The 62,187-nt window shown below is 40.0% G+C and overlaps 1 protein-coding gene across 1 annotated transcript; it reads left to right on the plus strand.

Moving 5' to 3' along the window:
- Positions 1–17,732: 17,732 nt before the first annotated feature.
- eif2b3 (eukaryotic translation initiation factor 2B, subunit 3 gamma) lies at positions 17,733–53,080 on the plus strand. Its single transcript, XM_040021773.1, has 12 exons — positions 17,733–18,034; positions 20,479–20,641; positions 22,204–22,358; positions 31,958–32,117; positions 32,266–32,377; positions 40,334–40,423; positions 43,463–43,599; positions 44,065–44,255; positions 44,909–44,971; positions 45,155–45,303; positions 48,990–49,093; positions 52,889–53,080. Exons 2-12 carry the CDS (start codon positions 20,494–20,496, stop codon positions 52,939–52,941), a joined length of 1,362 nt encoding a protein of 453 aa, XP_039877707.1. The 5' UTR covers positions 17,733–18,034; positions 20,479–20,493; the 3' UTR covers positions 52,942–53,080.
- Positions 53,081–62,187: the final 9,107 nt, after the last annotated feature.

Genomic DNA, 62,187 nt, shown 5'->3' on the forward strand with positions numbered 1-62,187 from the left:
TCTGTTTTATAATTACAGGTAGATCTAGGCAATGAGCTACCAGAACTTTGTCTGTAATTTTACATTTTAAGCCCAAAATGTCAGTCTAGCAACATTTCTTTATCATGTAGAAACACTGAGACATACTGCTGAAATTCTTTTTCTTATGTTAAGATATCTCAGGGATTAAATGCGTACTCCTCCAGCCAACTTAACATCAAAGTAAAATGACTTTGACATCCCCACTCTAGGCTTTTGTATTCTTAGTAAAATTGATGGAAGGATTTCACCTATTTTACTTTACAACATAAAATGTTATTTTGTTTCCTCCATACATGAGAAATAGCTCTTGTATTATTGAATTTTTCTTGTCATGAATTGATATTGTGATATTGTGGCAACAGTAACTATGAGCTGCACAGAGGAAGAGGCATGTCAGTAAGGCATGTGTTGTAACAGTATCAATGCCACTTTCCCCGCCGATGACCCTACGGGGGAAGTTATAGCTCAAGAGATTTATGACACGAGTATTTGAACTATGTGAAATGTTATTAAATGACAGAGCCGTGCCAACAAGCAGCTCTTTGAAACAGGAGGTAAAGTGAGGCACGAAATCATGAATGTTCCACTGTTTAATAATGGGACAGGGTACATTCAGCCTACTACCCTGTAACTACCCGGGGAACTCTGCAAAACCAACTCAGTGTTATATCTTTAAATAACATCTTAAAACGTTCTTTTTAACCGTACAGTGATGATTTGTTTTCTTGCACACCTTACGTTGATACATGAAGTTATTTTACTGAATGAAACTTGAAGGACAGAGGTTTGGGTAGTCTCTGTTATGGAAATTGTGGCTAATGTTTAACTCATCTTTCAAAGCCTTGTTTACCTCCGCTGTGCGTGTTTCACTCCTCATTCCCTGGCAAACATAATGAACCAATGCTAAATATATGTCTGGGTGTGACATGTGAGGATTTTCCTGACAGCTGAGAAACGTCCTGGAGGTCAGATGATGTGATCCCACCAAAGATGTAAACTTCATGGGACCCTGTACAAACGTCACGTAGTGAATTTTTCCATTCATCTTTTGTTACTGAAGATGTATTGACAGCTTTAGTCACCTATAAACCTGAATTACATATAAATATATTTGAACAACGTGTAAAAGAGCTTCACAGATGTGAACTGTTAGGAAATAAGAAGGAAAATGTTTAAAATAATAAGACTCAGACCACTTTGTGTAGGATCTGAAAATTTCTGACTTTGGTGACCCCCACTGATAGAAGGAAAGGACAGTCCAAACATAGTTGAATAAGATATTATGAGGTTTGTATGTTTTTACTGGTCATGAGCAATGAGCAATCATGAGTAATGATGTTTGTTTATGTGTTTGTTTTTGTTTCTTAAGCTTAATAGTGATCGAAGAATAATTCCACCATAAACAGGCACCTGACTCAAGCGATGACCCAATGATGTGTCTACACATGACAGACAACCTAGCAAAGAATCCTTTCTAAATTCTATCTTTAAGCACTTTTTTACTTGTTAAAAAACAACAACAATTTGTTCCCATTTCTTAAACTTAGTCTACAAGAAAGATAATCCAGTTTGACAGGTAAAATACAGGGGGTGCAGAATTATTAGGCAAGTTGTATTTTTGAGGAATAATTTTATTATTGAACAACAACCATGTTCTCAATGAACCCAAAAAAACTCATTAATATCAAAGCTGAATGTTTTTGGAAGTAGTTTTTAGTTTGTTTTTAGTTTTAGCTATTTTAGGGGGATATCTGTGTGTGCAGGTGACTATTACTGTGCATAATTATTAGGCAACTTAACAAAAAACAAATATATACCCATTTCAATTATTTATTTTTACCAGTGGAACCAATATAACATCTCCACATTCACAAATATACATTTCTGACATTCAAAAACAAAACAAAAACAAATCAGCGACCAATATAGCCACCTTTCTTTGCAAGGACACTCAAAAGCCTGCCATCCATGGATTCTGTCGGTGTTTTGATCTGTTCACCATCAACATTGCGTGCAGCAGCAACCACAGCCTCCCAGACACTGTTCAGAGAGGTGTACTGTTTTCCCTCCTTGTAAATCTCACATTTGATGATGGACCACAGGTTCTCAATGGGGTTCAGATCAGGTGAACAAGGTGGCCATGTCATTAGTTTTTCTTCTTTTATACCCTTTCTTGCCAGCCACGCTGTGGAGTACTTGGACGCGTGTGATGGAGCATTGTCCTGCATGAAAATCATGTTTTTCTTGAAGGATGCAGACTTCTTCCTGTACCACTGCTTGAAGAAGGTGTCTTCCAGAAACTGGCAGTAGGACTGGGAGTTGAGCTTGACTCCATCCTCAACCCGAAAAGGCCCCACAAGCTCATCTTTGATGATACCAGCCCAAACCAGTACTCCACCTCCACCTTGCTGGCGTCTGAGTCGGACTGGAGCTCTCTGCCCTTTACCAATCCAGCCACGGGCCCATCCATCTGGCCCATCAAGACTCACTCTCATTTCATCAGTCCATAAAACCTTAGAAAAATCAGTCTCGAGATATTTCTTGGCCCAGTCTTGACGTTTCAGCTTGTGTGTCTTGTTCAGTGGTGGTCGTCTTTCAGCCTTTCTTACCTTGGCCATGTCTCTGAGTATTACACACCTTGTGCTTTTGGGCACTCCAGTGATGTTGCAGCTCTGAAATATGGCCAAACTGGTGGCAAGTGGCATCTTGGCAGCTGCACGCTTGACTTTTCTCAGTTCATGGGCAGTTATTTTGCGCCTTGGTTTTTCCACACGCTTCTTGCGACCCTGTTGACTATTTTGAATGAAACGCTTGATTGTTCGATGATCACGCTTCAGAAGCTTTGCAATTTTGAGACTGCTGCATCCCTCTGCAAGATATCTGACTATTTTTGACTTTTCTGAGCCTGTCAAGTCCTTCTTTTGACCCATTTTGCCAAAGGAAAGGACGTTGCCTAATAATTATGCACACCTGATATAGGGTGTTGATGTCATTAGACCACACCCCTTCTCATTACAGAGATGCACATCACCTAATATGCTTAATTGGTAGTAGGCTTTCGAGCCTATACAGCTTGGAGTAAGACAACAGCACCGCCTGCAACTGCAAAGCTCTCCAGCGAGTAGTGCGGTGCTCTGAACGGATAATTGGAGGTGAGCTTCCCTCCCTCCAAGACATCTACAGGAAGCGCTGCCTGAGGAAAGCGGGGAGGATCATCAAGGACTCCAGTCACCCCAGCCATAAACTGTTCAGACTGCTTCCATCAGGAAGGAGGTTCTGCAGCATCCGGTCCCGTACCAGCAGACTGAGAGACAGCTTTTTCCATCAGGCCATCAGACTGCTGAACACGTCATAGACACCTCAGCTTCACTACTGGAACTTCAACATTATGCACTCCACACTGTATATAAATGCCACTTGTTTTGCACATATTCAACTCTGTATATTTTTATATATTTTATTATTATTATTATTATTATTATTATTATTTTTTTTTTTTTTTACTATTTAATTTGTAAAAATGTGTATACACACACACACACACACACACACACACACACACACACACACACACACACGTAGGAAAATATTTAGTATACACATCCAGAAATGCATACACTATTATATATTGTACATATATTTATTAGTTTCAGGTCGGCCATTCTTGTATTTTGCTCGTTTGTGTTGTTGTGTTTGCACATCTCTGTTGCTTGTGGGGCTCGCACACAAGAATTTCACTCGCATGTGCTGTGCCAGTGTGCCTGTACATGTGATGTGACAATAAAAGTGATTTGATTTGATTTTTGATTTGAAGACAACATGCATGAAGAGGATGAAGTGGACAAAATACTCATTTGCCTAATAATTCTGCACTCCCTGTAGTATTTTTACACCACCAAGGTGATTCCCAAATTAGCTGGAAACATGGCATGTGTTGGCACAGCATGCAATATGAATATATATTCACAGACAGACAGACAGACAGACAGACAGACAGACAAGTTCCCCTCTCGGTACCAGGTGGTAATGCTCCGATTACCACTGGTACCAATGTTACCTTCACCCAGAGTTCTTCTCTGAGCCCTTGGTACCTTTCCAGCTTCCCGTGTTCCTTCTTGATGTTGCAGATTTTTGTGTACACTATGCCGGCCACTGGGTTATGGCGCACCATGTATTGGCCTGCTAGCATCTTGCACTCTGCTGTTATGTGCTTGATTGGCTCAGGGGCATCTTTACACAGCCTGCACCTGGGGTCTTGCCTGGTGTAATAGACCCCAGCCTCTATGGGTCTTGTACTTACAACTTGTTCCTGTCCTGCCATGATTAGTTCCTCTGTGTGCTGTCTTTCAGTCCAGCTTTGTCCAGCCACTGGTATGATTTCTGGATGTCAGTCACTTCCTCTATCTGCTGGTGGTACATACTGTGCAGGGGCCTGTCCTTTCATGATGATTCTTTTCCTTGCACCTCTTCTTTCTTGGGTTTCTGCTGCCTGAGGTATTCACTAAGCGCACAGTTGGTTGTGGCCACCTTCCTGATGTACTCATGGAGTTTGTTGTCTCATCCTGGACTGTGGTATTGACGCTCACTAGTCCCCGGCCTCCTTCCTTTTGCTTAGTGTACAGTCTCAAGGTGCTGGATTTAGGGTGAAACCCATCATGCATGATAGGGAGCTTTCTTGTCTTGATGTCAGTGGCTTCTATCTCCTCCTTTGGCCAGCTTATTATCCCAGCAGGGTACCTGATCATTGGCAGGGCATAGGTGTTGATAGCCCAGATTTTGTTTGCCATTTAGCTGACTCCTTAGGATTTTCCTGATCCTCTGCAGGTACTTGGTGGTTGTGGTTTCGTAGCAGCCTCTTCATGGTTCCCTTGACCTGTGGGATCACCAGGTATTTGTAGCGGCCCTTAATGTATGCAATGTTGCCTTATGGTAGCGTGATCCCCTTAGTTCTGACTACTTTCCCTCTCTTCGTTGCCATCCAACTACACTTCTCCAGTCCGAATGGCATTCCGATGTCATTGCTGTAGATCCTGGTGGTGTGGATCAGTGAATCAATGTCTCGTTCACTCCAGGCATACAGCTTGATGTCATCCATGTAGAGGAGGTGGCTGATGATTGCTTCATTCAGTAGTCAGTATCCATAGCCAGTTTTGTCAATGACCTTACTGAGGGGGTTCGAGCCTGTGCAGAATAGCAGTGGGGACAGAGCATCTCCTCAGTAGATCCCGCACTCAACTGCGACTTGTGCTATCGGCTTGAAGTTGGCCTCTAGTGGTGTTTGCCACATCCCCATTGTGTTTCTGATGAAGGCTATTAGAGTCGTGTTTATCTTGTACAGTTCAAGTCATTCCAGGATCCAGGTGTGGGACATTGTGTCATAGGCCTTCTTGTAGTCAGTCCAGTCTAGGCGGTGCACAGGTTGGTCAGTCTGGTCTTGCAGTCTCAGGCGACTGCTCTGTCTACCAGGAGCTGCTGTTTTGCCCCAAAGACGAGTTTTGAATGTCCTTAAAGAAGCCTGGAGAACGATTCCAAAAGCGTGGTAAAAGAAATAACATGAAAGGTTTCCAAAGAGCGCATTGACTATGCAGAAGAATAAAGGCAGTCACACCAGATACTGATATTCAAGCTCATTACAACTGTACAAACTCTGTTTTACTTTATATATTGCATTTCCACTTGTGTTATCAAGTTCCAATAAATCACTGCATCTATTTCTCATTTTCCTAACAAAATGTAAAGAAATGACGGGTGAACCAGGACCTATACAGTTCTGTATGGGCAACAGTTTCTAAAAGGTAAATGAATGGGATTTATCAAGAAACAAAGACACTGTTTTGTTTCATTCATGTATTTAACAATTTTGTTTTATTTCCCTCTATTCAATTAAAAAAAGAAATCACTATTGTGAAACAAGCTACTACCACACTATTAACAGAATAATTAGAAGCATACCACCACTTATTTGCCCAGAATGAAAATTTAATTTTCTGATGCTTTTACTCTCTCTCTAAAACCCGCCCACACACACACACACACACACACACACACACACACACACACACACACACACACACACACACACACACACACACACACACACACACACAGGCCAATACAATGACCGTTAGGGTCTTTTGCAGCTGAATGCCGTGTCCTTTACAGAACCTAAGTGCTTTACATGCTGCCTCTGAAAGTTTTGTGCTACTAACAAAACCGTTTGCATGGTCTATTCAAACGAGCGCTACCACACATGCATGCACACAACTTCATAAGCAGACACACATGTACACACAAACATACACCTCACTCAAATTGAAAGCTTATGGCTTGTCTTCTTAGAGGGGCAATAAATACTTTGCGCCTGCTCCAACAGACAGCCCCTCTTTCAGAGGAGTCAGCCAGGCTGTGAAGAGACCAGTAAACAATGACTTCAACAAAACAACGATAGAATATCCTGCAGTGCGCAAAGATTGTTTTTAAAGAAACTGATATTTGCAAAAAATGTTGCACAAAGTTGAAGAAAAAAAAGAAAAGAAATATCTAACTTTATTGCACTAAACATTCAAAACCAGATACAGACACACACAGAGCACCACACAAAGAAGGAAGTGAACGCTTGCTGAAAGCTAAATTGAAACATCTTGCAGTCATGATGCCATGACTCGCCATTGTTTCTGGGCCCAAAGAGTTGTAACAGGAGAATAGGAGAAGTGAGGGGAGATGAAGGAACAAGGGGAGAAAGGAGGACCTTTCCACCCATTGGCAAGAGAAAGCGAGAGGAGACTGATATTAGGCGGTCTGTTTTGAAAACTGGTGGACACCCCTTTGCATATACACTCACTGTCTCTCTCTGCCTCATTCTCTCTTACCCACTTGCCCTCCTTCCACCCCCAGCCTCTTTCCCCACTCCTCCTTTCTCCTGCATCCCCCCTCCCTGGGAAAACAGGGACAACAAATTAGCCTTCTTTTCTCGGTTGGGCCCGGGGAGGAGGACACTTGGACAGCCCTCAGAGTGTCCGCCTGGAGTTCCCATGGACCCCTCTTGCCCCTTCCCCTTTCAGTCGGCAAGGAAGCAGTCATTGTGCCAGCACCTGTCTCTGAGGAAATTGGTAAAAGTGATGGCTTTGTTAGCCATCTCCATGGCAACCAGGAGAAAAGAGTGGGGCCTGCTAGCAGGGATTGGGGTAGAGACTGGGGTGGCGAGGAGAAAGAGTGGGAGCAGGAAGGAGGGAGTTAAGGGGTCTGACAATGGAGTAGCAGTTGCATCGCTCTGGCTTTGCCAGGGATCGATGTGAGGATGCTGTGATGTGCTGTGCGTCTTTGTGCGTGCGTGTATGCGCATGTGTTTGTGTGTGTCTATGAGCTCCCTCATCCCTGTGGGTGACACTGTGACATCCACCAGTGAAGCAAGGCATGACTGTGAATAGATTGAAAGCAACAAGGTCAGTCACATCATGTCCAGAGAAAATCCCCCTCAGAGCAGAAAACACACTTGTAATAATCAAACAGGGATTTTCTTTTAAGTACAGCAGATCAATTCAACCTGAGTCTGAATGAAATGCTTTGAGGAAATTTATGATGCAAAATGATTGAAGTCAGTTTTAAACAGAGGAGATTTTAATTTGTTTTATTGACTTATATATTGTAATGCAGCAAAGAAGAAATTATTTGAATTTGTTTTGTTTAGAGTTTAGAGTCAGTTCAGTACATTGATAGCTGTGAATGAACAGGAAACACTGATGCTCTCAGTTCTTGATCTAGAATTAAGCTTTCTTCTTTCTGGTGGAGATGCATCACTGCTTCATCTGAGAAGGTAGCAGCTGTCATGTTTCATTGATCAGATGCTGGTTGAAATGATTGGTTAGAATTAAGATAAAGTTAACTTTATATTGGCCAATGTGATATTATTATAACATTTAATCTTATGTAAATTACAGAAAGTCATAATGTGACAGTTTAAGGCCATCAAGTTGCCCCAGTTTCCTTCATGTCCGGTGCAAACACAGTGACGTTCTTTTTTTAATTTTTATGGCAATACTTGCTCCCGACCAACAGATGGAGGTCATTCCCTGGCTCTAGTGGAAGAAGAAAGCCTGCAGCAGCGTTTTATGTCCACAGTTTTAAGAGAGATCTAAAGACTTAATCATTCCTTATTTAATAGAATCTTCCCTGAAAGCTGTTTATATAAAACACATCCGGTGAGTTCAATGAGAATGATAGAGCAATCAAAAATGTAGCAATTACATGTATTAATTTTTTTTTTTAATTGACAATTTATAAGTTGAGGATCAGTTATGAGCTCTAAATGTAACTGGCTATCTCTGTTAACAGACTGGATCACTTATTGGTAGTTAGTATAGGCCTACGACAACTTATTTAAAACAAACATTTATGAATATATTTGTGTGCTAGCATTTAATCATGTTGTGAACACCATAGTCACATATGTGGATTTGAAATCAATAGATATTTATAAATGAATCTAAATGAATGTAAGGTCCTCTCAGTTTGTGGATTGTGTATTTGTGTGTGAAAGGGTTTGTGTGTGACTAAACATCTGAACCCATGATTGATGAGACCACGGCTGAATATAAAGGCTGCACATCAAGAGTGGAGAGGAAACAACTACATTAGGGGTCAAGATCAGGAAACGGCTGTCATTCACAAAACCACAGTGGTGAGTTTGAATCCCTCCCCACATCAGAGAAGGTCTGAGGCTGCTCAGCTGGTGTCTCATAAACTATTATCCAACAGAGGAAGAAAAATACTGGCTCTTGATGAGTCCCTCGCGATGCTGGACGGTCTGATCCACTTAAGGATGCACAGAAGCGTATCTGTTTCGTTACATCACGTCAGAGTGATAGGAATGTAATTTTGAGTCTATAAATGGCAGTAGAGCCTTTATTTGGTGCAACATTTCCATTTTATACTTTCCCTCACAACTGAAAGTAAAGTTTTACGGGTAGCGTTGAAAATAATCGGCCTTGTGTACTGCCGCTGTCTGTGTGTGAGTGTCATTCCAAATGGCATCTGTGAATATTGCCAAATGGGAACCAAGTGAATGCGGTGGGTTTAGAAATGCCTCTAAAAGTGTCTTCGCTGCTGTCCAGCACTGTGATTTATCTCCTCTCCGATGTGAGGCTGCAATACCTTCACTGAAACAAAATACTCTAAACATCTGGAGCAGATGCTTTTACCTATCTAAGTGTGTGTGTGCGTGCGTGTGTGTGTGTGTGTGTGTGTGTGTGTGTGTGTGTGTGTGTGTGTGTGTGTGTGTGCATATGCGTGAGCAGGCATGTGCACTATTTTTTTGATACAGAAAGCCCTGAAATGATACACAGCCTCCCGTGCAGAATTGCAGGATTGCTGTTCCTTCCTCCTTCAATCTCCCACTGTCTGTATCATGCACATACACCCATACAGTTATATGGCCTTGTGTGTGGGCTAATCCATGCAAACACTTTTTTAAAAAGCTAGTTATCCTTGAGCACACACATATAGGCAATCATTTAAAGTTACAATTTATTTGTCCACACTGGACAAATAAATTGGCACTGTTATTGGCAAAATACATTTTGTGCTATGGATATTTAGACATCCTGGATGTAGTGAAGCTCTTCAATAAATCTCTATATTTAAAATGGATAATAGGGATTTCACATTTCAGAAGTAATGACACCAACTTCATGGTGGCACTGGAGGGATGACTATTATGATTAATCCTCTAGGAACTGGGAAAACAAGCTCTTCAGATATATCTGCTCCAACTCAAGTGGTGGATCAAACTCTGAGAGACACATAAAGCCGTGCATCTGGAGTGCTAAAAAACAGAAAGAGCCAAAGATAAGCATCACATAAAAGAGGAAAGACTCAAGATTACAGTTCCTTACTGGCACTGACACTAAGTGTGCTGGAAACAGCTGAACACCAACATGCTCCCGCGTTACTTGATGCAAATCGGGTTGAAAAACACAAAAACCAGACAGCGTACCATCAAAGGCTTCATTTAGTCACCTATAAAAACAAGTATAGGTAATGATGTGTCCAGTGGTACCAGTAGTATCATTTATATCAGCACTCATTTGCCCTTTCAGCGATATTTGTGTGTGTGGTCCTTTGTATGTGTGAAAATACCCACATCTATGTTTTTTTGCTCTATTTACTTGTATAATAGTCTCTAAATGCAAACAACTGTTTCCATGTATTTTATAGTGCCTGGTGTAACAGTTGTTTGGGGAGTTAACAGACATTTGTAAACTGCCAGAGAGGCATGGTGTGCTATTATGGCATTACTACTGTTTTACAGAATGAGACTGTAAAAATGGTCACACATTGCACATTCTTCAGTCCATAGGTTGTGAATCCATTGGCAGGGTATGCCCGTCAGTGTGCAAATGAAACAAATATGCAGGGCTGCTTTCTTGGATTTGTGAAATATTTCCAAAATTAGAAACAGTCTGTCTCAGACTGATGCTGAAAAACTTATTTGTGCATTTATTACTTCTGGGTTGGACTATTGTAATTCATTATTATCATGGTGTCCTAAAAACTCTTTGAAAAGCCTTCAATTGATCTAAGATGCTGCAGTTAGAGTACTGACGTGGACATGAAAGAGAGAGCATATTTCTCCTATATTGGCTTCTCTTCACTGACTCTGTCTTAAATCAAGAATCACATTTAAAATCCTCACATCCAAGATCTCAAATAATCAGACCCCATCTTATCCTAAAGACCCCCTAGTACCGTGTCACCCCAATAGAGCACTTCGGTCTCAGACTGCGGGCTTACTTAGTTGTGGCTCAGGCAGAGCCTTCAGCTTTCAGGCCCCTCTTCTGTGAAACCAGCTCCCAGTTTGGATTCGGGAGGCAGACACCCTCTCTATTTTCAAGATTAGGTTCACCTTTTTCACTCACTATGTGTTTATACACCTCTCCACATTTACTCTTTAGTTAATATTCATTTCTGGCTGCCTTCCAAGCATGTCTTTTGTCCTGTCTCTAGCCACAACTGGTCAAGGCACATGGCCTCCCCTCCCTGAGCCTGGCTCTACTGGACATTTCTTCCTGTTAAAAGGGAGTTTTTCCTTTCCACTGTCGCCAGGTGCTTGCTCAAAGAGGATCTGATTGTTGGGGTTTTCTCTTTATTACTACAGGGTCTTACAATACAAAGCACCTTGATGGGACTGTTGTTGTGAAGCAAATGAGCGTCACTGCAAAACCAATCACCCCCAGCTGTGTGTCTCTCCTTCAGTGGTTAGATCACATAACTTACATATAAAAGATGGAGCTACTGTGATGTCACTCATTGGTTTGTGGACTCCCATTTTGGTTAGAAACTTTGTTCCCATACTGTAGTGACTTTTCAGTCACAATGTTGCCACACTCTAAAACACACCCAGCTTTACTGAACATTGTAGAGAAAGTATGACCATCATTTATCAAAATAACATCATGCCCTGTTAAGAAACTACCTATGGAGACTATAATCTATGGCTCCATAGGCTAGTGGTTGCTGGTGAGTTCCAATCAGACACAAATCCCACTTTGGGGTTGTGTCAGGAAGGGTATCAGGTATAAAACTCTACCAAATCAAACGTGCTGTATTGACATCGGAGGAGCTGAAAGTAGCATATGGAGACCAAGATCTCATCACAAAAAACTTATAGTAAGGTTACAAATCAATTAAGCTGATAGTTTGTTTTCTACACACTCCAACTTCTTTATGGTACATGGCCTGGTACTTATATATCGTATATGTATATATATATATATATATATATATATATATATATATTATACATTCTACTCACTTTTGAGCACTCAAAGGGGCTTTCTACTACAAGTCCCAATCACCCAATTACACACACTGCTTTTAGCTGGACGTTAACACTATTATCTAACATTCACACACACAGTCCTATGAATGCATCGTAGCTTGCCCAAGAATACTTCAACACATGGACAGGAAGCGCTAGGAACTGATCTACTAACCTTTTGATTGGTACACGACCTACTGTTCCTGAGCTACAGCCACCTCAGTCATATGAGTACTGGTCACGAGGAACGAAGCAAAGCTTTAACACTCTTCTGCATTGCTTAACTTTTCAGATGGCAAAGCAATGTCCACCTTTGTTTACAGTATATGGTGGCCCCATTAAGGCCATGGTGGGCACTTGAAACTTCCTACAATGGACTATACTTCTCAGGCCCCTTGTATACTATCATGAGGGTGACTATGAACACGGTGGATATTTTTAATGCCCAAATAGTGCAAGACCTTCAATCGCAACGTCTGTAAATTTTGTGTTTTGCCCTGTCTCCTTTGGCCTTTTTTTTCTCCTCTCTTTTTCTCCTCTTTTTCCCCAGTGGGTCGAGGTAGATGGATGCCACTCCTTGAGCCTGATTCTGCTGGAGGTTTCTTCCTGTTAAAAGGGAGTTTTTCTTTCCCACCGTTACAAAGTGTTTGCACATTGGAGCTCACTTGATTGTTGAGGCTTTCACCAGAGTATCGTAGGGTCTTTATACTGTGGTATAAAGTGGCTTGAGGTAACTGTTGCTGTGATTTGATGTTATATAAATGAACCTGAATTGAAGTGTCTTCGCGCCGTGCTGTTCTAGGACAGCTATTTTTAGGACGTGAGACATATTTAACAAAAAAAAGGTAAATGCTCATTAAACCTTTAGGCCAAACATTTAACCTGTTAAAGTTCATTTTGATTTGCTTTTTCTTAGACAAAGAAAAATATTTGAGACATATGAATGCAAAACTGTGGGCAACTGCAACTTATCACATTAAAGCATTTCTTTATTGCTCTTGTGTATGACTGATTTTGTCAATTTGCAACTTGATCCCTGTGTATGACATTGCTACAATACTAGACTTTACAAGCACTCATATTGTTTAAGTCTTGGCCAGTACTAAGTGTATCTCTCTTATATTGTAGCTTTTTAATGGCTAAATTTATTAGCAATTTAGTGAATTAGTAAATTTAGTGAATTCAGTAATTTAATGGCTACAATAAAATACCCCAGACAGTGTTTTTTTCCTTAATTCTCTCTGCCTTGCTCCCATTTTCAAACACAAACACTAGTGTTTCTTGCTCTCCATTTCTACATCTCTCTGATCCTCTCTCTCTCTCTCTCACACACACACACATACACACACATTACTGGCGTGCTCAAACACCAGCAGACAAACACCTTAACCTCAAACCACACGCTAGGTGCAGACAGGACCACACATACTGTCTCACACACAAAATGTTTGGAATGCTATAAACATTTATTTCGGTTGAAAAGACGATTTTTGCAAGTGCGTGATGCATACATGTGGGTGTGCACGCATGTGTGTGTGTGTGTGTGTGTGTGTCCTCTTTTTTTCTGCTGAACAGGAAGGCAACCAGGTCGAGAGAGATCAAACATGACCAAATATTTTGGGTGTGTTGTCCATAAAATGCGACAGGTTTATACATAAAAAGAGTTAAATCCATAGCTGAGTCATCGCTTACCCACAAAATGTTCCAAAAGAACAGCAAAGTGATTTATTAATTTTGTACATTTATGCTTTTGCTTTTTAGGATAGTTACAGAGTTAGTTACAGAGTTAGTTACAGAGTTAGGACTTGAAAACTGTGTGTGTGTGTGGGGGGGGGGGGGTAAGTTGTAATTTATGATGACGTGATTTTTGTTCATCTGTTTGTTGCACATTTTGGTTATAATACTGTAGTCTATAAAAAATCCATGTTTTTTATATTTAAATAATATATAACAAAACAAATTTCCCATGCGTGGGACTAATAAAGGTTATCTTATCGTAACACAGTTCAGCAGTGTAATGTAATGATCTGGTGTTCATCCCCAATATAAAGGTATCAATTAGACTGATTTGAAATGAATGATCTCTAAACAAAAGGTACAAAATGTTCCATATACTTTTGTTTTTATTGCTATAGAGTGTATATATAAAGGTGTGTGTGCATGTGTGTCTGTTCATGTTTGCCCTGTGTGGGTAACAGACCTCCCAGAAAGTCCATCAAACAGAACGTGGCCAAGCAAAGACACACACAGACGCAGAAAGCGAGCTGCAGTTCAGATGATATGTTCAAACTCTCTTTTCTTCTTGCAAAATCCTCCCTCTTCCATTAGGACTTTTCCTGTATAAGTCTATATTAATCTTCCTCTGTTACCACCTTAGTAGATCTTTAAAACAGTCTTCCTGTACAGCCTTTATCGCACAGAGACGATCGAGAAAGGCCTTTACAAACTTGACAATGACAGCCTCTGCATTTGCAGCACGCTTTTTAAAAATATAATCATTTCACTTTTAACAGTTGAAGCTGCTGTACTCTGTTACCGAAGATCCAACAGTTACCCTCAGATTCATGAAGACCACAACTATTTTACATGTAATTTTCAGAAAAAAGGAATTGTCTTATAATTGAGTAAATACGGAGTCTCGTAATGGAAAATGTGGCAGAGCGATAGACAACAATTGCCAGTATTGTAGCTCAACAGGGAGGGATGCAAATGGATAACATACACAGTCAGATGGGTTATAGAGACCCTCAAACAGCATCTTACAGAGAAAAGTGCCAGCGCCCTGCAGCAGGGAGTTGTCCAGCTTTTCCCACTCTGGCTTCTCAAAACCCAACCCAGATATTTCCTGGTTCTGACACCAGCTTGGCTCTCAGATCCCTCCTGAAAGCAGAGAGAAACAAGAAAAGAATTACTCCAACTGTGTTCAAGTGAAAAGGAATGAATTTCAAAGATCTAGTGACGCAGACTGTTGAATGTCAGGTGGAAAAAAAAATGACATTTATTTGCGAATCCCCAAAAAACACACTTTATATCACAGTTGTTTGAAATATAACATTTCACAGCTGGTTTTGAGGCTGATGATGAACAAATTTGCATTCTGGGTTTCAGTCCAATAAAACAGTGACAATGGATCTTGTGAAGTATTTCATAACAAGAGGGAGGTTTTAGCATGCAATAAACTAAAGTGTATTCACAGTAAATTAGAAGAAAAAAAATGAATCACATCCCCAAAGGAATGTAAAACAGTTTCTGCATCTCTGCCACAGTGAGACATCTTAATCTTTGAACTGTGAGCATGTGCGTTCATCTCTGACACTGACTGGGCGAACGTGCCGGTTTTAGTTTCCATAGCAGTGGTAAGGGCCCCACAGAGCACTGGCCCTGGAAGTGGAGCAAACACAAACCACAGTATAAGTGTGTGTGTGTGTGTGTGTGTGTGTGTGTGTGTGTGTGTGTGTGTGTGTGTGTGTGTGTGTGTGTGTGTGTGTGTGTGACTTTGTATGTTCTGCAGTACCCACCTCTAAACTCAGAGGGAGGCTTCAAACACACACACAAACACACCCATGCATGTACACTCACACAGACTCTCGCCTTGGCTCTGTTCTCTCGCTGGGTGGTCTGTGCTACAAATGTTTATGATCTAAACCAAGCTAATCCAACTGGCTTGTTTCAGTGAACTGAGAATGATTTACAAGATGCTGCAACAGAGCCAAGGAGGGAGAGGAAATCAGAGGAAATCTTAGGGCTCCATTTCAAGTCACTCAACGATTAGACCTGCATGACTGTCTCCATGTCTGTTTGCATGCATATTCCCATCTGGTTCTGTCTCGGAGTTGTGGCATTCTGTTTTGGACCTTTTTTCATTTTGTCTTCCTCTAACCGCTCAGTCGGATGTCTTCATTTCTGACAAATAAAGCGTTTTTTGAAAATATGCAAAATACATACGCTCAGGGAATTTTTTTTAATTTATATGTGATTCCTCTTTAGTCTCATTTTTCAATTCTGTTTTCTTCTCCCCCGTTTTCCCCACATATATCAAAGAAGTCAAACCGTGATAAACAGTGTGTCTCTGTAGGGCTCCTCCTTACAATGAACATGCTAAATGAAGAGAGAGATTGTTCAATAGCATTGTCCCTATGTGTATGGAAGGATATCCTTAGGGCAGTATATAATGACAAAGCCTATTAGAAACCTTTCTGCAAGAAAACCAGAGTTTGCTGAAAAGCTTCCTTTTTTCTATAGTCAGTCAAAGCTGCATTAAAAATAGAGAGATTAAAATGACAGTTATTGAGATCTTTAATAACCTTGAAAAGCAATAATATAAAGAAACATGAATATGAATGTAGAAGTATGGAAAGCATAAGCAAGAAACATTGATGTCTGAGGGGAGGAGGAGAGAAGCTGAGCCATGTAAAATCTTTGTACTTAATTACATTTTTAAGTAATACAGAACTTAGCATACAACACATGCACATCTCATCAACTGGCCAATCACACTGTCTGAGCAATCAGTTAGCATTAGCCAAGAAGTTATCTATTGCTATTAAAAAAAAAACACACTTACCATTTATTCCAGAAGAGAGTTTTATGTAGACAAACACTTTTTTGTGTCATCACAAAATTCCGAAGCTTTTACAACACAACATTATTATGAGAACAACACCATCACAAGGATATCACATCCACTATACAGGAAAACTCAAGTAATGTGCAGATGACATCAAACAAAAAACTTCTATACTAACCCCGTTTTTTAGTATTATTATTATTATTATTATTATTATTATTATTATTATTACAAGAACAAACAAACAAACAAAAAACAACTTTGATATCCTTTTAGACATGTTTGCTTTCTTGCTGTTTGAGCTTTTCTTGTAACTAGCCAAGTTCTCTAATGTCTCACACACTTCAGTTCCCTGTGGTTAACCAGCTAAGTTAAGCAATCTTTGTGGTCTTTATTTGACTTTTACTGTGGCCTTTTTTTGTGGCACACACACCTTTATATATACACTCTAATTTTTCCCAGATTCCTTGATATGAACTGAGAAAGATGCCACCTGCCTACTGGCAACACCTTGCAGGCTTAAGAAGATGAAGATGATAAACAGAAATGATCATATGTCCGTTAAAGTGTGTTTTATAAGATAAATAGCATATGGGATTGTTTGATTTTAGAGTTTGTTCTTTTGTTATTTGTCTACATGGCTCTTCTGCACTGCTTCACAGACAGCAAATGCAGCTAGACACCCACTTTTTCAGCAATCACCATTCACGGTGGAGAAATTGCATTCAATAGTTTCAGCATTATGGTGTTTAGGCAACAACAGGCAGTCAGGCCTCTTCGTCTCTTTGTTGTTTTCTTTTTCTCTCCTTCTTCCCTCCCTTCTCGTGCTTGCCTGGCTTTGAGCAGGCAGTAACGAGCAGTCAAGCTCATCTCCTGGCCAGAGCAAACAAAACCAGAGCCACATTCCCCAAGCTCAATTTGCTGTTACGTCTCAGCTCTGTGAATTGGGATTTTTCTAAGCTTTTGCTGTTTGGCTTCTGGCCGCTAATCTGCGCACATTTTTACAATGTGTGAACATTTGTAATTCCTTGTACTATAGCTTTAAAAAAAAAAGAATATTCTTTATCTGTTTAATAATGTAAAACAATTATCATCATCATCACTCGAATTAATTTAGTATAAATCATAGTTTAGCTTGCCAGCATGATGATATTATACCCTAGCAGAGTGAAGATTTATTTTCTTTTTAAACAGATCTGTTCTTCTCAACCATACCTATTCCTCCTTTTCCCCTTGTCTGTAAAAAACTTTAGTCTATGACAAATCATGGTCTAGTTTTTCTATTCTCTGATCGGAACCATACTACAGAGGAAGTAGTTTCCCGCACGGACGTATTTCACTAAAGGCACGCAGGTGTCATCATTAAAATGCTAGTTGCTTAGCGTCTTTTGCGTAATTACTGTTAAATTATTTGGCGAGAAATCTAATATCTGTTATTTACTTGTATTTAAGTTACCTGTCGGTTTTCAGAAACGTGTCCGGTTGGTTGTAATCTATCTCTAAAAAAGCGGCATCGTTTACTGCTCGCTGCTAGTCCTTAGCCGAGTGCTAACAACACTGACGGCAAGTTACATGCGTCTAGCACCGCTGTCATTTCCAGGCAGCCGAACAGCTCGGAGGGATTCTGACAGGTAGGTAAAGTTTTATATCTCAGTGCTTCGGCTTTGAATTAATTCTTAATTCAAAATAATTTTTAAAGCATGGGTGTGCTCTCGGTCAACAGGGTATGTCCTGAGCACACATGCCAGTTTGGCGCTAGTGGTTACTACAGCGATGACATGATGTATGTTGGATATAAACGTTCAGGAGAGCAGGCGCTGTGTGAAGCACACGCTGTACTGAGACTAAGAAAGCTGTGACTGTGGGAGTCAAATAACTACGTGATTTTAGATGTCATATTTCATCATGATAAACACAATATGCAGATTCATCCTCTTTTTTTCCTCATTTTCAACCATAGGTGCCTGTACGTTACAATAAAGCACAGGCATCTTTGTTTACATATAATGAAGCACAGTTGTGCAAACTTGTTGGTGATGCACTGGTATCATAGTGTTGAAGGTCGATACCACTGAATGCTTGGGAAAAAAAGACACTAGGAGTCTATTCAACAAGTATTAAGCTGTGCATGCTCTTGGTATGAAGGTGAATGAAGCAGATTGTGTGCTGCCAGTAGGGCTGAGCGGTATAACTTCAAAATCAAATCACAGTATTTCAGTGAAACTTGCAATAACAGTATTACTGATGATATAGAAAATAATTCTGAACAAGATTTTAGTGATGCTTGCAGGCATCAGCATCACTGTAAATAAAGTGTATTTTCCATTCTTCTTTTCCATTGATGAAACGCTAATTTAAATTCAGTTCAATTTTATTTATATAGTATCAAATCTCAGCAACAGTTGCCTCAAGGTGCTTTATATTTTAAGGTAAAGACCCAACAATAATGCTGATTGAAGTGTGACTTATTGAAGTATGAATCTATTCGGTTACCAGAAGTACCAGCACGATACTGAAGTAGTGATTACATAGCATTACATTCTTGGATGTTGTATGTTGGGTCAACAGCCTTTTAACCAGCTGCTTAAAGTCCTGCTTATTCCACTATGTAACCACATATGTAATTTCCATCCACTGTTTGTTCTCCCTGGCATTTAGAGAACAGCTAGTGGTCCTCGGTGGAGCCATTTGTTTACATTTGCACTGTATCTTCTACTTTATAGCCTGGTTGTACAATGTGTATTTGCTCCAAGTGCTGAAATATGTTTGTTGTTTTCGCTTTTAGTGGGAACTACGATATTTTGCAAAGTATGGTTTTTGTTTATAATAAACCGTCATTGACTCTCACTCATAGAGATGCCTAGTCTTGTCCCATTGTCGTCGTGTGCACTAGGGAATGTAAATGCATGGCGTTGCTATAGCAAGAAACTTGCGATAAGACATTTTTGTATCGTGTGAAATTTATACTGGTATTATTGTGGTTGTTTTGATGCCCTAGTTGCCAGCATGATCATGACATTCAGAAATGTTAGAAGCTAACTCCTGTGCTCATCCATCAGCAACGAGATCTCATTAGTGACATCAACCCAATACCATGAAAGACAGAAAAATACAGTTCTTGATGATCATAATGATGATACTAGTATTTTAGGGAATTCACAGTTTCAGTCTTTTGAGTAGGAGTCCACTGATCCCTAACATTAATGTCCTGACTTTGTAAAATGAAATCCGTCTAGCATCACTGTTCAGTCACACAGGCTTGAGAGTAAATGAATCATAGAGAGCTTGTCAGTTGTGTCAGTTCACGTGACCACAAATTGCAATTTCACAAACTACTAAGCATCTGAAGCAGGTCTGGAATGCCTCTAAACTGCTAACCTTCTGTCATTAGCTTCCTGTGTGCTAGCCAGCTGGGGCCTCTCTGTGTGGAGTTTTCATGTTCTCTGTGTTCCTCCCACAGTCTGAAGATATTCATGGGGTTAGCTTAATTGGTTTTTGTAAATTGACGATAGATGTGGATGTGAGCATTATTGATTGTCTGTCTGTGTTAGCCTTCTGTTAGACTGGCCACCTGCAATCTTGGCTAGTGTGAGCTAAGACTTTTTGAATAAGGTAAACAGGGTAGAGCAGAGGGAGTGTCACTTGGAAGACTGATTGGAGTATATAGCTGAGGCACACAGCATCATCAGTATGTTATATGTGTACATTGAACACACTTTATTTAAAATGAACATAACAGTAGCATTAAATGCATTTAAAAACTAGTAATTAAAGTAATAAAAAGACTTACTTCTTTAACAAGGATCTGTTTGTGCTCTTGTGCATGAGCTATATTGAACTGATGTACAATAGCCCATTTACCCATGGTGTCCATTTACATTTAGGAACTCACATTATTGCTAATATGAACATAATTTACACTTTGTGCTTTTATATACTATTTTACAGAGTATTATACACAAATATTATAGACAGTATTTTAGTGCTGCATTAATTTGTTGAAGTACTAAGTCTACACCTGTGGTCAGTACTGTATGTTATACGTTTTCAGTTACAATGTCCCCTCCTCTCATAGCCATCTGCAGCAGACATGGAGCTCCAAGCGGTGCTGATGGCGGCGGGTGGGGGTTCTCGTATGACTGATCTGACATACAACACCCCCAAAGCTATGCTGCCTGTTGGCAACAAGCCACTTATGTGGTATCCCCTTAACCTTCTGGAGAAGGTGGGATTTGAAGGTGAGAGCTAGCAATAAATATAATGCTTCTTTATCTCTTGGTTCAGCTATTATTTCAGCTGATACTGAATATTAGAAATATTATTCAGAGGTCTGGGTGTCCATAATATGTGAAAATATTTGTTGCTTTATAGGTCATCTTAAGTTATAAAATCAGGTCTGATATTGTAGCGTACAGCTCACATCAACTGTATTTGTTGCATGTAAGCTTTGTGTAAGTGGTAGCGGAGGAGAAGTCTTAAAGTTAGGGCTAAGTCATTCTTGGTTTCCACATAAAATGTAAAGAAGCAAAAATCCTGCCAGTAAGTTTATGTGGCCCACATGGAAAGTCTGGAACAAAAAGTGGAAACTCAGACCTATAAGAAAAGTAGTTTCACCTCCTATTATAACTGAGGACTCCTTTTTTTAATGTTAGTACTGTCAGGATTAAATTACAGATACAAAAACTGATGTAGAAACTGTGAGCACTCTTAAAGGGAGAGAGTTATTTGTGCAGTGACATAATGAAGAGAGAATGTCAGAGGAGGTCATAAAAATGGTTTTATGATTACAATCATGTCAACTGTGACTTAAAAAATGATATTTCTTTCATTGCTGGTTCATCATTTGGAGTGTTAAAGCCAGGCAGAATCCAGGGAAGTGCAAACTATAGCTGTGTGTTTAATAAATTATCTGTTTTGGGGGATAAGCAATAATATGCAATACTAGACTTTAAGCAAGATCTATCCTACACAAGTAGTTGTTGACCAACTACTTGGACTCTAAATTCTGGGGAGTTAAAACTGGTTAGATGTTTTTCACCATTGTTAAAACATTCAAAATACCTAAAAGAAACAACAAGTTACTTTAAATGTGTTATGCTTTTCAAAATCTAAATATGTAAAAGCGAAGCCAGTTGTAATGCTTTATTCTCTTTAAGGTCAGTGAAAGTTTCGCTTTTGTTTGGCACTGAAATCCTCAGTTAACAACATTACAAATATTTTACACTGAGTCAGATTTTGCTCTGGTCTGTTTTAGTTGTACTTCCATCAGCTTGTCAACACATTGTCAGCACGTCAGGTGTGCATTTCCTGACTTTTTTTTTATAGTCAAGTTTTCTGACTCTTGTGCAGCAGCATGCAGTGGGGCTCAGAAAGCCTGACCTTATAAAGTATTTATTTATTTATTTTTGGCAATATGCTGTTCATTACAAAAGCCTGTGCTAGGTTAAATAAAAGTTGCTTTCTATACATAATCATTCTGTGTGGCCAGCAGTTTACAGTGTGCATTTTCCTAGCCAAATCTGTGCAATTAGGTTTTACTAGGCTGACACAGCTAGAGTGAGCAAATGCCCGGTGTAAACCATTTAATGCAGACAAGGCTAATTAAACTAGACTGATTCTACAACATTTTAGATTCGTAAAGTGGTCTAGTACTGTTCCTACCAACTTTATAAAAAACAGAAAAGTGGCTTATTTGAAGCTCACAACATATTATAGCCATGTAAGCATCTGCTGTGGCTTGTCTCCTTTTTTTATGAAGGTAAGATAATCAAAGGGATACTTTTGTGAACTGTGTTTTCAGAGGTGATAGTGATCACTACCAAAGAGGTCCAGAAGGCGATGAGCACAGACCTTAAAATAAAGGATGTGAAGATGAAACTGGATGTGGTTTCTATCCAGGAAGATGGCGACATGGGTACCGCTGATGCTCTCAGACACATCCAGCCAAAGATCAAGGTGCGTATGTATTTGTGTGTGTGTGTGTGTGGGGGGGGGGCATATTTACTCTGAATTTCTTGGACCTTTATTTGCTATGTATGGAAAATACAAGCATGAATTAGATCAGACTGAATTAATGAAAGGGTTACACTAAAGGCCTCAGTCACACGGGTCCGGAGACTGACTTGAACTGGAAAGAACATTCACCTTCAAAATAAAAGTTGCACCTTTTTAAAATGTTTTGTTTGCAGTGATAAGGCACAACATTTATACATTACTTTGAAGGTGAATAGCTTACATTTCCATCATATTTTTCACAGTTTCATTATCACTCTGCAACTACAGGGCTAGTGTTTGCAGACAAGTCGTTGTCTGAAATTATGGGCAACTGCGGAACCTGGTATAGCACCCATTTGCAAGCGACTCCCAGCAACCTCTAGCAACCATTTCCCAAATGGTGGAAGAATAAACTATTTTTCCCTAGCAACTGGTTACTAGTTTCCAGTTTCTAGTCCTGCATGACTGTGACTATTCTAACACTTGTTCCAGTGTCTACAAAAATTTAGGATACTGTTTGCAGTGTTTTTTTTTTTAAACAAAATATTATGATTAAATTGTTTATTTGCAGGAAGCATTGGTTTGAGTTTTGCTTTATTATGCAGTGCTTTATATTTATTAAAGAGTTGCATGTTGGATCCACAGACACTGCATGTTGCATGTTCTGCTCTCTAATACCATTCTCCATTGCTCTGATTGACAGTGTTTTGTAGGGAGTTGTTTTTTTTTTTTTTTTTAATTCTGTTTAATGTAACGGTCATACAAAGAATTGCAGAAAGGTTTTAGGTAAGGTAAAAAACTGACAAAGATTGCGGGGGAAGTTTAGGTGGACGTTCACTAGGGCTGCCACGATTAGTCGACTATCAAAATCGTCGACGCGTCATTTGAAGCTTTGTAACATCCCAAAAGTAGCAGGAATAAGTAGCAGGATTTAAGAGTGTAATAACGGACTGAAACAGAAGATGGCAGCACTGCATTCACAAGGATGTCAGCTGCCGTTAAACCCCGAAAAAGAAGAACCTTTGTCCCAGAATTCATAGCGCATCCCAGCTCAGTTTCCAATAATGACGGCAGCTAGTTGGTTTTAATATTACTCTTATTATTCTTTCTGGGTCACAAAATAAACGTGTAGCCATGTAAACTTCAAATATCTGCTCAGTTTATCAAGACACCACATATTTTCAAAAGTGCTCCGACGTTTTTGGAGACGTCTGTTACTCACCAGCTCGATAGTTAGCCGGGGTTCAAGGCTCACTAGAGCCGGTGAGAACACCGGAGTCCTGGCAAATCGTTTTCAAACCCACCGCCGTCTTTCGCTACTCAGGTTAAACATGATATATAAGTCACTTAGATAACTTAAAACTGTTATTGTTTGGCTTTTTTCAGTATTTTATTTGTTCCTGAGTAAATCGGTTTGGCTGAGATTAAAGTCACAGTTTTTACACAGCTGAATAAACGTCAAGCAGACAGCTGATTATCAGAAGTGTGAGATGTTCGAGAATACACTCCGGTGTCCTGTTATATTTTAGATAGCAAGGAGCAGACGGCTGAATTTATTAAACTTCACCAAAACAATCTGCAAATTTCATTAAAATGTAATAAACTATCATCTTGTCTTTATTTTCAGTTAGCACAGACCTTACACACTTAAAGCTGTAAGCTAATGATAGTTACATAAGAGCACATGCATGCTGGTGCAATAAGCTGTACGTTGCACGTCCAATGAATGTATGATCTGATTAGTCGACTAATCGCAAAAATAATCGGTGACTAGTCGACTATCAAAATAACCGTTTGTGGCAGCCCTAACGTTCACACTGCTGGGCTGACCACCGATCGATGCCTTTTCCTCCTTTGAATGGCCAAGGCCGCCGAGGTGCCTCATTGCACATTTTTAAAATACACACAAACATTCACAGGCACACACGTGTACATATGCTGTCTTGGTATCCATGACCCCCAACTGCAATTTCCATACCCCCCTCTATATCCTGCCTGCTGATCCCTCCATCCCTCCCTTCATCCGATTCACTCTAAACAGATGAGGTCATGGTTAAGACTCAAACTCCCTGTGCTGCCAGTTTACCCAGTGCACCATTTATTCTCATGCAGCAGTCATGCACATCTGTGCAACATTTGTGTTTGGGTATGTAAGGGTGTATGGTGACCCTATGTATATGCCATTGTACTGACTGGCCCCTTGTGTCCATGAAGACATGTTTATATGAGTTTAGGGTTAGTTTGGGGTTAGGGTTGACCGTTGATGTGTTTCAAAAGCAATTTCTCTTGTTTATTGTTTTACTATCAAAGAATTGTATACCACTGGCTTAGTTAGAAATGTCAGTTTTAAGAATCACAATTAATTCAGACTCATCAAATCTTAAATGAAGGTGATACTATGAATGCTTTTGAGTAATTAACTCATTGTGATTCATGCGTATGTCAATAATGTAAGGTTTTATGGTTGTTTTCAGGCTTTCAGCCAATACATATTTACAGTAATGCTATATGAAATCAGCAAGGTAAATAGTGCTGATCTACGGTATTGTCTGACTCAAACATTTACAAGAAAAGACACATTTTTGGCAGTTACAGAAATACAGTCCAAACATTTTGTCATACAAAATTAACTTTTGCATCCAGTCACATCTTTATTTAATCAAGACGAGTTTTTGTTGGTATATTTTTTAAATTATATTATGATCTGAACCAAGTGTTGGTAGGTGATTGGCCAGAAGATCATGACTTTTTTTTTCTGGCACAATCACAACTCTTGATCTGGATTGTGATTCTGGTCAGGGGTTTGATCCCTCGCTCCTCCTTTTTGGCAAATTCCCAAAGAGTGTGTATGTGCAGGTGGATGAATGTGTTTACTTGATACTTAGAAAGGCATACGAGTGTAGCTTGTAGTAAAAAGCTAGATTATTAGAAGAGTCAACTAATTTCACAATACCAGAACCACTTAATTATCAACATACAGAAAAGAGGAACAATCTGAAACAATATCGCCCACCCTTAATCTCAAAAGGAAGAAAAACCACAGGATCCTAATATTTCCAGGAATTTCCATTCCCAACACTAAGCATCATTACATGCTACATTCCTACTGGATGATAAGTAGATGTAGGGCGTAGTAGGGTTGTCAAAAAAATAGATTCTCAGATACTAAAAATTACTATCAAATTACTCATTTGTATCAGTATCATTACCACCAGTGCAGTCTTTGCCTCCTCTAGTTGACACACTTCACCCAGCACCTCTCCTCACTAGCAGCTGAAATATTTGACATTAGCAACACTGGACAACTTTATTTAGATTAATTTAGGGGGTTTTTTTAGCCTTTTTTCGTGACAGGAGACTAGAGTAGTAAGGAAAGGAGGGAGAAAGCATGGACATGCAGGAAATGGCACAGGGTGGACTCTGCAGAAGCCTTTAGGCATTTGGTTTGACTGTTCAACCCAATGAGTTATACCAGCACCCCAAGACTGAACAAGTTTTTACAAAGAGTAAAGTATTACATACTCATAAACGTTAGCCTGACTGACACACACATTAACGTTAGTCATTTAACTATAAGCAGTTCCTCACAGTTCCTATATTAGCCATGTGTTATTAAGTTGGTAAAGTTTGTATTGTTCTAATATTTTTCCCCCTGTGCTTTTTTTTTTTTTTTACACTGCATTTCGGTAAGTTTGAAATTCTAGTATTTTGATAACCCTAGCAGGCTATAGTTTCAGTTACAATGTGAGTTGTAGCTTCTTTAACTTTGTCCCAGGTCAGGTCACAAACAATCATCTTGAAATCTCTATCACAATCTGATGTAAGTTTTAGAGCCTCAATCACTACAATTACCGTATTTTTCGGACCATAAAGCGCACTGGATAATAAGGCACAATGTCGATGCACAGGTCTGTTTTCATACATCAAGCGTACCGGATTATAAGGCGCATTAATCGAAACAAAATAGTCAGATAGGTCAAACATCAACTCATTCTTCTTGCTTCCTCCACTTCCATAACATTGATTCATTAATGTTCAATTCTCTTGCAGCTGCTCTATTCCCATGTTGTTGCAGTATATTAATGACTAACCTCGTACCTCCTGACTGACGTTTGGTCCGTTTACAGCATCCTGCCATGCGATTGCATTTATCCCTAACTATCGGGAACCCTCACGTTAACTTTTATCGAGTGGAAAAAAGTTAGCGTTCATCCTGCAGCTTCACTGTGTTTATGTTATGCTAACATAGCTGTGTTGCTAGCAATCACGTAGCACATCATTATATACCAGCTAGTCCAACTTCAGTAACCCTATAAAAGACACTGCTGTTTAGTTTTCTGTCTTCATTTATGTTGGGAGTGATAGCAGAGCTGTGTGTTTTAATTTTTTCAGAAATCTCTCAATCAGAACATGCTATATCATGTTTAGGTGGAAACTAGCAAGCTAACTTCCTGCTAGCTTCTAACTCTGTTAAATTTAATAAATTCTGTTTTCACGGATGCCTGCATGTTAAATTTAATTGTTACACCTGGTAAAGCAGCAACGCTGATCATTTTATTAAAGATGAAAGAATTTAGACAGTTTTTAACTATTATTATAGGGCGCACTGTCGATTTTTGAGAAAATTAAAAGATTTTAAGTGCACCTTATAATGTGGAAAATACAGTAATCTTTTTGGTCGGCCACACTTGACATGTTGCATAGATATTCAAATGGGTTAAAAATCTAGTGATTCCATGTGATTCTTTGGGTGTTATTGTCCTGAAAAGAGAGTGGCTCTTCTCAAGACAGAAATGTTAAATCATGGATAAAGCTGATCATTGAAAACAGCTTTGCATTCAAGTTGCCAGCAAAATACTCCTCACAGTGTAGCAAAGGCACTAAATGCTCTCACTGTAATGATAAAGCTTTCAGGGGTTTTTTCTTTATTTTGTGCCTGTCTGTACAATCGAAGATAAAAATGTCCTTCTGACGTTCATTCTTTACAACATGATCAGTCTTTTAGTTCTTTTGGTCAAATGGCTTTAATCGTTTTTCTTCTTTCCCCTTTGAATTGGTGTACAGATTCTAGTTATTTTCTTAGCTAGATTAGTCCTTTTAATAGATGCTTGGAATTACCACATGTACAAATATTCACACACTTAGGCAGAACTAGCTTCAGCATGCTCTCATTGAGAATCGTTGAGTTTCTAATCCTTTGAGCAGCCAGCTGGATGAGAGGCATTGAGTTACAAACACTCACACACTGCAAGGTGATGAGTGAGGAACTGTAACCATGGCCTGCCAAATCCCCGCACAGAGATCACTCAATCTGTCAAACCGAAGCCTGCGCACAGTGTAGACACTCACACATCTTGATGCAAACACCCTTCCATGAGGGGATTTGGTGTAACCGATCAAACAAAATAGTTACAGGAATCGGTGTGTGCTCTGGGTGAGCACAGTCGGCCATTTCTCTCGAACACTGAAAGGAGAGATTACAGGGAGCATTTTTTATTTTGTTCACTCTGCAAACAGTGAGGTTACACAAAAGTGGACGGATATGCTGATTAATGCTGAGTTCTTTCACAATAAGCCAAACTAGTGAAAGGAGTACTTTGCATGCACGTTTTGCTTTGTACGCCAAAAGCCTCTTTGACATTTTTATTATCGTTGAGGCTTAATCACCTGGTATAATGAGCGCGTATGAACTAAAACAGCTATATATACATTGGAGTTTGTGATTCAAGGCTTCACCTTTGGTCCACATCTGTTAGTCAGCCTGTAAGACTTGACACAAAAGGTGAAGAAAGAGAGGAGTGAGAGATGGGACTGAGGCTTTTCATGAAAGCGACACAGCAAACATGCTTAGATGTGTCTTTTTTTTTTATTTCTTTCCCTCTTTCAACAGTCTTGCTCCACACCCTTACTCCATGTGCATTTTCTCTGTCTTTTCACTGAACTGCAATGTTGAAACTTCATAATCTTAAGAAGACCAGGCAAGACTTGTACATGTTAAAAGTGACCCACATTACTTTTTTCCCAGGGTGAGATGGAAAATATTCAGTGGTTTGTTTTTTTTTAATTTTTTTTATGATGAACACATTAGTCAAAGCTTGTGTATCCTTCAAACCTACACTGACTTGATGACCAGTGTCACACAGCTGAGTCATTTCAAGTTATTAGCTTCAAAAATCCTTTGAGGAATCAAAATATAAAAGAGATTGAACAAATAGACTGTTTTTATTGGAAGTGTGGTAAAAAGTCTGACTGGCGTGCATGCATGCATGCATGCATGCATGCATGCAGCTGAGCGAAAGTATTGTCAGTTTTCATACTGCAGTATACCATAAAGTATACTTCAGTATACCAACAAGTGCACTGTAGCTCAAAACATTCACTGGTACTGAATATACAATTATATGGAAATAGTAAAATAATATTATTTTACCTCCGACACGCAGCTAAACGCTGCTCTGGGCAAATCGGTTCTTTGAAAAAGGTGAAATATTTACAAAAGCAGTCATGATAGAGCTTCAACTCCTGAATCAAACCATGAAATTCTCCCTGCTGCTGTCTTCTCATGGGAATTGGATGAAGCCTGAATCTCTGTTTCATACTTTCTTTGTTTATTATATACATCATAGATTTCTTTATGTACGTGACATTGCTGAATTTTATAACTTGTAAATAACAGAGTTGTGAATGTCAGCCTTTACTGGTGGATTCATACCTCATACAACAAAGAAAGTGTCCTTGAAACGGGTCAGGATTGTGCAAGCACTAGTTTTGGATTGAAGTCAGTTACCACTAGGACAAATCCGCATCTGTGTGCGATTGCTTGTGCACCAGTGTGTGTGGTCCTGACCTGTCCAGTGATCCTGGCTGTTGAAAGGCCAAAGTGTCTTTGCCTCTCCAGCTGACTCCACTCGGCTGTCGCCTCTGAGTGTACGCCTGCGTGCGTGCATGTGTGAATGAAGCAAGCACGCCTTTGTCCATTTAATGTGTGTGGCTGTGTGAGAGTGCTCTGTTTCTGAACATGTGTGCGAGCTTATCAGTCTGTGATAGAGCGAGGAGAGAGCTGAAAGGTCTCAGAGTCTCAGGAGTCAGGAGATCTCTTGCAGGCACCTTCAATTTTACTGTGGCAGCTTCCTGTCGCCAGGTCAAGATTAGAGTTGCATGTAAATCTAGGTCAACTTGACCCTTGATCTCATACTCTACATACTTTGATCCTTTTTTAAACCAGATAATATATTACATTTATTTTATATAAATACTTTTTTTTTTTTAAAAACTTCACTGTAATCTTTCCTTTTCTTTCTTTTGTTTGACAGTCTGTGGATTCTTTGCTCATGTGTTTTTCTTCCTTATCCCCTCTCTCTCACTCTGTGTTCTCCTTCACAAACGGAGCAATAATGTCTCTGTCGTTAAGGCTGCTGGTGCTAATGGTGGGATTAGTCCCTATGCTGACAGCCTTCATCTCTTGACAGACAGATAGATACCGCACACAGACACATGCGGCTGCACCCACATGCAAACACACATTCAGACAGTGGAGAACAGTTCAAATGACAGGTACTGCTTTTGCTCTCGCCATAAGAGCAAGTGATACGTCAACTGGAATTCACAGCTGCATATTTATTTGTGTTTCCAAACGTGTATTGATTTACATGTGGTTAGATAGTAGGGATACTGATACTAGTTTAAGATAGTCATCTTCTAAATAAGACTTTTCTCAAAAAAAAATGTGGGCTCTGTTTTAAGCTCAAGTGCATTTTGTTGAACACTGGCTGGTTTTCTCTGCCTGTGTGTAACGTTAGAGCAGTGTTTTATGTGGATCAGTTCACAGAAATGTACTTAAAACCAGCCAGCCAGGGTAAAATGGAGAAGAATAAGGGAGTTATGTGATATTGTGTCACTGAATGCAGTGAGTGCAGCATGATTAAAAAAAAAAAGACTCAAATATGGGCAAGACTTAACATGTGGATGTAAACACAGGGTGGAGTTAATCTTCCTTTATTTAAGGCAGGTTTTTCAGAGAGATAACTGCGTACACACACTGAAAACTAAACAGGACAGATGTCTAATTTGTCAGGCGTTTTCAAGCACTTCAAACAAAAAATAGAAAATTGTGAGATTGCAAAAGATTTAAACAAATGTCCCAATCACATGTAATTTCTCTTTTATACAAATTCAAAGCTTTTAAACAGAAGTAGCTGCATCTGTTGATGTAAAACTACTCATTTGCAGTAATTAGAGAGAGTAAAACTAGCATAAATGGCTTACTGGAAGAGCAGTAGGCTTGTTGCATAACATTTTATTAAAATGTATAGACTGTGACATAGTGTAACTTATTACCAGCAATGTTAAAGACCTGATAGAAAGCATTAATTTGTTATGCCAGAAATATTGTTCAGTGTATATAATCACAATACAGACTGAGGCGGGGTTTTTTTGTTACAGTTCCTGTTTTTAACATCTGTAGTTTAATCAGCTGTTGAGACTTTTTTGTCGTTTCGATCTGCTGTGGGCTTTTAGGTGAAAAATAGAGCAAGGTTTTAAAGACTTCAGAAATCTTAGAAGTATCACAAATTAATACCAAAGTAATTTGATGAAAACCACGTGTTTATGAATTGAATTGTCTGCTTAGATCCAAGCAAGCTGACGGTCTGCACAAAGAGAAACAGCAGAAAAATATAGTTACACTCACTGTTTATGGATTCTGTCTCTCAGACCTGAATGAATGGAGAAGGGAAGGGAGCAAAGAAAAAACAGGTACTCTGGGATTTGTGTAACTCACTGTTGTAGGGTTCTTGGCTTACAGCATAAAGTGTCTGGAGATAACTTTTGTTGTCAAAAGTTGCTGAGTAATTTCTTCGCACCACCTCTGCGCTTTTTACTAGATCAGCAGCTGAACTTTTTGTCTGACATCTGGTTCAGCTTTGTTTCCATGAAGACAGATGCAGAAACTCTTCACCACCTTATACCACAATACCTTTATTCCCTTTTGATTCAGGTTCCTTCCTGTTTTATTTAGATCTGTGCTTTTTAGTTTACTTTTTTTTTTTTTTAAATTTACCGTTTAACTGAGCTACTCAAGTATAATTTTTTTACCTTTATAAGCTATAACCTATAGGATAACAAGGCAACTTATATTGCTTTCATATTAAAACACAATGTCAAACAACAAAATCAGAAGAGAAATTGTATATTCTCAAACAGAGATGGTGAATAACAGCAGAAATCATTACTCACTACTCTCTGTAATCAGAGTTTAAGTCACTTTAACAAAGGGCCAACAAACACTTGTGCAGAAATAAAGTTTATGTATACAATAGTCTAAATGCTTCACCCTGCCAACTGTATTTCAGCCATTTCTGGGTCTGTTTCAGGGTTTTGTGTGTGTGCCTGCAAGCTCCTGTCAAAAGCCTCTTTATGCTTAGTAAAGTAATCCTAGTCCCACCAAACCACGTCAGGTTCATTATGTTAGACATTCTGTTGTGTCTTACCGTTGCGCTGTCAAGTAAATACATCAGCATGAATAGATCACTGTGATTTTTCTTTCAAATCTTTCTCTTAAGACCGACATCCTGGTGTTGAGTTGTGACTTGATAACAGACGTAGCACTTCACGAGGTGGTCGATCTGTTCCGGGCGCACAACGCGACAATGGCCATGCTAATGAGCAAAGCCCACGAATTCACAGAGACCGTCCCAGGCCAGAAGGGCAAGAAAAAGACAGGTAAAATGAAAATAAATCTTAGAAAATGAGACCATTTTGCATCTGCTGTTTATTTAATCTATAATTTTTTTTCTTTTCCCTGCAGTGGTTTAACTGGGCAATTTTTTTTTTTTTGTATTAATAGTATATGTTGTGTATTTTTCCCCAGCTGAGCAGAGAGACTTTGTTGGTGTTGATCAGTCAGGAAAGAGGCTGCTCTTCATGGCCAATGAGGCCGATCTTGAGGACGGACTATCAATCAGGAAATCCATTATGAGGAAGTAAGTCTAACCACACATTGCTTATTTATATGTCCAAATGAGCCATTAGAAATTATACATATATGTGAAAATCTACTCATTTCTGATTGGTTATCCACTTTCATTCAATCATTTCACTGTTGAGTCTTTGTTTTTGTTCACTTCAAAGGGGTTTCTGTCTTCTTAAAGGCTCCTGATTCTTCTGTATTAGTGGAATGACAGCTGTCCACAGCACGGTTTGTTAACCAAAGCAAATCAGTGTTCACTTTATAAGTTGCTGAGCATGTGCGGCACGTGTTCTCGTGCAGGTTCTTATTCCTCCATGCGTGGATCAGACTTTGGAGGTTTGCCTGATGGTGACGTGTTCTGTACATCTGTAGGTTCTTAGCTCTGGCAAAGCAGATGTTTAAGTTTCTAATCAGAGTCGGTGTGTTTTAGGGCGAAGGTTGTGTGGTGGCTGTGTGGGATTTTTGTTACAGGAAGAGTGTTCTAGGTAGGTTTTTGTTTCGAACTCCTAAAATGCATGTATGTGTGAGAGCGGGTGTTTTGGGAGCTCGTAAATACTTCATGGAGCCAAAGACACAGTAAATTCTGGCCAATAAGAGGGGGGCCAGAGCAGCTGCTCGCATGCTTCTCTGCACAGAGAAACTCTTGAGGCACACACTAACATATATACACACACACATTCTGTCTTATTTCATAAACTCAGAAATGCTTATATGAACGCATAACACAACCTCGAGGCGGACATTGATGGAGAGAAAACAGTCACACATTGTCACAGTGTTATGGAAACCTATTGAGCCCACAGCTAAACATTTACAGCTTATACTGAAAGACTTCCAACACTGAAAGCACCTCTGATCATTTATACGCTCGCATGTCACACACCCACACAAAATTATTTTTTGCCTGAGGTAGTAAGCAGAGTAAATGCCAGAGTATGGATTCCTGTTTCCCACCTGTAGCTACCTGACTGTTTTCAACAGCAGTATCACCCACAGAGTAGTCACAGCTTACACGTACTGTACATACAGGTTATGAAGCGTCTTTTGGATATTAAATGTTCGTATTCGTGTTACATTTGTACACATTAACATTTCACACCTGTAGTATCTTTTGCAGTTGGTTCTTTTCAGTTTCTGTGGAACGTTAGTGAAAGAAAAATGAATCGGTGTGTGCGACCTCCTGAATTTCTTCATTGACTGGCGTCCGTTTAATTTCCCACTTCATTCACTTCATTGAACCAGTTCTTGTTGTGTGCATCCCTCCACACAACCAACCATCTGTTCTTACAGTCTCCATGCTTGTTCTGCCTCAGCCTCTCTGTAATTTCTCTTCCCTTTCCTTCTCTATAGTTTCCACATGGTTGAGGTGTGTTAGCTCAAAACATTCTGCACATGTGAGATTGTTTGACCTGGAAATCGCTTAAACGGTGTGAAAGGAATCCAGCAGAGCTTCCTCTCATACATTAAGCTCCACCTGTCAGAATGTTGTGGATGTAGGTCTGGAGAAATGGTTGACTGTGTATTAATCTGCTGATTTAACAGGATAGTTCGGAAAACTAGAACGTTTCAAGCAAAACAAGCAAAGCGCCAAGTTTAGCAGCTAGTTTTGGGTTTTTGGGAGGTTTTAAAATTATGACATATACTTTAGGTGCGCCTGTTCAGCTGATCTTTAATGCAGATATGTGATCAGCCTATCGCATGGCAGCAAAACAATGCATTTGGGGATGCAGACATGGTCAAGACGTCTTTTCGAAGTCCATACTGAGCATCAGAACGGGTAAGAAAGTTGATGTAGAAGTTTTTGAATGTGACATGGTTTTTGGTGCCCGACTGGCTGATCTGAGTATTTCACAAACTGCTGACCTTCTGGGATTTCTCACACAAGCATCTGTAGATTTCGCAGAGAATGGCTTGTTGATGCTAAAACTGAGCAGTGCTAATATGCCACTGCTTACCTGCTTAGTATGTCCATCCCTTTGTGACCAGAGTGTATGCATTTTCTAATTGCTGCTTCTGACAGCAATAACATCCATGCCATAAAGCACAAATAAACTTTGGTTTCTTGAACATGATAGCAAGCTCACTGTACTCAAGTCAAGAGATGTAGTGAACAAGAGAGTCACATGATGGATGGGCAGCTGATAAATCTACCACAGCTGTGTGATCCTATCATGACGATATGGAAATCACTGAGGCATTTTTCCAGGACCTTGTTGAATCTGTGCCACAAATAACTAATGCAATTCTGAAATCAAAAGAGTGTCCTAGTACTAGCATGTAGTGCCTAACAAGTGGCCAGTAAGTGTATAAAGGAAAGGCAAGGAAGCTTAGGTCAGATCATCTGCAGTGATCTTCAGCAAAACAGACTCGGAGTTACTTACATCTGTTACTAATGATGGCAAACGTGGGGCTAAAAGCCAATAAACACAAATATTACACAAAGTACCTTTTAAAAAAAATTAAATAACTTCCCTTCCAAAGATCCTTGTACTAAATTTACTAAACATATGTATCAATGGTCCCACATAATGAGTGTGTTTGCACAGGATTTGACAGCTATCAACATTAGTCTGACTGCACTTGCAGAGCCATGCACACTGTAGGCTTGCAACACAAGATCAGATATGTGAATTCAATTGAGAAAGCATCTATGGGGCTAGTTTAATATTACGGGAATCACAAATTTTTCTTTGGAGGAGTGGTTAAAATTTTTTTTAAAAAGCCCTTCAGCACTGTTGGCTCTTGTGAAAACCTGACTAATGAGGGTATTAACGGTCATTCTGCATCTGACTCACCGTCCGCTGTGGGGTTTTAGTTGTAACTAAATAAGACATTATGCTGTGTGTGTTTGAGAGCGAGAGATGTGACTCCTCTCTCCCACTGAGGACTTTAGTGGTACTTTAGTAGTCAGTCATTAATCCAACAGTTGAGTCATCCCTGCCTGCAGAGGCACTAAATTCCTGCTCCCCTCGACAATGAGCTCTACAACACTCGCAGCAACCAGAAATCACATGATGCTGTTGTTAGGAAAGGCAACTTGATTACTAATGTTCGGGTAATATATGTACTGTTACAATGGTGCGTACTCATTAAACACGAACATTTCAAAGTCAGCATGTGTAGAAGTAGTTAGTGTGCTCATGCTTCAGACTCCTCTTAAAAACTCTGTTTCCAACAGTTTTTTCTGCTCTTGGGTCTGCGGTATGTCAAGGGGAGGGGATTTTCTTAACATGGCATATGCAGACCCCCCAAAGGTGTTGTTCAAATGTTCAGTTTGTCAGTTGCAGGCAATTAAAGAAAGTTGACTTTGAGGAAGACGAGCTAAGTAGTTAAACCGAGGCTCAGTATGAGGGAAAATGTTTTGAATTGGTGATCATGCAAAGCTGCTATAATAGATTCCCAGAATAAAAACATATGGACCTCAAAATTATTTTAACGAGGTCCCCTTAAAAAAAGTTAATATGTTTTGGTTTTATACTGCAACAGTCTTGATATGGTGATACTTGTACCTACTGTGCTGCTTTTTATGGCTACTAACATATTTTTATTATGATTCAGGGCACCTGTTCTTAACCTACAAACACACACACACACACACACACACATCGTCATTCAAAACCCAATTATCCAAGGCTCTGTCTCTTGCCCATCTGCAGGTGCTAAACAGTGATGTCACATGCTGGGTGTTCTGATGAGTTTTACTTTATGTATGCGATAGCCACACAGAGACTTACACCTGGGACACCCGTAGAGCATGACTGTGTGTGAGAGTGAACATGTGTTTTTATGCTTTTTAATAAAATACCTCAACACAGACAGACACGCACCGAGTTTGATTTAGAGCTTTTACCATCTGGTGTGTGTGTGTGTGTGTGTGTGAGACTAAGTAATCCTCCCGAGTCACTCCAGTTATACTGTAAGCCTGATGTTTGAGGTGGGAGGGGAAAGCTTGTCGAGAAGATCTTTTTGATGGCTCCTGTGGGGTCACCACAGATATTTTTCTCCTCATTTCTTTTATTGCTGTTTTAAAAAAATTGCTGTTTAAATTATTAGTTGTGTGTATGAGGAGAAAAAAAACAGTTTCAGTTCAAATCAGTTAAAATGATCAAAATAACACTTTTTTCTTTTTCTCTCTTTTTTTCTTTTAAACATTCACTAAATCTTGGTCATATATATATACATAGTAGGGGTGCAACGATACACAAAATTCACGGTTCGGTTCGATACTTTGGTGTCACGGTTCGATATTTTTTTCGATACAAAAAAATGTTCATGCCTTTTTAACTTGTCATTTATTAAAATTATAAATATATTTTTTAACTCAAACGTACAGTTTTTAAATTTAATGTTGCTGAAACAACAAAGTAATAAAAAAGTAAATCTATCTGATCGAGAAATCACTCATCTTTGGAAAAGAGAGTTTATTACAGAGAAATGGCTCTTTCCAAAATAAAAGCTATACTTGTCATGAATCGCTGTGCGGCAGGCAGGAGTTGGACCCAAAATGCAGGCACTCAAGCACGAGGTTTAAACACAAAGAACTCAGCTTTATTCGCTGGCAGGAGAAAGTCATACAAAGCAAACTAAACTGGAAACTCACAAACTAAACCCACAGAGAGACACAGGGAGACCCACACAGCATGAGGGACGACGCGACACTGACTCAGAGAAACACAGGGTTTAAATACACTGGGAAGTAACGAGGGGAATGAGACACAGAAGGAGAGCACAGCTGGGGGAAATCAGAACTGACGAGACAAGGAAGCATAAACTGAACACATTCACATAAGACGTGGACCTTCAAAGTAAAACAGGAAGTATGACACAGAGACGCGAACTTGACATGGTGGAGACAGCAACTAAGAAACACAAAGACATAACCAGTAAGGCAGAGGACTCGATGAACCAAACGACAGAGGGAAACTCAAACATGCAGACACAGACTTACACAGAACAGAGGGGACACAGAGAGACATGAAGGGCAAGGGATCAAAACTAGAAACCATAGAATAAATCACACACAAGTACAATAATACAAACATCACAAGGAACTAAAAACGCTGGGTCAGGAGACCCAGGACCGTGACAATACTATACGCTTCTTCTGGGCTATATTCTCATCAGCATATTAAACATATCAGGTCCCCATAAGGAGAATCATGTGCTAACGGCTGTCTAAATGACTCGGTTAAAGTTTGTAGCATGCGTGCTTGTTGTTTTTGTCTGCTTTCACTTGTCTTTGCACTAGGATGATGTCGGAGTAAATGTGCAGTCATATTCGTTGTGTTCCCACTAGTGCTGTCAGCGTTAATCTTGTTGAAATGACGTTAACGCCACAACACGGCAAATCTCCGTTAACGAGCTACCGCGGATCGCCCCGTGCGTGGGGCTGGACGGCCAACACGTTAACAAGCTTACTGCGCTAACGCACTAGTTCCCACCAATGTAATTGAGCATTGCGTGGCACATCCGACATACTGTTTTACTTTTGTCCATTACGCGCTTACCTTCAGGGTCATACGTCACATGAAAACCAAAATAGTTCCAAACGCCAGATCTGAATGAGGGTGGGGGAGGTTCAATTTGCCATGTTGCAAGGAGAGCTTAACTTCTGTCTCGCTAGCTTGCCCTGTGCTCAGTGAATCTGCGTTCGACTACTCCGCCTAGGCTGCACTGTCGAGCGCAGATCCACTGAGCACTCAACACAGACAGCATCGTCAGAAGGAAAGTTGATAAAATAAATTAAAAATTTTGTATTGTTCGATACATATTCGTACCGAACCGAAAGCACTGTATCGAACGGTTCAATATCGATACGAGTGTCGTTGCACCCCTAGTACATAGAGGTTGTTTAATCAGTGTTACATGCTAATTCCAAAAATAGGAGAATTAACATAAAGAGAAGGTGAAATACATTTAAGTGGAAATTCACAGACTTACAATCAGTCATGTAAAAAATAGAGTGTTCAAAGGACTCTACGCCGTCCCATGAAAAACCAAGTACACCCTTATTGCTTCCAAAGGAATTCAGAGAGAAAGAAGCAACCAGGTGCTGGTAATCAAACGCACTTGATTAACTCATCAGCAGCAAGTGTGCGCCTCTATAAAAGAAGTAGTTTTGGCAAGTAGCTGGTGTGAAGTATTCAGGTGTGTGTTAACAGAATGCCACAATCTTCCCAGGAGTGGAGGTCCCACTTCACCACTTTGTGATGCTCAAAAAATCTGCAAAATCCTAAGACCTATAGTTCAGACTCTGCAAGTCTCAGTTAGCAAGTTAAATGGAGAAAAAGATGGAACAAGTGTCGGTTGTTTGGAAAGCGTCTTATCTCTAAAAAGAACATGGCAGAACAGCTTGGGTTTTCAAAGTTGCATCTGAACAAAACCTGAAGACTTCTGCAGCAATGTCCTTGGGGTGGATCAGACCAAAGTGGAGATATCGGGCTGTAATGCACAGTACTACTTTTGGTGAAAAACAAATACAGCATTTCAGAACAAACAGTTCATACAGTTTTGGAGGGCTGATGATTTGGGCTTCTTCTGCAGCCACAGGAACTGGGCACCTTGGAGTCATAGAGCGAGCCATGGACTCCTCCGAATACCAGTGTTCCAGAGTCAACTAACGCTAACGCTTGGCCAGAATTGGGTAATGCAACAGGGCAATGATCCCAAACACAGCAGTAAATCTACAACAGAATGCGCGAACAAGAAAAGAATGGAGGTGTTTCGATGACCCAGTGAAAGTCGACTGCTGTGGTGGTACCTGTGCCTGAGTTGTGCATAAACGAATGCACACAAACCTCAATGAACTGAATCAACGCTGTGAAGAAGATTGAGACAAAATTCCTTCACAATGATGTGAAAAACCGATAAAGTCAAACAGGAAACAATCACTTCGAGTAATTGCTGTTAAAGGTGGTTCTACAAGTTTTTAAATAATGGGGTGTACTTAGTTTTTCACAAAGCTGCATAGAGTTTCTGCACAACTGCAGTCGATTTGTTTTGGTTTCCTTAATTTTGTATGACTTCTAAATTTTTACACATCTTTGAATAAAACTTTATCACGTCAAAGTAATGTTGACGTGGCTTCCTGCTGTCACACTCACTTTCCAGGGAGAGTTGTAATTATCATTCCTGTTGCTTTTAGTGTGGAATAATAAATCAAAACTGAACACCTCTGCGAACAGTGGACGTGTCTGTTTTTAATTTGGTCGGAGTTATTGTGTGATAATGAGACAGACTTCAACTTGTTTGTACAACCTTAAAAATCTAAATCACTGCGGCATGCTGTGAAAGATGGTAAGCAGTAATGAAAGGTCTATGTGATTGGTAATAAATGGGCTAAAAGTGGTATGGCCCTTTTAAGGAGGAATGCACCCCACAGTTTTTATTATGTCGTGGTTGAAAGGGCAGAGGAAGAAAGGGTAAGTAGTCGGAGAGGACGTAGGGGTGTTGATAGATTTGTTTATTGAAACGTCTGGGACTGCATTGTTTTCTTTAGGTTGTCGCTTCGTAAATGTCACGTTCAGACTTTTGACTCCGCGTCTCCCTATGTGAAAAAAATTGTGTGAATGAGTGAATGCATGACGGCTGCCCGAGGGGCGACATCTATGGTAGATAGCAGAGGACAATCACGCATTATAGCTGGTTTTGCCGTTTTTTTTTTTCATCAAGTGTTATAGTCCTGCGTGCAAAGGAACACAGATTAAAAGTGGCTTGAGCAAACGTGAAGTAAGCATTAAAGATAAAACCAGCAGGTGACGAAGAGAATCAAAGCACACTCTCCCAGAGGTAGCACCCAATTAAGATGGTAAAAGCAGCGCAGGTGTGCAGTGTGTATTTTAATCTATTCGTTTCTGTGCATCACACTTTTCCATTGTGTGCAAACGGTGGATTTTAATGCTTTGTTTTCACGAACTGAGGACACTTTGTGAGCTTTGATTTCCATCTCTGTTTTTCCTTTTACCCACAGACATCCCAGGATGCTCATCAAAACAGGCTTAGTGGACGCTCACCTCTACTGTCTGAAAAAGGCTGTCGTGGACTTCCTCACAGAAAACAAGTAAGTTTGGGGGGGGTTGAATCTTTATTTTAACAGGAAGTCCTACTGAGATCAGACTGTTTTACAAGAGAGACTATACAAACTCACAAAATATTTCCAAAAATCTGCAAGAACAAAATACAAATAACCACACCAAGAAACACTAGTGAACTCTCAAGAAAAACAAGTGCATGTCTCCATCACCATATTCTTTATGATGCTTTTGAAGTGAATAATGAATATAAGTATGTCTATGTTTAGATCTCATAAAAATTTCCACAGACCTTTTTCACTTATTTTTGACTGTTTTTTTGTTTTTTTGTTTTTTTTGAATTTTGAAATTTTCCTGTTTATGTCTGCTCCATGAGAGGTATTATCTAACAGACTTAGACACATATAGACACAAAATATATGCATATGCCCCACACTCAAGCTGACATGAACTCTACCTCGCTGCTTAATCTGTGTGTGTTTAACATGGTTACATGGTGTGTAAGGCTTTGAAAGGTTCTGTTAGCATGGTATTCTAGTGAGGTGTTAATTTGTTTTACTATGTGCCACTGAGACAGGCTGTTAGGCCTTTAGCCTCTGAAGTGAAGCGGTGTGACGGGGGAGCTCGCTATAGCCGGAGTCTGTATAGGAGTCTGTCTCTGTGCTGCATCTGAAAAATGAAAGGCTAAAGCTGTTTTCACTATTTTGAGAATCAGGGTTTGTCAGCACTTGCTCTTTTTAACCTGAAACAGACAACAGGAAGCGGGCCGCTTCAAACGTTGTCACTTCTTGAATGCTGGGTAAATGCTTTGCTGTGAATTTCTTTGACAAAACCTATTTTCACACAGGTAGTGGGAACTAGCACTTTGAAGTCCTAAAATTAGCGTTTGCATTCTTACATTTATTCCTTTTATATTTAGCAAATTGATGAAAATTGTTTTGACAATTTTTAAACAATATTATTTTCAGCAATATTGATTATTTGTCATGGTTATTGATTCATTTTAGTGGCAGTAATTTTCTAAATTTAACACTGCTTTCACTTCCATGTGATGCAACATGTTCCATCTTTATGTAAAAATAAAACTACTTTTCTTCATTTACCCAAACTGAGTGCATCTTTTAGAAGGAACAAAAAACATAAAAATACAAAATATGAAAAGCACAAAATTACATCAGAGGGGACTGCTTTCCCTGAATTTACATTGTGCTATGGTCTTCTTAAGTAAAACATCTTTGGAGACAAATAAGGTGTTTATTCACCTGATATAAGTGTGTCTACTAGAAGGAAAAAGTAATGTTTCACTTCATTTATCGTACCTGCATGATGGACATGAGGATGAACTTAAGGTTAAATACTCGACAGCTGTGACCTCTTTGGAAAAAAAAAAAATGTGTGAGGGAATGACATCGTTGCTCCATGAAGTTTAACTTTAAGTTTAACGGAAGTTTATCTTTGGTCAATGGAAGTGTGATTGCAGTTGTGATTTCAGCACATCTTTGTGAAGGAATATGTAGACGCACTGCACAGCCTGAGTTTTGTGGACGATTTGCGTCAGCAACAAAGCATTGTTTTTCTTGGCCTTCATGCCTTAATTATCCTGCAGTTTGTGGTGGTGCATTTTCAGGCATGTGAATAAGTGGCTTATGTTGCTTTGAAGCGCAGACACACCTCTACAGCACTGTTTGCATCTGATTTCTTCTTGGTTAATATCACTAAATCCAAAGTATCTCCAAACAGCAGATGATAGTCCACTTTGAGCAGAAACTCTTTACCGTCTGCTGTGCCATACATTTGATTTTTGTTGTGCGTCTCTCTTTTAACACACTGTTAGTCATCCTGAGTACATCCAGGAAACCTCTAGTTGTGCAGTGCAGGGAACAGCTGTGATTGTCACATGCAGTCGCATTGTCAGGCTCTGATATAGGGAGCGCTTGATTTGCTTTTGCTTTGTGTTCTATTGGCGAAGCATTTACTTTAAATAGTGCTTGATTGTATCCGTTTAATTTTGGGAAGCAAATATAATATTATTTGTTGGCAACTTCCCAAAACTGGGTGGCGATGAGACTTCCACACGTGTATTTTTTAACTTGCACATTATTTCATGAAGAAGTGGGTACCACGCTGAAAGCCGAATTGTGGAAATCATTTATTACCCATTGTTAAAGTTCAGCAACTATAAATGGAGTGCATCCACACCAGGCTACTTTTATTCCACTCAATAAATCCAAAGCCAAGCCAACAAACACAAATCCCCTTTACTAATCCTGTGAATATTTTTGGTTAAAGCACTTGAAAGTAGCAATTTGCCATAGAGATGCAGATGTAAATCTTACATCATTGCATCACCAACGCACCCTCTACCGCCACCATATATCATCTCTCTTGTTAGATGACTCATTTCTTTCTTCAGCTCTTTTCTTGGACTCTTTTCACAGCTCCTCTTTGCCTCTCTTCCTTTCTCCTCAATGTTCTTTCTCTGTCTCTTGCTCAAGGAGAGAAATGGACAGAGTAACTGTTGTTTTTCTCCTGTCATTCAGATGGAAATTCTAATCTCCCTTTAAAAGAAAGTAAGAGAGGGCAAGTGGAGGGGTGTGTGGTGTGGTAGAGAGGAACACTGAGCACAGCGCAGTCCAGAGAGGAGGAAAAAGAAATTAAGATGAGGATATTGCCTCCTGATTTACACAGAAAGAAACTTTGAAGAAAGCTCACTGTTAGCTCTTTTTCTTTTTTCTTTTTTAATTAATGTATTTCTTGCTGGAACATCATCAGTCTTTAGTCAGTGCTTCCTTTCCTGATTTTGATCGACGTCTTTATAGGGACAATGACTCCTTTATACATCATTCAATTATTTATTACATGCTGTTATTGAGTGTTACACAATTACTGCTTACAACTACTCTGGTGATATTCATAAAATACAACCATTTTATTCCAGTATAGTCTATATCTTTTCATTTTTACCGAGATATTGTAAGATGTTATGATTGCATAGCATGAACTAGTGTTTCTTACCTGATCCAGTTGCTAAATGACTAAATTAATTATGTGTTTCTTTTGTATCCTAGGTCTATCTCATCGATCCGTGGAGAGTTGGTGCCATATTTGGTGCGTAAACAGTTCTCCAAAACTGTTAACAGCCAGAAACTGAAAGACGACACAGACGATCAGACCCAGGAAAAAAACGATGGGCCTGCAAACCACGGTTATTGTTTGCATTCACATAACATATCTTCACGCATCAGAATCAGAGGAGGAACAGCATTTAACAACCCAAGCATGATTCTTCTTCTTTGTCTTTTGGCTGGTCCCTTTAGCAGCGCCACAGCAGATCATCTGCCTCCATCTCACCCTGTCATCAGCATCCTCCTCTGTTACAACACTCTGCATGTCCTCCTTCATTTATCCTTGTATTTTCTCTGTGGTCTTCATCTTTTCCTCCTGCCTGGAGGCAAAATAATTGATATCCTTTGTTCAGTACATCCACTATCCCTCCTCTGCAGATGTCCAAACCTCAGCCTTGCCCAAAGACTGCAACCTTTTTAAAATTCTTCTTCATCTTGCTTATAAACATTCATCATAAAGAACTTCTAGGTTAGGGCATCACTGCCTAAGGCATCAGCTTCTAACCCTCTTCTCTTCCTGCATCTCTTCCTCTTTTGGTGTCCAGAGCTCCTCATCTCATCTCGGGACGAGCCTCTCCTCCAGCTGGCGCAGGAGCGCTCCTGCTGGAATGACCACCGCGGTGATATGAGTGAGGCCTACCATGGAGGAAAGCTGCGCTGCTATGTTCACATTATGGACCAGGGTCTGTGCTGCCGGGTTAATACTCTAGCTGCTTATATAGAGGTGAACCGACTGGTGAGTCAAACATTAGACTGTTTGTTTTGTTTGTTTGGGGGTTTTTTTCGTGTATGGCATGACTACAATAACCTAATCGTGGCTAAATGCTTATGTGTACATGCTGTTCCCAGAAAGTTGATTCTGTTCGTCTGGACGTAGCAACATCAGTGGGAGAAACGTGAGAAACCAGACTAAAGAAGTCACTTGGATGAGTGATGAAATGCATCTCCCACTGAAAACGCTACATCCAAATGAGTCAACTTTCTCAGATTTCCTTTCTTGGATGACATCACACCGCTGTCAGTAAAATGTCATCTTGAAACTTCAGATTTAGTATTTTTGGTCACCAATTTGATGATAAATTTACTCAGGTCATACATTTAGTAAGAGCTGGTCCTTTTATCAAAGACTTTTTGCAGTTGGACCGTGGGAACTGCCCCCTGATGGCCATTTTTAGGAATGCACTTTTAAGTTGACTTTACTTGTGAAGGAACATTTATGCCTCTCAGCTATTCTAAAAACTACAAAACTTGTGGTCAACATGTTTGGCTTTTTAAAAGAAACGTTGTAAACACGCAGACACTCCATCCATCTTTTGTTTACAGTCTGTTTTCAAACTCATTACTACTTTCTTAATCACTCTTTCACCTCCCCCGTTTTCTCTCTGCTAGGCCCCAAAGCTGTTTGAAGAACCATCAGTCCATCCATCTGCTGACATTTCTGAGAGATGTCAGGTGAATATAGACTACAAGCCATGCTTGTATTTCAGTTATCTAGCATTTCTCTTTTGCTTTGAACTTTTTCAGATTGTCTTCACTTCATCAGAGCCTTTTATTGTCGTCTAAAGGCACTTTACAATACGTGGACTAAAATTGTGTATGCATGTATCTCCGTTGCTGTTTGTGGTGGGCTTTCAGATGGGATCAGATAGTATCATCGGAGCTGTGTGCCACATTGCAGACAAGACTTCCATAAAAAGGTCTACTATTGGAAACTTCACCACTGTAAAAGAGAAGGTCAAAGTCACCAACTCCATCATCATGCATGGCGTTACCATCGAGGAGGGGTGAGAACACACACAGTTGTACACAGACATGCACACACTTGCTGAGGTTGTGTACTTTGAAATGGTTTCTTGAACGCATTAATTTAACCTAAAAAAAAAAAAAAGAAAGAAAGAAAAAAAAAAAGGGAATTTCACCTTGAAGGCATGTTTATAGATTAAAGTTTTAATTATCTGGCTTGTTTTTTTAAGTGTGAAGTTGCTACTTGCATGTGGTGGGTGACAAGCAGCAGTTAGCAAGCACACGTTTCTAAACAGAAGCATGAAAAAACACTTTTATCCTCCTGTTCAGCTGTTTATATTATTTACTTGACTTGAAGTGAAGGAACATTTATGCCTCTCAGCTATTCTGAAAAACCACTAAACTTGTCATCAACCTGTTTGGCTTTTTTAGAATTTATAAAAGCATAGATGTGGCTCCCTCTTCATTCGCTGCATACCTTTTTATTGAAGTGTGTGTGTGTGTGTGTGTGTGTGTGTGTGTGTGTGTGTGTGTGTGTGTGTGTGTGTGTGTGTGTGTGTGTGTGTGTGTGTGTGTGTGTGTGTCCGGTGATAGGACGTGTAACAGGTTTTTTGTTTTCTGCGTTCTGTGGGATCGCTGAGTTAACAATGTAACTATTGGTGTGCAACCAGCCAGAGACCAGTTCCAAACAAACACAGAGCTGGTGAAGTGAAACACACAACATCCATACATTTCATTTAAGCGCCTAAATTACTTGGCTATACCCAGTTTCCCACTGGTCCTAGAATTTTTGGAATACCACAGGAGTTCAGATGATGCTTTCCCTAATAGCCCGCCGCTATTTAATAAAATCATGTGTTTGGTTTAGCCTTTAAGGATCAGTTGTCCCTCCAGTTTGCCATCTTTTATTTAAAGAATGGTTTCAGCACAGGGGTCTAACCAGGCTCACCAGGAGGTAAACATTGTAGTTACTTCACACATGCACGTCTGTGCTTACATGTAGCTGTGTTGCAAATTGTGTAGTTTTTTTTTTTTAATGATGTTATTCTTCCACTTCGTATCATTTTTAACAGCAAAACAAAAACCCACCATACAGCCAATGTGCTGCAAATTGCATCATGTCAACTTGAGATTTAGGAACTCCAACTTGGTTAAAGAAACACAGAAGCTCAATGGAGAGCATGTCAGATGTTGTAGTTGTGATTTGAGTCCAGTCTGAGTAAGGATGCAGCAGGATTTCTATCCAGTCCAGTTACAGCTGTCGTCAAGAGTTAAGGTGGAAAGAACTGACTGCTTTGCACAGGGAGCAACAGTGTCTACTGTAGAATTAACATGTAGATTGATCTGTTTGGTGTCTTAGGGCAGGAATATTGGTTTAAAGGGACTCATCTTGGCTCTGGATTTTAATGCTCTCATTCACAGGCTCCTGTTTCTTTTATCTTAATTCTTCTTCCTCTCTCTCTTTTCTTTACATCAAGGCCTCAACGCCATCTCCCTCTCTTTCTGTCTCTTGCAATCTCTTCTTAAGCCTTTCAGGGACCCCAGCCAGTTAGCATGGGGACCCTCATCATGCCCATGTAGGTGCACGCACAAAGGCGTGAAAGAAAGAGAGACAGGAGAAGGGAAGAAAGAAGCGAGGGGAAAGCAGGCTAGCACGCAAGAAAGAAATTGCAATTCTTTCTTTTCTTTCTTTGAGGACATAAGAAGGAAGGAGAAAGAAGGAAAGAAAGAGCCAGTATGAGGGGATTAGCAGACCCCAGCCATGTCGCAGAAACCCCTCGCGTTTCTGGTTTCTTTGTTTGGTGCTGACCAGAGCTTGTTGACAAAGCGCTGCATGTTTGGGAAGGGGGATAGTTGGGGTCAACTTTATAGGGGAGGGTTGGCACAGGAGGTGGGGGGTTGACATGCGTGTGTGTGTGTGTGTGTGTGTGTGTGTGTGTGTGTGTTTGTGTATGAGTGTAATAGAGAGGGAGGATGGTGGGGGGGGTCATGGCAAGGAGGAGCCCTGGTGTTAGTAATTAGTGGTGTTTCAGCTTCGAAGCTTCTTTGGTGGTCTCTCTCTCGCCCTCTCTCTCTAATGTTACAAAACTCTGAATCTTGTAATCTCCCATCACCAACTACCACCACCACCACCTTCTAGGTAGTAACTTAAACACACACACACGCACACACACTCTTTTCTCTGTCTCCCTCCAAGCCTAACCACCTGAATAGAATGGGCCAATACAAACCTGTCTGTGTGTGAGGTGCACAGGGCCAAGTGTGTGTGCGTCACTGCCTGGGCAAGACCTACATGTGTTCTCCACTGGGCTTCCCGAGCTTCTGAAACACACGCGCGTTTCTTACCCCACACACACATTTGCACATACACGCCCTTCATGGTTAGTCGACACAGGACACACAGGACTGTCTGTGTCTCTCTCCAAGAATTTTATGGTGATGGTTTGGCTGAATGTGAGCATGCACAGTGGGTTGGCACTGCCAGCTCAGGTGGGACTCCAGAACGGGGCCTACAGCGTACACACACATATATGCGCACACAGCGTGGGCGCCTTCCTTAACTTAATAGAGATGCTAATGTTGTGTCATTAAGTTTGTTTGATTGGATAGTTTGGATAGTTTTGAGTTTTCGGAGCAGGTGTGAGGTGGGGAAAACAGTCCGAATGTCTGTGTAACCTCCGGTGTGGCCCTCAGTCCATGACGGTGCAAGTAAAGAAGCTTAGCGCCCAGCTGGAAAGCTGCGCCTTTCCTGTGAAGCTCCCAGTGCTGCATGAATGTTCTTTGCTGTGTGTACCTGCCTGTGCGTATTTACACAAGGGCCCAGAGAGCAAACAACTGAGCTGAAAAATAATGTTTTAGCACTAATGATCTACTGATTCATCCCTTATTCAGGTAATACAAGATTTATGAGTCTTTTAAGAGGATTTTCTTGAACTGTATGTTTAGGAAGGGAAATTTGTGCATTTTTTAATATTTTGAGGATAGTGTGGAATAATATTTATGTCAATTTTAGAAGACTGAGAAAATAGTTCTCTTGGACAATGTGACTACTTTTGTTACTCATGTAATGGTTTTCCCTCTCGGCCAAATCGCTCTTGAAACAGCGATTAAATCCCGATGAGATTTTTAGCTGGATGAACAAGGGTATTTTTCATGAAATCTCTGGTAAAGTGGTGATGCAAAGAGAGCCGTAAGTTTGTGGCATCCCTTCATGTAATGTCAGTTTTCTTTCCTCTGTTTAAAGGAGCGTTAAGGTCCCAGTATACGTGCCGCATTGGTTGCTTCGTTGCTGCCGATAACGTCATCTCGCGGCCACGTCCGTTTATGCTCATCGCCACAGTGTAGGTAGCTGCTGCAGTTTTCTTCGGAACAATAGGTGTGATCACTCTAAAAACACCTTCCCATCAGCACTGATATTGGAGAGAAGAAGTCAAAACCAGAGGCAAAGAAATTTTCTACAAAGTCTTATATTTTCAAATTGCTGCAACATCTGTGATTCTATGAACATCTGTACTGATATACCATTAAAACGGCAGTAAAAACCGACATGCTGATGAATGGCATCGTCGTACGATGCCATTCACCAGGTACTGCACGGCAGGTATAATGTATACCTGTTAGCTCTCCATGCATAGCCATCACTGTGGGAACATAGTGGCCAGCACACATGCAGATTTATTGATAGAAAATCAAATTCATGCAGTTTGTGTGTGTGTGTTGTTTTCAGGTGTAATATCCAAGGCAGCGTGATCTGCAGTAATGCTGTTATTGGCAGAGGAGCAGACCTCAAATACTGTTTGGTGGGAAATGGACAACACATCGAACCAGAAGGTAAGAGGCACCGAGATAAATACACACATATGAAGTAATGGCCTATCAGTGTTTATCACCTGATTTCATTTTATCCTGTTCACTCTTCTCAGCACGCCAACGTCTTGCCGTTCGGTTTTAGTCATATGAAACAGTCTACCTCGGCAGGTAGTTTGTCTGGTTGTAAAGGGTTTGTGAACATTATAATTTCTGGCTTTATAAGCACTTATATGGCTTTATTTATTTATTTATTTGACCAGTTGGCAAAGCAGTTTCACCACAAGGTGAGTTTAATAGCTGCTCTGGTGCCCACACTGTAGTCAACTCCTGTTTCCTCTGTCAGTACTCGCATTTCGGTTTGTGCATTTGGACTTTTAATTCTTTTAAATGACACAGTTAAACAGGAGCATGTTTTCAATCCCCAAACTAAATGGACACTATGGGATAAATGATGGCCTCAGTAAAACAAATATCCTGAGCAATGGGCAGTAAAATCCTAGTATGGACAAAAAAAGCAGAGACATCTTGCACTCTTAACATTTTCCAGCACAAAAAATAGCTCTGACAGGCTGTAACGTCCAGGTTTTGTTGATGCGCTTATTTGTACTTCTCCCTGGCTGACTCGGATAAGGTGTTAATGTATGTGTGTGGTATCTGTTTATAAGTGCCAAGTGTTTGAGCCAACTAGGAAAGTTTCTTCATTCTCAAGTCTGATTTGTCAGAGATTTTTTTTTTTTTTTTTTTAATTTCCTTAATCCTCTTGTCCCAAAAGCTAGCTGTGCGTGTGTGTATGTATGTGTGTGTCACATTGATGGAGAGGTTAGAGAGCAGGGCCAGAACAGGACCACCCGGAATTCAACAGCCTCCAGCCACATCCACACACACTCGCATTCACACACACACACACACACACATACACATACACATATAGAGAAAGAGAGGGCGAGCTCAGCTACCAGACTGAGCAGCCTAATTGAGTGAACAACAGGGTGTTCCAAGAAACAACAGTGTGAATTTGAGCTAAACTTGTCTAAAACTGTTGGAAACAGCTGAAGCCTTTTGGAGCATCCAGTGAGCGATTGCTGCAGGAAGTCTGATCTTGCTTCAGCTGTTTTGTTTTTTTTTCCCCCTTTTTGCTGTTAGACAGTTCCTGACATTATTATACTAAACACTGGAAACTTGGACCTGTGTTTGCATGTGCTATAAGGCCAAAACAACAGCAAAGATCCAGCCTTTCACCATAAATTGTCTCCTTTTATTTTAACATGTCCAGTGTATACAGCACACTGAAGTCAGATTCATCAGACAACCCAAAGCCAGTCGTCTTCCTTAGAAGATTTTACAGTTTAAGAAAAAAACAAAAACAAAGTAGCAGATACAGCAGAGAGATTTGATTCGGTGACTGAAGTTGCGACATGCCATAAAGGTCCTGGGTTCACTGAAATGTTTGTTATTCCTCTAATTTGGCACATAAACTTACCTTCATATTTTGGCATGCATGTGCTGGATTTCAAAATCAATTAGCAGGCTAGGAAATAAAAACAGACTGAAAAAGAAGAGTGTCACACAGGTTTTTAATATATGTTCGATTAATCTGCCGTAAACTACTTCAAAAGATTTAACACAACAATTCTGGAGATTCAGTTTAACAGTGGCTCGCACACAGCCTGGCTGTGTATGAAGAACGGGTCAGATCAGATTATTCTGTGTAATGCTTTGCAGTAAAGATAAGCCTTCTTTCCCTCCTGCATTACATTGTTACTGCAGGAGAGCACAAGATTACCTCTCACCACCAAATTAGCTGGCTGACAGTGGGCTGCTAAAGACATTACACACCCACTCTGCTGCTGAAGCTGTTAGCAGCTAAGGACCACCCTGACAGTTAGCTACGCACACACACGTGCACGCACGCACACATACAATACACACGTCTACGTCCATCAGGTTTTGATATTTTAAAGATACATACCTCTCCTGTAGATGTTCTGACACTCAGATATGCATTCGCTATTGCAGGTGTCATACATACCCTGCCTTTTATTTACACATGCCAACGATGCGAGATCACGCACTGGTCTTAGATGCTTTTGAATGTGTGCTTTTATTCTGTGAGTTACAAAACAATTCAGTGTTTTCTTTAAGAAAGCTCTCTTTCTTTCTGTTTATATGTGTAGCACATTTTATGATGTAGGCATAGAATAAGTGGGCTTCAAAAACATAGACAAAAAAAGGCAAAGATTATCTATGACCGAATGCAAACAGCAGCTTTTGATAAGAATGCTTTGCTATAAGAAGGATGGAAAAGGAAATAGTCACAGTAATAATTATTCCAAAACACAGGTTTTTTTTACCCCCACGTGTTGGCTCCTTTTATGTGTGTCACAGGCCCAGCAGTAGAAATATGTAACATGTACATGTTACATATGGTCCTAATACATCTACAAACTCTATTAGTTAGTGACAAATTATCTGGCCCAGTGTGAGTAACCTTTCCTCCCTTTCTTCCCAGTCACTCCCTCTTGTTCCCACTCCTGCTGTCCCATGCTCCATTTGTTCTCCCCTCTTCACAGCTGAGGATAAGCTCATTCTGAGCAACAGATTCCTTCACACTAAAACCTGTCTGTGTGGATGGAACATAACTCTCTGCCACCGTTTGCTTTGGATCAGTACCGATGCTCGGGGATGGAGGGAAAGAGCCATGCACGGAGGAGTCGGGGCTGACTTTCCTCATGTTAAACTAGCTTTGAGTAGAGATTGATTTAAGAAAGGAAAAGAACCAATTAACTCCTTATTGGATGTGTATTCAGTTTGTTAGCTACTAGAAATATTATGCAGAAATAAAAAACAGACTTTCTATTGCACTAAATATTTTGTTAGTTGATTTTTTTTCTCCTTCAGTTAATGAAGGTTACACTAAAGGGACAAAAGTGTTAGGCCACACCTCTTAATCTTTTAGGTTTGGTGTTTTCAGTAAAATTGTTACAGGTATATAAGATCAAGCACCTAGCCATGCAGTCTGCCTTGAAAGCGTTTGTGAAAGAGTGGGTTGTTCTGAAAAGCTCACTGGATTCGAACATGGTACTTCAATAAGACACCACTGCTGCAAAAAGTCAATTCATAAAATGAATTCCCATCTCGATATTCCACGATCAGCTGTAAGTGTTATTATCGCAAAGTTGAACAACAGCAACCCGAGGAGCGTAGATTGTAGAAATCGCCAACTCTCTGCTGACTGAATAACTCTAGATTTCAAACCTCCTCCAGCAGTAACATTAGCACTAAAACTGTGCTCCGGGATCTTCATGGTATAATGTTTATAAACAAATGATTAAAAAAACTCATGAAGAAGTGCACGAGTAGTCCAAGGTATAAATGTAGCTGCCAAATGACAAATTTTATTATTAGAATTCTTTGCATTCTTACGAAAAAAATCAAATATTTGTTTGGCGCCTGTAGCCAGTGATGTCAGCACTGCTGTGTCTGTGATGTGGAAGGGAAGGTGTTCACATTACAGGCAGTCGTTTTCAAACGATGAGCACATTATGGGTATTGTTAAAGCCCAACAACAACTATCTATAGTCATTCAGCATTTGAAATTTTTTTTTTTTTAAATGTGTTTAGTGCACCAGTTGGCAATAAAGTGCAAGTCCATATTGCATGGTGGCAATATTCAGGAAGAGATCACTGAAGCTGACATTTGTGGATTGCACATTTATGAATTTGTTGCGTCATTTTTTTCAACTGTGAAGATCACAAGAGCTGGACTTGCAAAGTTTGCAACTGATATAATCTCTTTGTCATATCTCTTTTCTGCAGCTGAACGGACTAACGAGATCATCGTTGGAACAGACCAGCTCATGGAGATCTAGTTTTCACCTCATTAACCAATCCGAGTGCAGCAAAACACGGCCCTAATTCCCCCAGCGGATAGGCCAATCAGAAGCCTAGACTTTGACCTCAATTGGCTTTTTTGTACACAGTGTCCAAATAAACTCATGTCAGCTTGAACCTGTGGATCCGTGTTTTTATTTTATTTTATTTTATTTCTTTTACTGTTTTTAAGAAATCCTCTTTTTCTTTCATTTTACAGACTTTTTCTGTGGCAGTACCGAGTCAATCTTAGCAATCATGTCACCACATTAGTTATTATCAGATCATTACTGTCTCTTAATAGCAGCAGTCAATTACTCAATTTAGCCTGTTCCAGAGGGAGGAGCGCGCACTCATGCACGTTCGAATGTTCACGGGTGTTTACACATGCACACTGTGCAGCTGTGAAGACCAGAGAAGGGAGAGAAAAGGCAGTGGGAGGGAGACCACAATGGCGTGGGGGTTGAGTTTATTTGTACACAAAAATGGTGTATGTGTAGGCCCCGGACCACCCAACTTGATCCTGTATCAGTTAACACCGACACCCCACCCTCACACGCACACGCGTTCACGAACGCAGCAAAGGAGGAAGCCGACTTGCACCCGATGCTTTTCTTTCTTCTCCTCTTTCCATTACTGCTCCTTTTGCTGTCACGAGATTTATTGCATTCCATCACTCGACTTTTTTCTTAAATTACAGGTTTGAGGGTTTCTTAGTCACAAAGGAAGAAGATGAGGACAGGGATGTCTGCAGGGATGCTTTTTTGTGTACATGTGCGTGCGCGTGATTTACTGTCCCCCGTTTCTTATTGTGTCTGTGGCCTTGCATGAGACATCTAGACTGTCTCTTGTGGCCTGATTATGTGATGTTCCCGTGTGTGTAGGAGAGAGATTATCGTGGTCCGGGGTTTTTTTTTCCTTCCCCTCTCTGGTGTCCTTTAGATAGCCTTGTTTGTCTATATCAGCTGTACAGTCATGTGTTTCAAATAAATACTCACTAAAACTGACAGTTACTTCTCTGACTTTGTATGTAAACTCTTGTAAAGTACAATTTACTGCCATAACAGTTTAACAATGCGAGATATGGACTAAAGTATGAATCATGCCTTTTAATAGTCAAAACTATAGATTTCATTCATTATTTGAGTTTCTTAAAGCAGTAATAGTTGACACAAAGTTTTACCCTTAAAGGATTGTTTCTCTGATTAATAAACTCAGTCGGTGGTTTGTGTAATAGGTCGAAAATAACCTTGATCGTTTAAGAAAGAGAACAGGAGCTACTCACAGCTTGATCTTCGAAAACTAAATCATGGATCTTAAATCTGTAGAGAGACATTTTATTTTTTGTAAGCTTAATTAGCAGCGACTTACTTGTCCTAATTAGCTTGAGAAGGATTGTAATCTCTCTCCATAGCAGTTTGTTTCAGGATTTGTAGAAAACTGGACGGTCATCTTTAAATATTAAGTTTAGAATATGCATGTAAATGTAAAATGACACTATCATGACTTCAGTTTTAAGCTGGAGGTTGTGATACGAATAAAGGAGTTACACTTTATTTATAAGTGTGTGCGTCAGGCTGAAAAAACGAGCTTTTTCAGACACTTATGTGGCTGTTGGGGATGCACCACAGAAATGTCTTCTCACTGTATTTACTGCAGAAAGTACACAGACTAAATTACTTTGCAGCTTCTTGCTTTTTCTACCTCATTTTATCTTTATTCCCATTTCTGTGTGAAACTTTTGCTAAAAGTTTTACTAATCATTTTTATGCTTATTTAAACATTAGATCTACTTTTCATTCTCAATGTGAAATTGTCTCATTTTTGATGAAGTATTGCAATCACAGCAGTCACGACAAGCCAGTGGTTTCTGCAAAGGGCTCTTACTTTGGAACTTTTCCTCATATGTCGAGGGTGACTAAATGTGGTGTTGAAAGACTGCATTTACTAGCTTAAAAAATATAAAAACAGCAGTTAAGATTCACTTTGTCTGTGTTCTTTGTCTTGGCCGTGTTTACGCTTTTGGTAAATTTCCACTCTGACCTCTCTCCTCGACCACATGATGAGATCTGGCGGCCGGGTGTGTTTGGGTAAAGGTTTGTATATTTACGCAAATACCTCGGAGCCCCCTCAGTAAAGCACCACCATGGCTGAACCCGTCTTCCGGCACATACAGTAGATTTGTTTGCTTGTGCGTGTGTGTGACCATTATTAATCTTCTGTTACAGCAACTAATAACCCTGTGAACGACTGCAAATGCACATGTGCGCACGTGCATCCAAAGGTTTGCAAGCTATGAAGACCTGATCGTGTGTTTTATCATAAAACCAGTCATCTGTGATACAGAACCATTTCATAGATGATTATTGGTTGTCCACAAGATTTGTCTTAACGGTTGTGAAATTTAGACAAACTTAATTTTTTCCGCGTGACTCTGGTGAGTGTTTACACCTGGTTGTTGAGTGTGAAGTGTGTATTGTTTTGTGATGGTGTGCTTGAATTATAAAGACATAAAAGTTGACAGAGGTCTGGAGTTCAGCAGACTGGTTCTCATCAGAGGTTTTTTATTTTCCTTTTGTTAAGAGTCTGGGAAGTGGCTCAGTGTTGGTTGGGGAAGATTCAAATGGTTGTCAACATTTAATGCTTTTTGTCAAGATAAATGCATTATATGACACCTCTGGGCATGTTAGACTGATGCTATCTGATTTGTATAATAAAAGACAGCTGGTTAGCCGATTTGTAGTTTAAAAGGGGAAGTTCATGTAAATCTGAAAAAGTGGGGTCTCATTTACCCTCCAGGGACTGTGAACTTTTAGTTTTTATAACGCCACACCCTGGCCACCGCCTGAATAAAACTGAAATAAATCAATCTTCTTTGTGTTACACAAAGTCATGAAAAAATATATATAATACTTTTCCAGAAATTAGTGTTCCAGAGACTCTTGATAGTCTGTAAATGACTGATTTGCTTTTGTTGGAGCGATACTGTCTACTGAAGATGCTGTGGGGAAAACTATCCAAAGTAAAGTCTGGATCATCCAGAGTAAAGCTGATAGATTTGGTAAAGAAGTAGTTCACTTTTCTAAATTTTGAGCTAAGACGAGTACTAAGAATCACTATGTTAGAAGCAGAAAGGAAAGTACTCAAAGTTTGTTGGGAGTTTGTTCATTTTTTTTTTTAAATTTAGAACAAATAGATCAGATTCAGAGTGGCTCAGTGATGGGTCAGTCATCATGAACTCAAGTTTTAATGGAGAAGTGTGAAATAAAGAGCAGTACAAGATGGGTGGGTCAGATGGACAGTGGAGGCAAATGTGTGGTGCACGGACAAACAGATGCACGGAGAGGTGGGGTGGAGTCTGTGCTCTGGGTGGTGGTGGGGGTGTCTGAGACGATGGGTGGCTTCGTGGCTTGAGGGCTGATTGTGGGTGAGTAAGAGACAGACACACACACACAGAGAGAGCAAGCAGGCCACCCAAGTGGCAGTCAGTCAGAAACCTGCGTGTGTTTGCTGCTGACCCCTACACATTAGCACAACACTTCCTCAATTTGTCTTCTGTGTTCTCTGGCCACAAATGAATTTCCTCCCTCCCTCTTTTTTTTTTCCACACACTATACCTTTTAAGATGCTACCACCACACCAAAAACACACACACAGACACACACACCAGCATTTGAATACATATGCACACAAACATCCCTTTTACAAGTATTACATACGACAGTTGCTTATGCTGCTCGGCCAACAAAGAGTGTGTGTGGCGACACAGATTCAGTGTGTGGGGTAACAACCCCTGTAACATTCCTCGGATACACCTACACTAAGCCAGATATCGCTGTCTGTCACATTGTAACCCCCCAACCTCCCACACACACCCTTGCCCTCTCCAGCAAATTAATTAAACTTTGATTAGGCGCTCGGCTGGGATCACATCTTTCTCAGCAACATCAAAGGAAGAAGTCTTCAGATACTCCGTTCTTTCTGATCTCATTCCGCTGTGTGTTTAGCTGGAACAGCCCAAAGTTTGTTTCTCAGACGTTCAGTGATATTTTCATTTGATTCTGTCCAGCTTTAAGCAAAAGCTGCTTGTTATTGGCTTTAAAATAGTGAGAAAGTCTTCAGTGACGTCTGAAATGCAAGACATCAGCAATTTCAGCCTCAGTTTTCTACTGAAGGGAAAAAAATGCGTCTCATATGAAGAAGAGCTCGATGTTTCACAATCTTTAAGGTGGAGCTTTTCTGATGAGCTTCAACACTTTTAAATCAAACTAGTGTGGCACTATTTTTTTTGGAAAAGCTATACCATTTAAGCTATGTTTGCTCTCACTGCCATACATATGCACGTTCGCACTTTCTTGTAAAGGCTACAGGTCTAAGTTTCCATTGCCACCTGCTTGCTGCATCTGACAATACCTCTGTTACAACCGCACGAACAAAGACTTAAAGAAAAGTGTGTTTCACTGTCTCTCTCTGGGTTTTGTGTGTTTTCCCCCCAGAAAGGCAACCATTCATTTCGATGACAAAGGGGTATAGGAGTGCATTATCATAATTAATCTTGTGTGAGACTGTGGGTGGCAGCTTTGACTCTGCTCTGAGACTGACAGAGATGCTCAATAAAGAAAGTGTCTCTCAGCACCCGGGCAAATTTTGAGCCGTTTCACTGATATCTGGGAAGTAAAAGTTTGTGTGTGTCATCAAGCTGGAAAAACTTACAGGATCTTCCCACCAATGTGACTTTGTGAACTTTACACGAATCGTGTGCAATTTAGTTCATAACTGAAACAATAAAAACATTTTCAGAATTTTAAAACTGATCCGGTGTTTTTGTTTATCTTCCTAAAATATTTGCTTTGGTCATCTGTCAACATAATCTGTGCATTTAAATGGGGCTTGACTTTAAACGTGCTTGTGACTGTTCTGTTTTTTGTTTTTTTCAGAGATTTCTTTTTGTTTGTTTCTTGTCTGAGTCTTTTTCTCTTTTAGATCTGGATGGGATGCTCTGATGATTAATGTTTCAGTATACTGAAATATTAAGACGCATGACAAAATATTGAAAAATATCAAAATTGTGTAATGAAGGGGTAGAAAATTCTTATGATCTTATCGCCCTAATCGCTGACTAGTCTTCTGAAGTTTTGATTGTTTGTTAATTTATTTTATTTTTTATGTATAAGATACTTTAGTGCCTTTAGGTAATACTGGGAAAGTGTGTAAAATTTGGTTAAATTATATTACTTTCTCTAATTGGCATGTTAACTGTTAACTGGACATAAAAGGACATAATAATAATATGATATGCAGCTCGACACAGAGACACACACAACTTTAGAAGAGGATAAGAGAAGGACAGCCACTTCTGCTTTGACCTCCTGCATTGGTGCATTTTAATGGAAGGATTTTTATTTTAAAGGTCTTCTTTTTCAAAAGTGAATCCAGAAACTTTCTGAGGGTTTCCAACAACCCTCAGAAAGCACTGCAGTTCAGCACTTTTCTGAGCAACATGACTCCCTGCTCCTTTCTTGAAGTATTATATATAAACCGTTATTTTTGTAATAGCTCATTTTGCTGGCTATATGGGTTTAAGTGTGTCTTCCACGTGAAGACCCTCTTTGCTTTTATTTATTCTTTATGAGAGAAAAGGCGGCATGAGCCTTTGAGAAAATAAACAGCGTGGGCCTGAACACCCAGTGTCTCTGCTGTTGTGAGACGGCTGAGTGCCAGAGCGGTTCCGTAGCTCTGCCTATAGCACATACAGAACCCCGGACGGACAGCCAGCCATGCGTGGATGAACGGCTCGATGGATGGAGTCTCTGGGGAGAGATGAAATGGAGGAATGGAGATAGGGGGAGGTGGAGGGAGGGAGGGAGGGAGAGCGGGACTGGGGAGGCTGAATGCGAGATGAAGGGGGAAAAAAATCTGATTCTGATAAGTGAGATAAAGGCAGGGAAGACAGAACAGGAGAGATGATAAAGAAAGAGGAAGTTGGGAGAGGCACCATGTGGGACAAAGGACATGGAAAGGTGAAAGAAGGAGAGAGGGCTTGGGTGGTTTGTGTTTAGAAGCCAGGGAGGTGTGATGGCAGATATCTGCACAGCGCATGGTCATCTCAGATGGTTTATTTATCCAAGGCCTCCAGACCAGGCCTCGGACCTCCCTGAGTTTGTTAGGCTTGAAGGGGCCCCCTACCACACAACCCAATTCCTCACATTCCACATGAGCTCCCATTTCCAGCTGCCTGTTTCCCTCTACCACTCAGCCCGGCCCAACCCAGTCCAGGCAAGCCGTGCCCAGTTCCACGAAGGGGAAAAACAGGCCTTCGAGTGCCACTCCTGGACACGAGCAGGTTATAGGAGCAGATGGACGCCTGTGACTGAAGATCAAGATGAAGAAGTGTTTACAATATGCAGCTATGTTAGCGAACATCTGCAGAGTGGCAGGGGTGGTTAATGAGAACTGTGAGTCTACATTAGATAGGATGACACACTGAGTGATGGTGAATTTGTGCTGTTTTACTCTAAAAGATGATGAAGATGATGACAATGGTTTTTCTAAGTAGTTTGACAGATTTTTCAAATTCATGAAACCTTTAGTAATATTTACTGTCCTTATCTGAGTTACTCAACAATTAACCAGTGGTGTTGGTCAAAAATAATAGCACATATTTACTCAATATAAAACCACTTTTGGTTTTTTTTGCAATATTTCATATTAATTGGCTTATGCTGGACACTGGCTGCTGTTTAAAGATGCTAATGAAAAAGAATGATAATAATATAAACATGCTTTGTTTACTCAGCATGTTCTATGTGATTTGTCACGTTATGTTTTGTTCTTACTGCAATTATCAGTGATTTTATGACACTATCCTATTAACTACTTACAACAGCGTTGTCAAACATGAGGCCCAGGAGTCAGAACTGGCCTGGCAGACTTCCAGCCAGGACTCTGGACAACTTTGGAAAATGTAAAGGAGGACATTCATTTAGGATTTTTAAAAGCATTTTTACAGCTTTGGCTACAGATAAATATCCACCCCATGGCCATTCATACTACACCTAATTAAATACATAATAAATAATCAATGAAATAATAGAAATGTTCCTGTTTTTTTCCCATCTACTACAAAAATTTCATTTTTATACAGTGGCTACCCAGTATTTTTTTAAGAAAAAGAAAGGGCATTTTATAATTACAGGACAGTCTGGGCAATGAGCTACCCGACATATTTATTTCTTACAATTTAAGCTCGAAGAGTCGTGCTGACAGATTTCTTTCATTTACTGCAGCAGCATTTCTTTATCATATCGATTAAGAGACGTACTTCTTTTTCTTGCATGGGGATTAAATGTTCTGCACACTGACAGAAACGTAAGATCGAAGTCAGCTTGTAGGTGGCCCACAGTGTAAAATGAGTTTGACATCGCTCATTTAAAATATGTGTTTCTGTTTTTAATAATTCATATCAGTGATGTTAATAAGCCCTTTTTATGCAATGCAATAAAATATTTATACAAACATATTCAGTGCTGTTTGTAAAACTATCTTACTGAGTTGTATTAAACTTGATAGCGACATGGCACACATGTAAAAGAATAACGGTATTATTTGTACTAGTGTGTGGCTCTATTCACTTTATTTAAAACTTGGTACAGGAAGTTCTTTCAAAGGCTCTTGTAGTTTACTTATTTTTTAGGCATTCACAACTGTACTAAGTTGCCCTAACTTAGTTATCTTGAGTAAGCTTTACTTAGTTTTTTTTAGTCAATCAGTTTGCATATTTCTTTAAAGTTCTGGCAACTAATTAGACTTTACATTCATACCAAATATTTCAAATGTATTTTATTTTATCACTACACCTAAACATAAAAAGAAATTGAAAAAAATCTGAATAATTTGGAAAATCCATAACTCACCTAATATTGTTTTATCATTCATTATATGTGCACAATTAATAGGTTTTGGTCAACCAGAACCTGTACATCAGACTTTATTGTAGACCGATATCATCCCTGGTACCTCATTCTTGCATCGGTGTCTTCTTTCTTATTCTAACTCTGCAATCTGACTCCTCATCTGACTTTTCATTATTAGTAGTAGTAAAAAATGAAAAATTGTGAAATAAAGATCATTTTTCAGTCCACGTGTTATGCTCTTCATGGTGTGCAAGAGCCCCTTTAATGGAATATCACTATAAGCCTGCCCATGTCTCTCTGTCTCTTATTCTTGTCTAGATATCATGCAAACGGTGAAAACTGACATAACAACTTAGCAGCAAAGTGATAAACCAAATGAGCTCATAGCACCATCACAGACATGTTCAAACAGCTTAACTTTAGCTTCAGATAGTTTTACAGTCACCCAACGGGCCTCAAATTAGTAACAGCCACCTGACAAATGTTCTGCACAGCAGCACAGGTCAGTGTTTAGGTGGAGAATGACTTTGTAATCCAGTAAAGTGTTTGTACTTCACCCCCATACAGTCATGAGTGGGGCCAGTGGAGGCTTACATTAGCAAACCACTAAGACACCCTTTACTTACTTTATGAGAGAGAAAACAATCTTTCTTTCTTTCTTTCTTTCTTTCTTTCTTTCTTTCAGACATTATTCTTAGGTGAGCTGCTTTCTGAACTCATGAAACCATGCATGGCGAGACATGGAAACTCTCCAAAGTCTCTCCAGAGAGATAAGGCTTTCGCAGAGAAACCAGGCGGCACCAAGGCGTTAATGAAAGAGATGCACGTGTCCAATAATTCCCCCGTCTTTTAAAAGGCTTGCCTTACAGGACTGAGGGGTGATATTTTCTAGGATGTGAGAAACCCCACCAACCTACTTTTAGAAGCTTTTGGCCGTAAGAGGTGAGATTACAGCTGTTTAGTGCTAAGAACCTACAGGATCACACGCTTCTTTCCACAGCTGCCTGAAACAAACTGCACTCACAGCAAAGGCTGGGGAAGCTAGAAATGTCTAACAAATGTGAAGGCTCCAAAACATAAGATGCCCTGGAGTGATATGAAAAGTGTTGAAAGATCTCTAATTCCCCCCCATACAAAAGAAGAATCACATGTTTACAATCCTTTATAAAAACACGTTTCTTCTCCTTCTCCCCCCTTCTTCCTTTCACTGATTGGCTCGTGTTGATGAAACAGAAAATCTGAAAATTGTGTGTGCGTGCATGCCTGTCGCTGTTATATCAATAGATGGCATGTGCGATTGCCTCTACAAACTGGAGGCCAGGCCACTGGGAA

The sequence above is a fragment of the Simochromis diagramma genome, unplaced genomic scaffold (genome assembly GCF_900408965.1).
Source record: "Simochromis diagramma unplaced genomic scaffold, fSimDia1.1 OVJJ01000205.1, whole genome shotgun sequence".
Classification (NCBI taxonomy): Eukaryota; Metazoa; Chordata; class Actinopteri; order Cichliformes; family Cichlidae; genus Simochromis; species Simochromis diagramma.

Coding starts and splice junctions, on each gene's coding strand:
- eif2b3 (XM_040021773.1), top strand. CDS start 20,494: ATGGAGCTCCAAGCGGTGCTGATGGCGGCGGGTGGGGGTTCTCGTATG. Junction 32,118..32,265: donor GAAGGGCAAGAAAAAGACAG/GTAAAATGAAAA, acceptor ATTTTTCCCCAG/CTGAGCAGAGAGACTTTGTT. Junction 49,094..52,888: donor ACAACACATCGAACCAGAAG/GTAAGAGGCACC, acceptor TCTTTTCTGCAG/CTGAACGGACTAACGAGATC.